Genomic DNA, 52,430 nt, shown 5'->3' on the forward strand with positions numbered 1-52,430 from the left:
GCGATTTATAGGATTTACCTCTATTCCCCTTATTTGGCCCCGCCTCTCCTGCCCCTGGGGGTCAAAGTCAAAATTTATAAAGTTATGTTCCCCTTCCCCATGGATGTTAGTTACCAAATTTGGTTACAATCCATGCAGAACACTTGGACAAGTAGCGAATTATACCGTAACCTCAAATTCCCATATAGGGCCCCGCCCCTCCTACCCCAAGGGGTCAGAGCCAAAATTTATGCAAGTTCTGTTTCCCTTCTACCAAGGATAATTGTGGCCAAATTTGGTTACAATCCATGTAGAACTCTAGGATTAGTAGCGATTTATAGGATGTACATCTATTTCCCCTATCGGCTGCGCCCCTCATGCCCACGGGGGGTCAGAGCCACAATCTATACAAGTTCTGTTCTCCTTTCACAAAAGATGTTTGTGGCCAAATTTGGTTACAATCCATGCAGAACTCTATGACAAGTAACGAATTCAAGAAAATGTTGACGAACGGACGGACGACGGACGCCGCACCATGACATATAAGCTCACTGGCCCACCTGGCCCTACGGGCCAGTGAGCTAAAAATGGAAGGTCCGCAATAGCAAAAAATCCAACTTGGGCATTTGTCTGATGTATTCAGACAGTTTCATGGAACTACGTGGCACGGTTTTGGAGTTATAGTCCGGAAACAAAAGGAAACGGTTATTTGGTATTTTTATTAAATGCCCATAGTAATGGGAAAAATTCCAAAATAGAGGGTCCGCAATAGCAAATGACACAACTAGGGCACTTGTGTGAAGTACACAAACAGTTTCAAGGAGCTGCGTTGAATGATTTTGGAGTTATAGCCTGGAAACAAAAAGGAAGAGTAATTTCGTATTTTTTACTTAGTTTCTATGGTAACGGAAAAAATCCAAAAATAAAATCGTAGGTCAATAAAAGCAAAAGACTCAAGTGGGGCACTTGTCTGATATATTCAGAAAGTATCATTGAGCTGCGTTAACGGTTTTGGAGTTATAGTCCGGAAAAAGAAGGAAACGGTTATTTGGTATTTTGACCAAATTTCCATGGTAGTGGGAAAAAAATCCCAAAAAAAGGGGTCCGCAATAGCAAAAGGCACAACTAGGGCATTTGTCTGATGTATACAAGTTTCAAAGAGCTGCGTTGAATGGTTTTGGAGTTATAGCCCGAAAAAAAATATCGGACGGACGCACTGAAACCAAAATAAAAACACTCGCAAACGCGTTTCGCGTGGGATAATTAGATATTTCCCAGGAATTGGGAGACAAGGAAAATAATCTCAGGGGAATAACCCCTTGGAAGCTCCGCACGTGGCCAGAAGTGGACGTCGTCGGCAATATCAACCAACAATGGAACGCTGTTACTTATATTTTGCAGTCCGATAAATTAAGCAATGTTGTTGGGAAATATCGTTATGAGTTGAATATATATTTCAATTTTGTTCGGTATAGTAAAAGGATTATGTCCCTATTTGTAGGGATACATCTAGAATTGGCCTCCAGGAAAGAATTATTCGCCCGAGAGAAAATAATTCTTTCCTGGGAGACAATTCTAAATGCATCCCTCTACAGAGGGCCATAATTGTATATTACTCCTTTGTGTTAATTATATATAAAATTAAACGAGTACAATGTTAACACCAGTTATTTTTCAATTGATCAGTATCGTTTATGTTCCGTCGGCGGTGGAGCATCTTTAAAGCATAAAAAGTTAGAATTTGATATTTTATGCTCACCTTAGAATCCAATGAAATTAATAGAAGTGTTTATATAATCATACTTTTCAATAACTCAATGACATTTGATGATTGAACTGGAGAACCTCGGATACAACATTTTCGACACTTGTTTCCAGAGATATTTACGGGTTATTTTTTTAATTTCACTCAGGTCGCCTGCTACTTCGATCCGCCATATTTGGTTCGATTAAGTGTTTGAACGTCATAGCATTTCAAATCTTCTGAATAACAGTGTATCCTCCGCGAAAATAAATCAAGGCCATTTTCTCATGCAAACATTTATTAATTCATAACGCTAAAATTTACTTACCAAATTAGCCATTTGTATCATAAAAAAGTAGGGCACAACTGTATGATGTAACAGGAGATCACCAGAGTTGACGATTTAAAGGATCCGATAGGATCGGGTAAAATTAGATAAGTCATTTTAATGATGAATATGGATTTTAGATACAGCCTGATAAATCGTTTTTTTATAAAAAAAAATAAAAGTAATAACCAAAATGGATTTATTCCAGGTAGATACATTGGCCAAAATACACGACTGATATATGATTTAATGCTATATACTGATGAATATAATATACCTACCTTCTTTTGTTAATTAACTTTGAAAAAGCTTTTGACTCTGTTTCTTAAATATTCATTTCAAAAACTTCTTTTTTTCAATTTTGGACAACAAATAATTAATTGGATTCAACTTTTTCAAAAAAAAACAACAAAAAACATTCACTCTGCTATCAATATTGGCGGTTACTTGACAAATTTGTTCGATATTGAGTGCGGTTGCCGACAGGGGGATCCGGTCTCTTCATTTAGTTTTATATTATGTGCGGAGATTTTATCAATATTATTAAGAAATAATTCAGACATAAGTAGTTGATAACCATGAATTACCGCTCTCTCAATTTGCAGACGATACTTGATGACTCAGAAAAATCTTTAAATATTACTTTACTGCAGCTTAATTATTATGCCAGAGTTTCTGGACTCAAAATGAACTTCACCAAGACCAAGGTAATTTGGATAGGTAGCAAAAAGTACAGTAATGATAAATATATAACAGCACACAATCTCTGATGGGGAAGCACAAAGTTAAATCTTTTAGGTATATAATACGATGTCGATTTGCATAAAATAGTAAAATTGAATTTCGACAAGAAACGTAATATTTAATGCTAATAACATTTTTTGTTGATATTATCAAACAGGAATTTATATTTGGAAAATTCAGTTTTCGTGATGCAGACTTGATAGTAGATAATCTTATTTTACTATTGATTAATAATATTTGTTTAAAATAAAATGTTTAGAAAAAGATATCAATTTAATAAGTTAAGAAAATCATATGCAATTTGAACTTAAAGCTCATAAGTAGATGAGAGTTAAGCATAAGGCTTACCATAACAACATTGAGCTACAAAATAATCTTGAAAACTGGCTTAACTTATGATCTTAATATCTCTATGATGTAGTTTTGTTTTACTAATTTGAATTGGCAAACTAAACTCTGTTATAATTAGTCAGTGTTGAAGTTTTTGCTTAACTCCATATTGACGTGAATTTCTTTTGAACTATCAAAATTCAGTTATCACGATGCTGGTTTGATAGTAGATAACCTTATTTTACTATTAATTAAACACTACTTGTTTAAACCCACAACCATTATAACATTAATAAAGAGTGAAAATTGGGATAAACTTGTATCAAAAAAACCTTGGGATATATATACTTGCATCTTTATTTGAGACACACACATATATATATACATAATTACACGGAATACTTATAGAGAATGAAACCTTTTTGTGCTGCTAAATAAACTCGATGTTCAAACTGTTAACTATTGAACCATGTGAACGGTGAACCACCTAATTTCAGTCTGCAAATTAATATAGCTCCCCCTCCCCCATTGTGTATGTGTTGTCTTTATATATGTGTGTGTGAAAGTAAGTAAAGGCATATAAAATAGCCAACCCTATATTGATGTTTAGTTGTCAAATTCTATACAAATGAATATGGTTGCATGCTTATCAGTTTGAATGTACATGTATTTTATTTGTAATGTGTTGTTGATAAAATTGAAATTGAATAAAAAAATGTTTTCAAAAAAAAAGAAAAAAAAATCAATATCAGACAAAAACAGCTGTTCTTAAGGAAATGAATCTTTGACACGTGAGCAACAAAAGCCCGATCCTGTATATCGTGAATTGGTCATTTCCAAACATATTCCATATGGTACCGTGTTGAAAGTCAATGACCATCAATAAATTTCATAGTATAATTCTAACCCAAATTTAGCTGCAATGATGTGGTTCGAAAGCCTTTTAGACAGATAATAGTGTCGTCTTTAGAGCTACAATTGATGCCTATTTATGCAAACCATTATTAAAACGTGTGTATGCATTTTTTTCGAACTACTTTTATATCACTTACCTTCTGGGTAATACACTCAACTGTATAAAATATCACAAAGAAAAATAGTTTTTTCACATATTAATTTGAAGGTTCTTTCGTAGGAAAATTATACGGCAGGTCTACAAATTGTGAACTTGACGTTTTGTGAGCGGTATGGTAGATATTAAGGATGTTCGTTATATTTGGTTTAGACAAAAGTAATATATATGTGCATGTATTCAGATAAAAAATTGAAAACCTACAAATAGTAAAAATTGGGCGCGAGTGATTTTCTGAGGCACTGCTCCACTACATGTCGGACACATAGGCACTACTTCGTACCCGGCCGAAAGGCATAATAGGCCGGGAAGTATATTCGTCCTAACCCAAACCCAACGAACTACAAACAGTGTTACATGTTAACCCTAATGTTCTACGCAAGTGAACATAAAAAAAACTTACTGAAAATGTTTCAGTTATTTCAATTTGAATCAGAGTATTTTGTTGAAAATACAATTGAAATACTAATTTTACAAAATTAAGCAGTAACAACTTTTATTGCGATTTGATCGTAAAAATGGACTCAGTTTAAAGTACTGCTACATTAGTGTTGTTTTCGTACAAAATACATGGACAAGGTGGGATATACAGAGTGCAGTCACATATTGTATTTGAGTATGGCGGGTCTTTATTTTCATTCTAATTTTTCACGGGCGATAATATTGATACAGAGCCGAATAGCTGAAATAAACACGTGCTTATTTGTTATTTGTATTACATATGAAAATTGTATTTTTAACTAAATCTGACCTTCTGATTAGTCGATTCGTCTCTATGAAAATACTACGAGAATGGCATGAAAACTCGACACTACAGTCAGGTCGCAATAAATACATCAACGTTACGTATTGATTTGGACGATCGATCACTTAAGAAGTCAACGTAAATTGAAACCTATTTTATCTTAACAAGATGTCTAAAAAGGAAGTATAATCATTTATATCAATTCTTTGTAATGTTTTTAAGATGCATCGTTTACGAAAACGCTAGCGTATTCATTCACAGTTTGGTAAAACAAAATTCATGCTAAAAAGTGACCGTCCTTCTCTTTAGGTTGCAAGATGTGTGTCGTCATAACAACACATACATCGTTTTTCAAAGTGGTGCGATATATCACTATATATTCCTGTGTCATGTCTACTCACCTGTAACGTTCGATGAGCACCATGTTATCATTAGTACAGCAGAATATAGAACTTGTTTTGATACCATATTTCGTCCTTCGATTCTGATATCGGATGCACCACAATGAAAGAATGTCGATCATACGCAGCTTTTTAAAATGTTCACAATGCAATTCAGTTTGTTTTGTCATGTTGGCATGGGTAAATTAAGTTGTCTCTTCATTTCGACGGTTCGTTAAATACCTTATGTTCTATTGAATTCTAGTATTGAAACACATTGCCAAATGACATTTCATACCATTCAAATATCAGTGTAGAACGATTAATTAATGATGATGAATATTTAATTTTGACAATTTTTTTACGTTACTGTTTCCAACATCATGTTATTTAATTTTTCATGATGTTCCTTTACAAAGTAAACATATAAACAACACGGTTGATAGTAACAAAAAAAGAAAATGCTCGAAGAAAGATTTGTTTAAAGCATAATTTTGATGTGTATGAAGGCAACGGTGTATTGTATTGCTGCCTTTTATCAATTAAAATGCCATTACCGAGCTTGTATTTTATGTTGAGCGCTAGGCAGGAGCAGGTACTATTTTATACATGTATCACTTTCGTAAAAGATGGTGTGTCTCGACCAGGGGACAAAACCCAAAGCCTTCTGAAAGTAAGGCTGTGTCCATAGAGACGTTATTCGACATCCCCAGTTCTGAGCGTAGACGTACTCGTACACGTAGACGGACGCGTATTCGGGGGTAGTGTCAAAAGTTAAAACACATGTTCATAACGAAATGCAGTCGTTTCGCTAGTAATAATATAAGCTAATATTATTAATTGGAAATGCAACATGATTTTTGCATTTGACCAAGCTGTAACGTATCACAGTATCTGTCAGAGTAAACATAAAACGCCTTTATATATCATCATTTATAATAGATTTGCATATTGGCATTACAAGTGTTAAAGTGTCCGCGATATCTTGGAGTAATTTGCGTCCATCTTCGGAAATATAACATATTTCTGAAGATAACCAGAAATTTCTCTTAGAGAATCTATTTGGTGTTAACAAAGGATTTGAGCGGGCAAATTTACAAAGCATTGCGCGGATCTCCTCAACAAGTCAATAGAAATCTACTTTCACGATGCTGTGACATGAACTTTATGAACTAGCATGTAAAGTAATATATTTACATATGCCCCTATATAGTCAACGGAAGGGGAGTTGCGTTCAAATTAGCGTAAACGCAACGACGTATGAATACAAATCCAGAGTAGGATCGGACTACTTCTAGTTCACGCTTCGGTAAGATTTTGCGTCATATGATAATCTAAAGTAACTTTAATTACTTGATTTACATTTTACTTTTTCACAGATGACATATTTGCTTTGAATTAATTATAAACTAAAAAACGATTTCGGTCTTCTATTTGTCTCAAGACTGATCCTTAGGCGGCACCGACAATATCATGCTCGTCATTAGCCTACTCGGTTGGCCTATAGTATGAAGTGTAAACAAAGTTTCCTCGTTGTCGGATTCAAAATAATAATTAAGAGTTGTTATTAGATCCAATTAAAATGTATTTGACATTAAAACAGAATATGTGTTCAAGTATTGTAACGGTAAAAAACAACAAAAAGAATCGCTGGTCGAGGCTACAACCGGCGGCTTTCCTCAGGAATGTTCGAGGAATATTCCATAGTTACGTCAGTCACACACCAAGCAAACACTTGTCTATCATCCGTACAATATATCCAAGGAAATAATAGTAATTAGGGGCTGGTGGAATGTTAATGTTAATAGATTTTTTGAATACCGATAACGAAACGCTTTGTCGAATTTCTAAATCTAGTTGATTCCAAATTGAATAGTAGATGGGGAAAAATGATAAGTTTGTTAGTTGAAGTCGGAAGTTCGGTAGAGAATAATTATTTGCGTCACGGATGTTATAATGTGTATTTTCAGAGACTAGAGGAGGTACTCAATTAGATAGATAAAAGGGTGTTAATTTTTTAGTTATTTTGTAAAAAAAAGTTGTAATTTCCTCCGAGAGCGGCGATTAGCAAGAGGCTCCACTGCGCTTTCAGAGTATAGCGAGTGTCTACTAGCATAGGACGGTAAACCGGTTATTATTCTAGCAGTTTCTAGTTGAAGTTTTTCCAATGTATCTGCGTCACCGAGAGTACACCCATCCCATACTTCACAACAATATTCAAATAATGGCAGCATGTATGCTTTATAAATTTTTATTAAAGTTTGTTTATTTAAAATATATTTTAGCTTGCGAAGTACACTTACTTGTTAAGATACGTTTTTACAAATGTGATCTATATGGATACTCCATTTACAGTTAGCATCCAGAGTAACTCCTAGGTGCTTATCTACAAACTCTACATTAACATTATTAAATCTTAAATCCATAACATGCTCATGTTCAGGGGATTAAATTTGACCATCCATTTGTCTACCCAATTTTGAATTTTAACAAGATCATTATTTTTATTTTAGTTTGATTGCTATAAGTGAAGGTCCAGAACATAATAAAAAAAGTATCATCAGCAAACAATTTGGAAAGGCTCTCAAGGTTATCAGTGATGTCATTTATATAGAGAATAAAAAGTAGGGGTCCTAATACTGACCCTTGCGGAACACCAGCATTTGTAGTTTTAACGGAAGATCTACTATTTCCTACAAAAACTTGTTGTCTACGATTACTAACATATTTTTTAACCAATTTCGAAGTTTCCCGCCTATTCCTTAATTTGCCAGTTTCACACCCAATCCCTTGTGCCACACACGATCAAACGCTTTAGAAATGTCACAAAATATTAGGCACGTTGGCTCCATTTTTTCAAGATATTCACATAACGTATAACATAACTTTTGAGGAATAAAGTGTTATAGTATTGTATTGGAATGAGTGATGGAACAATCTAGTTGTGGGCAAAGAGGAAATAACTCTAAATCACATTTGGAACTTTGGAACTCTTTTGTTGTTAAATATAGAGAATTGGGTACTCCTAACAGTATGTATACTTCAGGCTGTGACCCAATTTCGCACCTCGACACACCAATTCGATGGAGTGACCATGCTGACGGGATCACGGAGAACAACGTTAAACGCTATCACGCCATGGCGGGAAACGGAATGAACTGTGCTGTGACAAATACTGAAATACCATGCCCTGATGACCATCCAAATATGAATATACTCCCGACGGGAACCCGGGGTACCGTTTACCACAGACAGATTTCCTTCAACCAGATGGTAATTATAATGTTCACGTTCCCGCCTATAATTCATCACGTGGCCATGGAGTCGGACCGACATTTATCATTCGAGACGTCGTCCCAGATAAACATTTATGATTTTCGGGATTCATGAATGAAGACGGAGAGAAGTTTTTGCGTGAGTTTCACAGTTATTTCACACTCTCTGGACTAGTTGATAACCATGAACAAATTATAGCGTGTTTTCATTTGAGGCTTCAAGGCCCTGTTTTGGTCTGGTTTGACACGCTTACTAGTAATCAGAGACTGTCATGGCCCCAGATTGAGGCCAGCTTTCGCCAAGAGTAATGTGGAGACAATCCAGCCCTCATTGCTGAGGAGGCCAACTGGCATCATTTGAAACTTAATCCTTCAGAAGCAATTGAAGAGTATCGTGCAGTTGTTGTGAGGAAAGGCTTGCGTTTACAAAAAAGTGAACGTGATATGACTTTCAAATTCATTGAAGACTTACCGTCTCAACTTCGTTTTTTTGTACCAGCTGGCCTAGGACGGGTATCAACTCTTCGCGACGCCCTTCTTTGTTGTTGATCCAAACTCGGAATGTGTAGTTAGGGGGAAACTTTCAAGTGATATCCAGATTGGTATGCAAGGGATTTGTGAAAGTCATCCTCAACTACGGTTTATGGGTTTATGAGTATGTAAATCTGTAGCAACATGTTCTCCTGATCATTTAGTACAGATTAAGATTTTGAACCCAACCAATGCCAGTATCCATGTAAATAAGAAATCTGTACTGTCATATTTTCGATAACACTGTAGATATTGTTTCTTTTTCATGTAAACAAATTCAGGAATTTTTGACTCCAAACATTTATTCACATAGTGAATTTTGTGATCATGACATGTACACTAGTAGCACTACATGTAGAAGTGATGAGAGAGTTACCTCCCTTGACCACAGTCCAGATTTCCAGAAATTTAGTGAATACTTTGAACTAAATTCAGAGTTATCATCTGATGAGAAGTCTAGGTTACTTCGATAGCTTTTACACACACAAAGATGTTTTTATGACGGATGAAAATCCAGGTTTAGGTCTTACCAATCTTGTTAAACTTAAGATTATGTTAAAACCTGATGCCGTCTCTAAACATCAGCGTCCTTAGAGGTTACCTCCTGACAAAAAGGAAGTGTTAAGACACCAATTAGGTGAGTTGTTAGAACAAGGTATTATTGCTGCAGTCAGTGAGGAAGAGGAAGTACCTATAACAAGTCCAATTGTTTTATTGTCTAAAAGTTCTAAGCCTAAATCTGTAGGTGACTCGCCCATAACTAGAGAGCTTAGTCTCTCCTCATACAGGTTCTGTTGTGATTTCAGATATCTTAACACACAAACACAAGATTTCAGATACACGATACCTTAATTACAACAGCTGACTGGATCCTTCTCGGAGCGCACCCCTATCTTTATAACACTTTTGGATTTGCGCTTGGGATTTTTCCAAATGCCTATTTCTGATGATTCTTGTAAATATACTGCTTTTAATACTTGTTATGGCACTTTCAAATTTCTCAGACTTCTAATGGGTCTCCGTACAGCCCCAAATACTTTCCATTTTTAATGGATAAAGTACTCAAAGGTTTGACATTTCGGTGTTATTTCGGACTGAAGAAGGCCCTATAGTGGCTGAATATATATTCCATAGAAATGATTTTGATTTTACTTTGAATTTATTTTGGCCTTTTATTTCGGATTATCAATATACTAGCTTTATACCGTTTTTCCTCATTATGGTTTGACATTTGTTTCAGTATTATGTTATTTTGATGATATATGTATAATATCTCAGACATTTGAACAACATTTACCTGATGTCACTGAAGTACTGGATCGTTTGAAACAGGCAGGCTTAAAACTTGGACCCTATAAGTGCGCGTTCGGACAGAGTTCCTGTGTTTTCCTCGGACATTCGATATCCAAGGACGGTATAAAACCACCGGCTGGAAAGATTGAGATCATCAAACAATTCCCATTACCTACTACACGTAAGCAATTACAGCGTGCTTTAGGATTATTCAACTGGTTTAGAAAATTTATCAAAAAATTTAGTGCTATAGCTGGACCTTTATACAAACTTCTCAAGAAAGGCACACCATTTGTATGGACACAGGAACATAGTGAGTGTTTCCAGATATTGAAAGATAGTTTGGTAAACTCTAGCATTTAGCTTTTCCGCGATACAATGTGGAATTCCGTATCTCAGTACCAGCAGCAAGGGTATTGGCTACATGTTATATCAACGTTATGAGGATGGATCTGACCATATTGTTCGTTTTGGGTCTAAATTTAAAGGACTAAGATGTTATCAAAAATCTTTTGGTCCAACCAAACTTGTACTACTCGGAGTTGTTACAAGTGTATTAGACTGTGCATCATACGTACGAGGTCGCCATTTCGTAATTGAATGTGATCATGAAGCACTACGCGCATTGTATCAAAAACAACTCAAGGGTGCAATTTACGAGCTCTGGTTAACAATGTTAGGTATCAACCAACTAAATAAAAAAGACCTTCGAAATGGCCCCTGTGTGTACAAGATTGAGCCCAGGGTAGAATTTTAACCCGGCCGCTGATTGGCTGGCTAATTATGAATTTCAAAAGTAAAAATGTTTTCTGACAGGTAAGTATTCCTAGATAACCATGATATGAATTTGGAAAGAAATTCATATTGAGATTTAGGTTCAAAATATCAACTTTGATAATGAATAGGTAAAAACATTATAATTTCAGGATTTTTTAGTGCAAAATGCGCCTGATTTCAATAAAGCTACCCTGGTTGGAGCAGAAGGACCCAAACTTTTTTTCTATTTAGTGTTTATATGAGAACCTAATTTTTAATTATAGAACACCATAGCTAACTAATATTCCTTTGTTTTAATAATACAGTACAAAACTTTAACAAAGTTTAACACTGTGGTCTATGTAAAATTATTTAGTTGGTTGCTCTCTGTTACGACCATTTGACTTTGATATCATCTATAAACCTGCATCAGAAATGGTAGTCCCTGATGCTCTCACTCGTAATACAGAGTTTCCGGAAATGCTTGGATCCAGCCCTGATGAAGACGACCCCTACTTTGACAATGTTGTGGAAAAACCTAACACGGTGCGAGTTATTTCACCGAACTCTATGGTTATCAACACATTTAGTAATATCAATCATGTACGTGTCGAGCATAAACAGGACATTTTATCAGTATATGATGCGGACACAGAAGACAATATTGAAGATTATGTTAGTCATAGAGTCAAACAGTCGAACAAGCGCCGTCTACATGTACAAACACGCAACCCAATCAGTGTTACATACCGCAAGTCTACATATAAATCTGACATGTTGTTGGAAGATGAGAAAGGCGATAATTGTGTTGTTATCGCTAATGACACACGCAAGTCTTGTGATAATAGTGCTCACCTTACTCCAGAACATTTTGATGCCAAAAACGACGATAGTCCAAGCTACATATGCAGGAAATCCATCGGTAGACGTTAAAACTTGTGAACTTACTCGTAAAACGGAAGTTAAATCGGATATTCCAATATTCAACACGGACAGCTTGATACCGAAATTTAGCAACAAGAATGACTATTTTAGTCAGACAAGGCACAAGGGAAACAATCCTAGACGGACAATAAGCGATATCAATGTGTGTGATACTAATTGCTCTCAAAGCAGTTTTTGTTAATGTTAGGACAACACATGTACATCAAATGGTACTGATTACTCAACAATGCGAGACAATATCATTACTTCAGAGGACCGTGATCAGTTAGACTTTCACAATGTACCTACACATGTACAGAGTACTGATGAGAGCAATGATGGACAATCACGAAGCTCAAGCGACACTACAACAGATGAGGAATTTGTTGAAACATATCTTAATCAACTAGATATACCTGACATGTCTGTAGATAGCATCATAGCTAAACAGAAGCATGACCATGAACTTTTTCCTATAATCAACTATCTGTCCAAAGGGAAGTTACCCAAATCTCCACGCAAATCGAGACTTGTCCTCCGACAGCAAGCTGACTATGCTCTCATTCATGGGATTCTTTTCCATTCGCGTGTGGCTAGAGCAACTCTATCTCATTATCAACTTGTTGTACCCAAGTCATTGGGTCAAGCCAGGAAAATAACCAATGTACATAGATAAAATAAAATCGTGGCTTATCCGACACCTTCGGAACCTGTTTCTGTATGGGAAATAGACTTGTGGATTTATTCTCAAAATATATTGTGACCATACCTATCCCTGCCAAGGATGCTGTAACAGTGTCAGAAGCGCTCTTTACACTCTTCACAACCTATGGTGTCTGCGATACATTGATCAGCGACCAAGGTACAGAGTTAAAGTACACTGCTAAAGTTACATCAGCACTCTGTGATCTACTTGTTATACCCCAACAGTTTACCCCCAGCTTCAGACACCATTGTCTAGGAGCTTGTGAGAGGACTCGTAACACCCTTGGAGTTCGCCTTACTCCCTACATGAATGACGAGTGTAATAATTGGGACACAGTTTTACCTGCTGTTATATTTTCTATGAACAAATCTGTACACAACAGCACAGGATTTTCACCATTTGAGGTTATTTTTGCCCAGCGACCAAAGTTTCCTCTTGTTAATCATACGAAGGATCTGAAATCTCTTCCAGTAGACATGAGTGATTACGTCGCTCAAAAGCAACAACTCTTAAATGACATTCGTACTGATCTACATGCAAATGTACAAAAACCCAACATCATATGTTGACAGCTACCAATCAGGGTAAAGACCTTATAGATCTCAAGCCAGGAGATTATGTTTACATGACTAATGAATACACAGGTCACCTGCAAAGACACTTCATCATCATTATGATGGTCCTTATGTCATTGATGAACACGTCAGTGGCCATATGGTCACACTAACTGACCCTACAGGAAAGAAATTTTTTTCTCAACCTATTCATGTTGACCGTTTGAAGATTGCTCATTAACGACAACCATCACCGTCAAGTTTCTTCACAGTTACCTCCAAACGGACCTTTCAGACTACAGGTACCCAAACTCTGACTGTAATGCTTGACAAGGGAGATTATCGACAGAGTAATTCCCCTTTGATGTCTTCATCTTATTAGGAAGATGTGCTAGGAAAGGAATCCTCAGCTCTGCGACGACGACAATTACCTAAACCTCCTGTTCAATCCCATCGTCCACAGTGACAGATATGGAAACATCTGCGGTACAGAGATTCTGATCACATTGACTCTGACATTGTTTTCGCCACCCAAGATCCTACCACTTCTAAGGTCAAGGTGAAGAAAGTGCTTGCTCAACGACAAACTGCAGCTGGTATTCAGTATCTTGTACATGCGGTTGGAGAGCCAGCTCAGTTAGCAACTTGGTGTCCTGCCTCAAGTTTGAACACAAAAGCTCTACAGTTAATCGCTAAATGCCCACCTAAATGTGTTTAGTTATTTGTATTAACTACTTTATAAACCAAGCCTGATTCATTGTAAGTGAAATGAACATTCTTTAGTATAATCCTAGGCTTGTTTCATCTCCAATTTTATAGTTGAATTTGAAATTTACCAATTTTTCAACAAGTTTCTTTGTATTGTTTTGAACATAATGACTTATGTTTATATTTCATAATCTTTTTATGCCAACACCATTGTATAATTTTCAACTATTGTTTTTTTTAATAAGTATTACTCCATGTTACTACGGACACAGTAGATTACATGTATATGGTTACACCATTGTTGATCATATCCATTCATTATCAATAAATTTGTGTACCATAGGAGTATTTTGTATACTTGTAATAATTTGCACATTTCTTTACCTTGTGTGACTTTGTATGCAAAGACATGTGCGCTTTATCTTGAACTCTTATGATAATTGCCAATATTCTTATTAAGATTCATATTCCCTTGATTTTTCAATAATGTTGTACCTATGGCTACAATGAGTTATAACATACCACCATTTTATATCAACATGTACACATTTTTAGTGAGAAATCTTATGGTCTATCAACTCTAAGTGAATACTGAATATTGAATTATAATGTATGTTGTATGTACCTCATATAATTAGCCTGGTGAACTTTGACCAAACTGAATGATACCATATCAATTGATGTTCACTGTATTTTCATATACACTACTGTTTGAATTATGTTTTCTTTCTTTGATACTTTTGGGTCAATTTAATGCTTCAGTAGCATTACCTTGACAAATGTTTAAAACTTAATCATTACTCCAATTTCAAGTATGTTTTTTTACAAAACCAAATTTACCAATTGACATAATTCCCCTTATACTATTTAGTAATATACAGTTCAATGTATTTTTAATGCAACTGTTTGCATTTCTTTTATTAACTGAATTTCATGTAATTTTTCTCTTTAGTGTCCATGCACTGAATCTTTTCATCACTCATGGTAATTTTTTTTGACACATTGGGCAAAATTTTTATTTAAGGGCATGTGTTATAAGTATTGTAATTGGAATGAGTGATTAACGATCTAGTTGTAAGGGCAAGAGGGGAAATAACTCTAAAATCACATTTGGAACTTTGGAACTAGTTTGTTGTAAAAGATAGAGAATTGAAAAGAATGAAAAGGAATCCAGAATGAATGGACGTGTTGCTGTCACTCACTCTAACGATTCTACATTCCCCAAACACATGAAGCAACACATAACAATTCCTACTCGTATGTAAAAGGAGCGAGACGGGGCCCAGTTTGTTTTAATACCTACAAACTACATACCCGGCTCCCTACCCGTGTGCTTCAACCCAGGATCGTAGGTTTTTTGTTTGATTTTGCCGGTGAGGAAAATGAGAACAAATGCTTTTCTTCTTCGTTCTTCTATTTATATGACGCCGTCAAAATATGACGATTATGTCACGGTGATCTGTAGGCGAGGGGTGCAAGGGTGTGAAGGGACTAAATTTGTGATTTTTTTTTTATTTTTTTTTTTTGATTTTTTTTTAGTATATAGATAAAATGTGTGTGCAGAACTAATGCGTGAGGGGTTTCAAGGGCTACATTGGAAATATGTTCCTTGAAGTCCTCGAGTGTACGTAGTCCATTGCACTGCTTCTACAGGAAGGAGATTCCATTGTGTTATTGTTTGTAGGAAAAATGAATATTAGTATGTGTCCTGTAGCAGATATTTGTCTGAAGGTGTGTGGATTGGAGTGTCTGGTTATGTGGTCTACTGGTATGAGTATGGTCTGGTAATCGACGGCAACTATATTGTGTATTATTTTGTGAAAAGTATTAATCTTGTGTGTAGCCGTCGTGTCTGTAATGTTGGCCAGTTGAGCTGATGTATCATGTTTGTAACTGAACTGGTGTCGTGATATTTGTTGTGAACATATCTTGCTGCTCTGCGTTGTGTTTTTTTCTATATCTGTTGAATTTGGTGTGTGTTTGTGGGGATCCCATATGGAAGAGCAGTATTCCAGTTTGGGTCGACTAGTGCTAACACGCAAAATATTTATTTATAACGACACATTACATATTAAACGATGTTACACAAGACGTACGGCTCAACGACGAGACTAACACATATATTTACAAAATATCCCCCGACAATCCCTCCATACCCCACCTACAACCCTACCATCCTATACCTATTACCCACCTCTATTTAAAATCTTTTAGGTCCAGGAACTCAATCCTTCAGTACACCACAATGAAATGGACAGAACACTGGCCCCCAATATACCCGACTATAACAATACATGCACGATCAACCAATACAAAGACGGAACACAACACAGGCGCTCGATACAATATCATTCATTTGCATATTATTCACGACAGCTACATGTGTACAAGATAACACTCTGATGGGTCCACATTGATACAAACTTTTCTATTTCTCAAATTCCAGTGATCTACTGTAAAGTACCGACTATTCGTCATCCCTATTTAATACAGGGACTTGAGGTATTTAATTACTATAAAAATTATGTAAAAAAGGTGGAAATTTAGCGGCAAGAACGAGGATGTAGTTTATGTACAAGTAATATTACAAAATCATAAACCGATTGAGCTACCATAGATGGTAAACCAGTCCAGTCACCATACAATCTAGTAGACTTTTTTTTATCTATTTTAAGCTTAGTCCCTGACGTAAGACGCTTAGTCAAACATCACAACATCGTAAACAGCTGCCTTTATTGTCAATCTCCCTTTTGCGGCCAATTATTGGTAAGGATAATGAGCTGCTGCACTTTTGTAAGTTAAAATTATAAAAAAGTGACAATGATAATGGATGAAAATTGCATAGTGATGTCTGTGTAAGGGGTTAGTGAGTCAAGTAACCTACAGACACACCTCCGGATACATACAGGGAGAAACCTTTTTTTTTTTTACAAATGTGATGTAATGTGGTAAGGGCTTTCATTCGACATCATCTACAACACATCCTTCGAAGACACATACTGGAGAAAACCTTACAAATGTGAAAGTATGTGGTTAAGGGGCTTTCAATTACGACATCTAACCTACAGAAACACCTCAGGATACAAACACGAGAGTGACTTTACAATTGTGATGTATGTGGTAAGGGGATTTAGTGTGCAAACATCAAAATGCAGACACACATCAGGACACAAACGCAGGAGAGAAAACATTACAAATGTGAATGTCTGTGGTAAGGGCTTCAATTACGTCATCCTAACATTCAGAGAACACCTCAGGATTACATACTCGAAGAGAGACGCTTTACAAGTGTTATGTATGTGGTAAGGGGTTTTTTGTGTGGGCACAAACCAACTACAGACACACACCTTAGATGAACACATACGGATGAGAGAAACATTACAATATGTGAAGTATGTGGGTAAAGGGCCTTCAAACGACCATCTAACCTAAAGATTCACCTCAGCATACCATAACAGGCGACAACCGACAATACAAATTTGCTGTCAGTGTTAAGGGGTTTAGTGAGCACAGGTCTACAACAGAAACACCTCAGGATACAATACGGGAGACAACACATGCAAAATGTGCATGTCCCCTGTTGATAAGGGGTTTAGTGAGGCAGGTCAACTGCATAAACCATCTTCGGGGACACCATACGGGGAGGGAGACATTACAAATGTGATTTTTGTGGTAAGAGGGGTTAGTAGTAAGACGGGTCGTACTACCGGCACACCTAGGAATAAATACAAGGAGTGGAAACCCTTAACAAAATGCCCTTATTTTGTTAGGGGTATAAGGGGTTTAGTCAGACTGGTAATCTACAGGCACACCTCAGGATACATACAGGAGAGATAACCTTTACAAAAATGTGATATTTGTGGTAAGGGGTTTAGTCCAAACAGGTGACCTACAGAGGAAACATCTGGACAAATACAGCCGAGAGAAAACCTTACATAATGTGGATGTATGTGATAGGGGGTTCAATCAACATCAAGGTCACTCTCAAATGTCAACCAAAGGACACATAAAAAGGAGAGAAGCCTTATCGAAAGGATGACACGTTGTGGAAAGAGGTTTTAGTCAGACGTATAGCCTAAAAGAACACTCCATCCGGACCAGTATAAATACCAGCAGGACCATATGGAAAAACTTCACACTAAATGACTCAACAAAAGTGACATATGGATAATTCGTTAGTAAGAAATGTTATTGTTGATGATTGAGACATGACCTTCAGGACCGACCAGTTGTTGACAATTCTGGCCGATCAGCAGACTTGACAGGGACCATATTACCTAATGGGAAATTGGATAGTACAACTACAACATAGTATAGATTTGTTAGAGAATGTTGACGTTTTGTACCCAGGAATGAAGGTCTTCGTGTATTGAGGGATGGGTTGTCTGTGTCGATGTTTATTCATGAGTATTTCATCCAACATTAACCTATGAGAAATCAAAGAGGACCGTCCTTAAGAATACAGCCTATAATAAATCTTTTGAACCCATATGTTACTAAACATGAGAATGGTCAATATGAAAACAAAGATCTTTGTTTTGCATTCATATTTTCTTGATTTACTTATTTATCTTATATATAATTAATTTTACTATTATTTTAGTATGGAGTTATACAACACTTTTCAATGTGTTCAAAAAAACTTAAAAACGTATATTAAAAATGATACCTTGTTTTAATTATCATGATTTGTGCATCTTTTCATTTTACATTTATTGTTATATTCTGTCGGGAGAAGTATAATACTGATTGTACTTAGACTTCAATTACTTTTTATAATCTAAAATATACTTGTTTTGCTTAACCATCCCAGGATGTAATAATAATCAGTAATCATTTCCTGACCTTGGTTGTTGTTGGTTTTCCACCTAGGGATGTACATTTTTGATCTAATAAGTGATAGATATAGTTCTAATTATTATTTTATCATAATTTGATTCTTTCGTTCTAATTTATCAAAATTGTTGGTTTCTGCACCATTAAATTATAACTCCTTAATTATGTTTAAAGTGTTACCACTAATGTAAAAAAGATTTAAGATTTTATTTTTCCCCCATGTGCGGCCCTCTATCTATATATCAATAAGTACATCTAGCCTCACACTGTTGCCCCATTCGCTTAATACAAATTCGTTTATACTGGTTTATTTAGTCTTCGTACACAATAAATGCTCCGCTAGGCTGCCTCTTCATTAGATACTAAAGACAGGCCAGGGCTCAACTAATTTTAGTCAAGATTCCGGACCAAATGAGCCCTGATGGGTCTATACGAATGAACAAATCTATGGGTTCAGTTAAATCCCGTAGTATTTTCAATCTGTTCTCCGTAACGTTACAACGAGGGTGGAAAGGATGCTCGAATAATGTTTAGGTATGCATTTAGCATTGGAAAAAGTTTGAAATATGTTTTAAGAATCAGTCAAATTTAAATTCATCAACTAAATAAATTCCTTCGTTTGAATATCCCAAACTTCCTTAACTAAACGCTGACGACATGAATGAGTGTTTCCGGGAACAAATATACAATGCAATCTTCATGGAAAGTTCGCTTTTCCCATCAATACATAATTCAATAAATCGTTTACATTTTTTTATAAACTATTGGCATAGCCAGAGTAGAAGTCAAGCGTATCATAATGAAAATAGATTTTTGGTATTTTTGTCCATACGAAAATATGTAGTCGCCATATTGAAAAAGGTATCCCTTGTTCGTTACTAATTATTAACAAATCAAATTGCGCATGTACGATATCAATCCTGACGTGCAATGCATAACCAGTCTACTAACCGCAATCTCGTGCGTCACTGAAATTGTTTTTGTCTTTTGTAATGTCCTTGCATCATCATTATGTAATTGTTTCTGTACATAAGTGTCAATACTGGCGCTGTATTTTGAACTAGGTTTCACATTTAATTCAATACTAATGCATTCGGACATAAAATTAGTCATCCACTATTTTTCCTGTTAATGCATGGTCCCGAGATTGGCAATATTGACATAATGGGATTTGTCTAGGGTATAAAAAATGGTGTCTCTCAAACCAGGCCATGCTTGTATTTTATTACATATCTCGGCTCGAATGTGAATTAAACCCTTTAATTTCATACGTAATACCTGTAGAATTCTACGGGGATGTCTAGCGACGATTTGTCATTTCTTTGCCATGTTGGTTGTTTTATGAAGTACAATATATGTTTGTCACAGAAATCTGTTTCCTCTAAAAGGTGATTCAGTTACAATCAAGATTGGAAGTACAACTATATTTGAACCTGTGAAATGTTTTCTGTAGATAAGCCAACGTTTGGTTTTTATCCGTGTACACTACACAGATTCTGTCAGACGAATCCCTGTTCAACTGGTTTAAAAGCCCGCAACGTTTATAGTTGACGTCATGCATAAGTAAATATGGATTCTCGACTGCCAATACTTAGCGCCGACTTTCAGATTTTTTCTGTTTCCCGGTTGTTACTTGCAAATTAGTCCCTAAAGTGTAGTAAGCCAATCAAAAATTTGCATTTGATTGACATAGTAAAGTTACCTATGACTCGTTAGATTGTTTCGATACTTAGGTGAAAGTAAATGTAATTGTTTATACACAAATTGATATGTGTAAAATGCTCAATTAAAATATGGGTACTGGTGTCAAAGCCTATATCTATAGCAGTATAAAATGCATTTAAACTTTATGTTAGTTATTAAAAAAAATATGGTATCGACTATAGATGAGGAACAACCGACCTGAATTTATAAGTTTGAATAAATTACACGGCCTACTTTCTTAGTAATTTACTAGGAAACAGGTATAACATTAAATTAAAACTGAAATAAAATGACTTAATATGATTCAACATAAGAAGGTTCAGCTACAAATATTGTTTAATTGTGTAAATGATTGGAAATACTGCGATACAATATTTGTAGATATTTTTAAATGCTTGGTGCTCACCATTTTTTTATTGAAATAGACAGCTTAGTTTATATTACAATAGATAAACACAACAAAGAACATATATAAAATTAATGGAAGTAACGCGCTATTATGATACCATCCATTATCAATGAGACCTGGTTTATATGTTGCTGGCAATGTTCTATTTAAAGAAATCAAAAATTTATCATGGACAAATTTTACCAAAATAACAAGCAAACATATAAATAGTTATTTATAATAATTTTTTTCCTGAGAACAATGTAATCCGAAAAAAAAAAACATAATTGCTTATACCAATATTGATATAAGGTTTTATTTTTATTTGTATGAGATAGTTAACGCGTGGTATCACCTTAAACTCCTTTACCACCAAAAGTAAACTTAATATGGGTAATTTAACTTTGTTGAATGTATTTTTTTTTCATGTAAAAAATAATAATGTTTTTAAAAACAATAATATCAGATCGAGATACAATCCATTTAAAATACAAGAATTTGTTCGAGATATGTGGAGTACCCACCATCTTGATATACTACTTATTTTTTAAACACAGAAAATGAATTCAATTTTATGATCAGATGGTTAGCCTGAAAAACAGCAACATTTTCGCACCACTGCACACAATAGATGTAAACAAACATGTAGACGAACGACGTTGTGTAGTTAGTGTTTTATTTCGGACTGAAGAAGGCCCTATAGTGGGGCTGAATATATATTCCATAGAAATGATTTTGATTTTAGTAGTTAGAATTGTATTTTGGCCTTTTATTTCGGATTATTAATATACTAGCTTATATACCGGTTTTTTCCTCATCATTAGGCAAAAAACCCTGATTATAATAGTAAATAATTGATATTGCTATCCGAAAAATAATGTTAATTTTTTTTATTGAAAATCAGAAAAGTCGCCCTAAGCTTACGTTTTTTAAGAAGAAATATATATACTAATAATTGTTTATTTGAAAATTGCTTTTCGAAACTTAAAAGAATAGCAATAATTTATTACATTCAGATAATACAATCAATAGCCACAAAAATAACACTCGACGTGAGGTGGTGGCCTTGAGGTGTCTTTATGAGTATTAAGCCTCATGTAAATGTTAATCACATAATAACCGTCAAATGATTGCATATAATACCTTGTCCTACATCCGTAATTTATTCAAAAGAACTTTGGGTGACAGACAAACATATTACCTCCGGCTAGTCTGTACTGTAATACAGAACTGTATTGATATCTCGTGTCATAGTCACGTTTACACACGAAATGATATACTTAAGGTCAGGAAACAGAGGATACCGAACTACGTTTTTATCTAGACAACACAGTGAGAACATGGACACAGTATGTATCTAGACAGAAGTGAGTACGGAACTACGTTTTATCTAGAAAAGTAGTGAGCAAATAACCGATGTTTTTATCCAGGAAAAAATGAGTGTAATAAGGGGTTTTATTTATCCAAACAATTAACTCAATTATTTGTGAAGTTCTTGATTTTACTATCCAACGATCATGAACTTATGTAACTTGTTTTATATACTATGTTACATATTAATATTTCTTGTGTCCTTAAGTTCTATTAAGATATGGCTTAATGACCAAACAATGGTATGGCTGCTTAACAAAAGTAGTGTCCTCTTTCCAGTATTCAAATTATTCTATTATTCAATCTTCATTGTCACTTTGTATCACATTAAGTGCATGTCCAAACAATGATATGCCTGTTTAGTTAAGTCCAACATACTCCAACAGTTTTCTATACATCATTATTCTCTGTGTGTCTGTTATTAATTAATAATGTTGTCATCTTCCGCCAAAGTTTAAAAGATATAAAAACGTATCGTAGGTATTCCAATTGTTCATGATTTAAACATTTCCCTGTATTTTATAAAACCAACATTCATCTGAAGTAATTCGTCAAATCAACAAAATGTTAAACAAAATATTTTATGATATATGTAATGTTTAATAGATAGGATATATACATCAATGCATTTTCAATACAAAATGTGTCGTAATTTTTGTAATTGATTACGGTGATACAATTTGTTGGTTATGTATAAGGATTAGCTTCACTGAATTTGTCCTTTTTTAACCAGGTGTACTATATACGTAGTACGAGATCCAGAGCAATGTACTACGAAATCATGACATAACGAACAGGAAATAGATATAATATGACTAAACAGTCTTTAGTTTAAAGCCATAATAAGGCTTATTAATGGGATAAAGTCCTTTAAATTCGTGTTGTATTTTGGCTTTACATGCGTGTTTCATTTGAAGATTAATTTGAGGAGAAAAAAGTCAAAAGCAAAGATGACTTTTATGAAATATATTAGGTACGTATTTCTTTCAAATAACAAAGTGATTTGGTCATAACTTAAGTACACAGCTTTTTTGGAATTGTCCATGTGGAAATCATTAACTTTAAATGCTCATATAATAATCATGATTTTATGCCAAACAAATGTATTGCATAGTGGTTTTTAGACTTTAGCGTGCCTACAGTACGCCAGAGCCTTATGCCATGGAAATTTACAACTGTCTTAGCAGTCTGATTGGTTAATTATTCCAACAATTTACTAACACCACCTGGGGACAAAATCTTTCAACAAAATTTCGCCGCCATTATTCGATATCATTTTCATTGCAACAGCACAAACAATTCAAATACAGAAAAAACACAGATATTGAAAATATTACCTTTTTCAATTATTAGACTGTAACATATTGCATGTCACAGATGATATGAAATCCTTTCAGTATACTAAAACATATTCTTGAGACGTGGAGAAAATTTCTTAAGAGTTACTTCCCTTCGTTTCACTACTGCGGTCGGTGCACACTTGAACGCTTCAACGTTTGGAACTTCATTTCATGAGTTATATTGAAACTTATCGCAGCAGCTGAATAATTATGTATACTAGCAGTGGTCACGTGGTCTGAGAAACCGATATATTGGATGGACTCACCACTGATTAGTGTCTTCAAAATCGATCCCTTGAGCAGGATCTTGATAATATAACACATGTCTTGAATGAGATGTATACATTAAGAGTGTAAGCAGTATTTGTGCTCATTTTGTGGCAGTTGGACCGATAATAATCCATGTTTATGACGTGAAAATGTTGGTTATCGGGATATGATGCTCTGTAGCTTTTATGGTGATGCTGTTCTAAGGGAGGTAACTCCCACAACAATAAAATAGTTAATATTGATGTTCAGCAGCGAAAATGAATAGAAACAGAGACATATATATTTTAATCTCTGATTGAAATGATAAAAATATCTGTTCTCAATGACAATACAAAGCTATGGTGAATATAGTCAATAAAATTAAATAAGTTTTAGATCAGGTTTAAAACATTTGCTAATATTTCTTCCTAATTGGTTTTATTAAAACTAAAATTACATATTTTAAGCCACAATCACCATCATATTGAAACGCTGATCCTAATTAATATTTAAATGTAGTTTTAATGACTTGTTTTTTTAATATTTATAAATTATAGGCCTAAATTAAATTATGATTTTAATATTAGGAATCTGTTTTAGTTTGAATTGATTGTAGGATACTCATTTCATTTATGTGATTAATGATAGTATAGCTATTTATATTTTAATTGGTTTAAATGGCATATACAGTAATCTACACTGATGCTATCTGTATGTATTAAGCATTGACAATTATATGAAAACTTTGTGCATTTTTGATATTGTGACATATTTTTGTGTAATACCTTTAATGTTTAAGATAAACTAAATGAACCATTTTATATTGATATTTTGCAGAAATCATCAGTGAGTATTTTGACTAAGTGAAACAATAAAAGAAAACACAATATGGAGTATTATATCGAACATAGCATCGGGATAGATGATTTAAACATTCCAAGTGAACATACAAAAACATATACCGGCGATAGACATCACGATTCGTATGTTAAAGCATCCAGTGATGGACGACACTTAACCAAACACACAGAGATACATTCAGAAAACCAGGCTTACAGGTGGTATCTATATGGTGGAGAGTTTTGTGAACAACAAGACACAGAGGGAATCTTTGGAACACAACAAGGAGGAAAATCGCACTTATGTAATGTCTGTGGTAAGGGATTTAGTCGGACAGAACACCTAAAGACACACCTCAGGACACATAACGGCGAAGAGCCTTACAAATTTGATGTCTGTGGTAAGAGGTTTAGTGAGGCAGGTGCCCTACAGAAACACCAAAGGATAAAAATGGGAGAGAAACCTTACAAATGTGATGTATGTGGTAAGGGGTTCAAAAAGGCATGTAAACTACAGACACACCTCAGGACACATACAGGAGAGAAACCTTACAGATGTGAGGTATGTGGTAAGGAGTTTCGTGTGGCACAACACCTACAGATCCACATCAGGACACATACAGGAGAGAAACCTTACAAATGTGGTGTATGTGGTAAGAGGTTTATTAGTTCAGCTGGCTTACAGTATCATCTAAAGACACATACAGGAGAGAAACCTTACAAATGTGATATATGTTGTAAGAGTTTCAACGTTCGACAAACCTTAAAAATGCATTATATGACACATACAGGAGAGACAACTTGTATATGTTACGTATGTGGTAAGGGGTTTAGTCAGACAAAAAAATTACAGATACACCTTAGGATACATACAGGAGAGAGACCTTACAAGTGTGAGGTATGTGGTAAGGGTTTTAGTGTGGAACAAAATCTACAGAGACACATTAGAACACATACAGGAGAGAAACCTTACAAATGTGATGTATGTGGTAAGAGGTTGATTAGTTCAGATGGCTTACAGTATCATCTAAAGACACATACAGGAGAGAAACCTTACAAATGTGACGTATGTGGCAAGGGCTTTATTAGGACAGAACAACTACAGATACACCTCAGGACACATACAGGAGAGAAACCTTACAACTGTGATGTATGTGGTAAGAGGTTTATTAGTTCAGATGGCTTACAGAAACACATCAGGAAACATACAGGAGAGAAACCTTACAAATGTGATGTATGTGGTAAGAGGTTTAATGTGAAAGGGACCCTACAGACACACCTTAGGACACATACAGGAGATAAACCTTACAACTGTGATGTATGTGGTAAGAGGTTTAATGTGAAAGGGACCCTACAGACACACCTAAGGACACATACGGGAGAGAAACCTTACAAATGTGATGCATGTGGTAAAGGGTTTAGTGAGTCATGTAACCTACAGACACACCTCAGGATACATACAGGAGAGAAACCTTACAAATGTGATGTATGTGGTAAGGGCTTCAATCAGACAAGTCATCTACAGACACACCTTAGAACACATACGGGAGAGAAACCTTACAAATGTGATGTATGTGGTAAGGGCTTCAATACGACATCTAACCTACAGAAACACCTCAGGATACATACACGAGAGAGACCTTACAATTGTGATGTATGTGGTAAGGGGTTTAGTGTGGCACAACAACTACAGACACACATCAGGACACATACAGGAGAGAAACATTACAAATGTGATGTCTGTAGTAAGGAGTTCAATAGAAAATTTAACCTACAGAGACATCTCAAGACACATACATGAGATAAATTTTAGAAATGTGATGTATGTGGTTAGGCGTTCATTGATATATTTTACCTACAGACACATCTTAGGACACATACAGGGGAGAAACCTTACAAATGTGATGTATGTGGTAAGGGGTTTAATCAGACACAACACCTACAGACACACCTCAGGACACATACAGGAGAGAAACCTTACAAATGTGATGTATGTGGTAAGGGGTTTAATCAGACACAACACCTACAGACACACCTCAGGACACATACAGGAGAGAAACCTTACAAATGTGATGTATGTGATAAGAGGTTAAGTCAGACATCTAACCTACAGACACATCTTAGGACACATACAGGGGAGAAACCTTACATATATGATAAGAGGTTTAGCCATACATCTAACCTACAGACACACATCAGGACACATAGAGGAGGGTAACCTTACCCGACATATGTTGAAAGTGATTTAGTCAACAAGCTAGCTTAAAGACACACTTCATGACCCATATACAGGGAAAAACACGTAAACTAGATATTCATGATAATAGATCAGGTGTTGCACAAAATGCCGATCTACATCTGAAGAAACATGAAAAAAACGCCATTGTTTACAATTGACAAGGAAATGGCAGACTAGAGGTCAGCAAATTCTAAAAGTTAATTTTAGTATTTTCTACAAAAATATGCATACACTATTTTAAAAAAAAGAATAACACCTGAATGTTATAAATTACGCACTACCCTGTATTCTAGCCAATCAAATTGATATATGAGATCGATAGCTCTGACCGGTTGTCATATTTACGGAGCAAAGAGTACGGAGAGTAGGAAAAAACTATGGCAGGCAACCCAGTCTACAACTTCGTACGCCACTGAGATAGTTATCATTTTATTGTTTCCATTTTTACATCGTGATAATGAAATGTACATGTAGACAGAGATTTAGATAATAAAGATAAAAAAAGCTTGGTCTGTTCTCGTTATATCACGTACCCAAATGTAGTTATCGTAAACGGATGAACGGTAATATTTACCACGAGATAAAGCCGTGCACTACATCTCATAGCTTGAGGCTAGTACGTTGCACATAACTTCAATCTTGCATACACAGTATTTTGGCCGATTTTACTGAAAACCAATCACCATCGTAAAGTATCTCATAGCTTTTTTTCCTGTTGGATTAAATATGGTCATCTTATGCACAAACTAAAAATAAAACTATCATATCAGCAAATCATGTCAGAAATACACAGTATTTATCAACTCACGCATTTGATAAAAGACACCAGAAGTACTTTTACTCTGTGTATTTTCATGATTCCATCCCAGTCAGATAGATTACCAGGTTAGACGTGTTGTGACTACCAACACATCCGGCCGATGTTGAAATAATGAATATGATTTGCTTGATTGAAAAACAACAAATCTATATTTAGAAAATATTCTGTAAATTTCCTAGTTTCATGAAGAAATCGCTAAAGGTCGTTTAAGATTCAATGAATTATCAGATGTAAAACAATCAAGAATTCTCAAAGGTCTTAAAATTTCATTAATGGTACCTACAAATAAAAACATTTTTGAACAATATATTAAGTTTTCTTTTTAATATATTAATACTTAAAGTAAGTGTCCTCACTGATTATAATAAGAATGATGCATATTTATATATTGATCTATTTATTTTGCTTCTGATATCTAAAGTAAAATGTTTATAAATCCTCCTTTAAATTGATTAAAATGGGAAGGAAAAGCTGACAAAAATATTTCCATTAAAACATCAGAATTAGGCCTAGCCTAGCGATATGAAAGGTCAAGTCGTAATTAAATTGATGTTCTTTTGTACATTTTGTGGATTTTGTTAGCTGAAGTGTTTTTCAAATTATTATACAGTAAAACTATGGCTTGGTTAATCCAGATAAATATCTGGTAAATCGGAATATACATGTAGATGTAAGACACATTTCAATAAAAAAAGATTTATTTCAGTACGGTTCTTTGCCTTCATAAAACTAATTGAAAATAAATAAACTCGCAAAAGAAAATATCAGCTTTCAAGTTTACTTTCTTACTGTGTAGCCTGCGAGGGTTGTTCAATGCTAAGTGAATTGACTCCCGTTGAGTTAAATGAGGCAATGACCTGGGGTGATGGCAAGGTGTTCTGACCGACGGTACCCCTGATGACAGTATGACACATGTGATTATAGCAGTTGAAAATGAGTTACTGTTAATTAGACTCAATTTAGCACTATCAAACTGTGCTAGCTATCACGGCTCGATCCGGGACAGTTTCTTCGCCATGGTATATTGGGTATATCTTCGATAATTTGTTAAAACATTTACCAAAGCAAATTTTAAGGTTCCAATTTGTACATATTCAAATAACGTAATATTGTTGGATGTAAAATTACCAAGCTACACATTTTCGAAAACTAAATGGAAATCAGTCAATTATTGATATTAGAGTACGTTATTTTATCTATGCTATATTCGACGATCCTTTCGTGATATTTTAGTCGCCGTTACATATTTAGGGTTGCTTCGAGGATTTGTTTACACTTTTACCATCGTAAAATCAAAAAATGTTAAATATGTACAGAATCAATAAACCTTTTTTGTTTAATGTATCAATAGATATGAATGAGCAAACGACTGATTATATTATTGCCTACATTCTAAGAAATGTAGATATAATTTTTAGAATGTAAAAATGACTAAATTGATTGGATATGTGAAGGATCGGAACAAAATTGATAATTGTGTAAAAACATTGGTATGATGCGATGAAATATTATGGATTGTTTATGTTGTGCTCACCCAATATTTTGATTTAAAAAACAACATCTAGGTTATATTATAACAGGAAAACAAGCAGTGAATTATAAAACTAAGGGGAGTAACTCTTTTATCATAACATCCTTATCAATGACCGCTATAATGTTCTATTTGTAAAATGTAATATGTTTTAATTATAATGAAAATTGACGAAGGAAACACAAACAATTAGTCCTTATATTTTTCTGGAACATTTGAACTTCACAATTTTGATCTATTCTTTTTAATGGGATACTTATGTGTATCACTAGCAACTCCTAACCACCAACAATATCACCTAAAGTTTATATGGGGAATTTTGCTGAATGTTGGTTTTTAATGTATGAAAAATGTTTAAAAGTTAATTCCAATCTAGAAAATGCATGAAAATACACGAAAATGATTGGAATATGTTAGACTACCATTTTAACATACTTCTAATAACATATATTGAATTCATTTTATGTTAAATTCACTTGATCAGATTATTAGCCTGAAAACAGCAACCTGTTTATAACAATGAATAATGATATGCATATCTGAAAATAGTGTCATTTGTTTTTATTGAAAATCAGAAAAGTCGCCATAAGCTAATGTTTCAAGAAAAAAACAAAGATCTCTAAATGCAATTTAAAAATTGATTACGAAGACTACATATAACATGACCTTAGGTGATTTTTATGAGTATTAAGCTTCAGGTAATGTCAATCACATAATAGCTGTCTGATTACAGGGATTACCTTCCCTACATCCGGACTTTATTCTCCAGACTTTGATTGGCAGACAAATAATAACCCCCGGCTAGTCTGTACTGCAATAAAGGATATGATATATCGTGCCATAACCACGTTTACACACGATACTTAAGGTCTTGAGTAGTGAGAACGGAACTCCATTTTATCCAGACAATGGTGAGAATAGAGCGATCTTTTATCCAGGAAAAAGGGAGCTTCGTGTTATTTTAAAGGTAATGCGCCTGTAAGCTTTTATCTTAATTAATCCAACATTGTAATTAAATTAATTTGTTTACTTATGTATCCAACTCAATGATTTATGAAGTTCGTAGAGTCTTTTTTCAACATCTGATTTTGATAAAGCAAAAATTTAAGATACAGTGTGTTTAAGTAATTAGACATATCAAAAATATGTTAAAATGTTACATTACATTTTATTCTTGTAACAATATAGTTACATATTAATCTTCACTGTCGATTTAAGTGCTATAAAGATCAGGTTTAATGATCAAACAATGATGTGTCTGTTTATCTAAAGTGGTATTCCAACATATCCCAGCAAATATTCTATTATTCTTTATACCTTACTATACAGTTAATTGAGGTTACACAACGAGTGGCTGTTGGATATGGAATTTATTCCACACGAATGAGTTATTTTTTAAAAGTTACAAAAGACACGAGCTATATTATTAGAGTTCGTATAACAAGAAGTGGATGTGTCGCCTGCACAGCATCATAAAAAATAGTTATTACCAGTTGAAAATATTGTAAATAATTAGGTGAAGTTATCGAATCATGTAATTCTTGGAAATATTAGTGGATTTTTACCAGTATCGAACCCCTTTTAGATCTCATTGATATAAAGCAATATACTAAATTTGGTTGAGATCGGATAATAAATACTGAAGTTATATAGCGGAAACCGTGTTTTGACGATTTTAAAGTCCCGTCACTCTTGCAAATATTGACGTATTTTGACCAGTATCGAACACATCTAAGATCTCATTGATATAAAGCAATATACCAAATTTGTTGAAATCGGACAATAAACACTAAAGTTATTGAGACGAAACCATGGATTTATCTGTTGTGACGATTTTAAAGTCCCGTAACTCTTGCAATTATTGATGGATTTCGACCATTATTGAACTCATATGAGATTTCATTGATATAAAGCAACACACCATTTTTTGTTGAAATTGAACAATAGATATTTAAGTTATCTAGCGGAAATCATGGATTTATCTGTTTTGACGATTTTAAAGTTCCATAACTCTTGTAAATATTGACGGATTTTGACCATTATCGAACTCATCCGAGAACTCATTGATATAAAGCAGTAAACTAAATTTGATTGAAATCGGACAAAAAAAATAAGTTATCGCACGGAAACCGTTTCCCGGACGCCTACACCGACGACGACACCGACGACGCCGACGCCGACATATAGTGATACCTAAGTGTCGCCCTTGCGTTGCAGGCGAGACAAAAATCTAGATTCAAACAGACGTTCATTAAATGAAACAAGTCTTATTAATTAACAGCAAATCATTTTTTAGTCTTGATTTTTATGTTATCTTCGGCTCTGTAACGAGATTTTCAGCCGTGTAAAAATGAATAAAACATGCGATTTTTTTTATCTCCGATCGTGTTTTAAAAAACTTCATCCCTGCCTATGCTGATATTATTGCAAACATGAGGCCATTTCGGCACAGATTACGTTTGATATTATGAAATTTAAAAAAAATTACTGAAGAATTATATCATTTGTTGTTTTGTTCACAAGCGACATATTCAGATTCATATTTGAAATGAATAAATTGTCAGACTTATTGTGAAAAGCCGATTCTGCAAATTAATACCATTTCTGTCCTATCGAAAAATATGTTGTTTTAAAATGATTTTATGTAAAAATTTTCGAGAGGTTTGAAAGCACCTTTTATAACTTCCATTGAATCTGTACACGAAAAATTAAACAAAACTCATTTTAAAAAAGTGTATTTTTCTGAATAGGATAATGTTTTACGAAATTGGCCATAAATTTATATAATTTCAAATCAAAACAGACCCCTGGGACCTTTTGGATTTTAAAAAATATTGCACACATTTTGTCACAATATCACAAAATGCACACGAGGTTTGTTTAATTGATTGGTAACCAAAATTCAATGGTGTAGCTGAAACAGTCCTTTGCCAACGTTTCATTTGAATACAATGCATATTTGTCATTTAAAGTTATATGTGCCGTAACTGGGCGAAAATTTTGACATGCTATTTTTTCATCGTTAATCTATTAAGAACCATAAGGTTTGATGAAAAAAGCTGTCAAAATCATTCAAATGGCTTCAGATGAATTTTGTACTGTAAAATTGTTGTTTTTATGCTTTACATGGAAACATCCGTTCAGAAATCACTTTACAATTACAAAGAAAAATGTAAAAATGTAACATGAAATTGTAGACCACAAGATGGCTTCATGGTCCCGTATGTACTCATCTCACTTCACTATCAATGTAAATAAATGATTTTTGGCAAAAAATCATTTTCAGCCCTTATTTGTACATGTAAAATTATAACCTATGCATTGGAAGTACTGTAATTTTCAAAAAGTTGGTAATTTTTGGTGATTAATAACATATTAAAAGCTCATCTTGATTCGTGAGTATGAAAAATACGGCACATATAACTTTAAATGACCATTTCCTACTCCGATCCTGTCATATTCTATCTAATCCTGTCCAATTTGTCCCTTTTATTCTCAACCTTGTAAATTGTCAGCTCCGGTTATTCATTATCATTCCGAAGCTTTCAAATAATACGACTTTCAAACGCTAACTGGATCGATATGACGGATCTAAGTTCCCTAAGTTTAGACCACGATGACTTTCACTTTCTATTATATTTAAGAAAACTGAAAATAATATATTAATAAAATCTTGCAAAAAATGATTCAGTTAAAATTAATCTTATCTATTGATGCTTAAGTCATAGTCGAGTCGAGTTGAAAAGTTTTCCAAAACCTGCTTGTTTGTCACAAACCTAAAATATAATTGGAAATTTCAGAATATGATAAAATATCATTACACAAGCTCAATAAAACAATATAGTCTTCCCCACAATAAACCTCGAAAATTGGTTGAAAAACTGAACCCTGTAGTACATATAATTATATTAAAATTATGTACATTATTTTACATTAACAACTCAAAAATAGGTTCGATTTGTTACTTACAACTTATACTTATAAGCCAATAATTATCTTATAGATAATTAATATATGTAAATACATATCTGGAATATTCTTCATCAGAATCATCGTTGCTTTTCATTTTTCTCAATTTAATTTTCAAATAAAACACACATATTTCATTATTATACATGTTTATAAAAAAGATAAATCATATGAACCATTTCATTTCGATATTAAAACTCACATCTTTAATAACAATTTATATAAATATATAATATAAAACTATACGAACCCTTTTATTTTGATATTATACAGGACTGGTCGGTGAATAATTTTACTACGAGCAACATTGAGAGAATACAACGTGGAAAATCATACTGACAGTGTCATCGGCATAGTTGTCTTAAACAGTCCAAGTGAGTATACAAAAAAGTATACCGGATATAGAGATCAGCGATTTGATTTATGTGTTAAAGGATATAGTCATGGACGCCAGTTCACCTAACCCACAAAGACAAGACGCAGAGAAAATCTTAAGGACACAAAAAGAAGGAAAAACGCACCGATGTGATGTCTGTAATAAGGGGTTTAATCGGCTAGAACACCTACAAAAACACATGGAGACACATACAGGAGAGAAACCTTACAAATGTGGTGTATGTGGAAAGGGGTTTGGTGTGTCACACAGCCTAAAGACTCACATTAGGACACATACAGGAGAGAAACCTTACAAATGTGATATATGTGGTAGGGGGTTTAGTCAAGCATGTAACCTACAGAAACACCTCAGGAAACATACAGGAGAGAAACCTTACAAATGTGATGTATGTGGCAAGGGGTTTAGTGACGGGGGTTACCTACAGAAACACATCACGATGCATACAGGAGAGAAACCTTATAAATGTGATGTTTGCAATAAGGGATTCAGAATGGTACAATACCTACAGACACACCTCAGGACACATACAGAAGAGAAACCATACATATGCGGTGTATGTGGTAAGGGGTTCAATCAGACATGGAACCTACAGACACACCTCAGGATACATACAGGAGAGAAACCTTACAAATGTGATGTTTGTGGTAAGGGGTTTCGTCAGGCAGGTGACCTACAAAAACACTTTAGGAAGCATACTGGAGAGAAACCTTTCAAATGTGATGTCTGTGGTAAGGGGTTTAGTCAGGCAGGTCCCCTAAAGTATCACCTCAGGACACATACAAGTGAGAAACCTTACAATTGTGACGTATGTGGAAAGACGTTTAGTCACAAAGCTAGCCTTAAGACACACCACAAGACCCATATACAGCGGAAAACACATAAACTAGATATTCATGATAATGAGTCACGTGTTGCACAAAATGTCGATTTACATCTCAAAAAAGATAACAGAAAGACGCCTTACAAATGTGATATTTCGACAAAGCATCAATCTACACTAAATGGACAGAAAAAGGTACATTACAAAATGAGTCATCGTTCTAAAAATAATATCAATATAAACTACTTATCGGAAATGCCCCACCTAAATGATACCACAAAAGAGACAACTGGTAATACATTAGTAAGCGAGGTTATTGTTGATGATAAGACAAATCATCAGACCACTGTTGCTAATAATTCTGACATTCAGCAGACTGATAGGTCTATATTATCAATGGATAATGAAAATGAATGCAGATATGATGGAGATACTGATACAAAGTACCCAGGAATGAAAGTCTTTGTGTCTGAGAGTGGTGTATCAGTGACAAAGTACAGTTTAAAGTATCTCGTCCAAAATCACAGTTTTACGCCAAATAAGTAGTAAGTATCTTGACCGTATTGGAAATGAAAGCGATTTCCGCCTCAGGTAATAATCTATAAAATGACGCTTTAAATGGGCTTCTTAAATAACAAAAATTTAAAATGTATTTTTAGAAAATGTATTTTAAATGTTATTCTATATATATACTGTAATTATTTTAGAGCAGAATCGTGGCTCCCCGAATAAAGAATGAACATTGCAGTTTTGCTAATAAAATGATGTGACATAAAATTGATTTGTATTAGATATTGTTTGGTCTAATTAAATTACAAAAGAGGGTATTCAGACGGGACCGTCAAAGCACTTCGTATTAAGCCGGGTTGTCGAATTATCCGAGTTCGTATCAACCAAGTTCCACTGTAGTTATCCAAATGAACATATTTTATGTATACAAATGTACCAAGGTAAAAAGCTATTTGTTCAGTGAGTGTACAGTACATATAAAGCTGGTAAGTATATCTAAACCCCATTTCTATTTTGCCTCGTTCAGGTGTGAAATAATTTGTTATCACTTTTATTATAGAGACACTTTAGTTCTGCACGCTAGAATTGAAATATCATGTAAATATTATCGGTTTTATATAAGCAAATATTGTAATAAAGATATGATGGATTTATAATATATATATATTAGATTATAATTTCGTAAATTGTATTTGTTAACATTAATTTAAAAACAAAAAAACATCTATACTAAGCAAGAGTGTGTCATAAATGATAATTTAAACAATCGGGCTATTGATATTGAATTTAGGTTAGCGAGAAGGTAAATATTACCAAACTTTAAAATAACTTGTCATGTCTTTTTCAAAATCATTCCATGGTAATCAAATAAATCGAAGTGGTGATACTGATTACGTTTTCATCGGTAGTGCAATTGTAAATATGCTGAAAACAATGCCAAAAACAGTTTCTTCTTTATAACAAAAAAACCATGATTAAATGAAAAACCCGAACAAACACATATAATTTTACTTTTTAAATAAAACTGAAATAAATGTGTCTATTCTTTATTATATGTCTATTATGTGTGTATTTATCTGTCGCTTCAATCTATTGAAAATCTAGGCATTGGAAATTGTGTTCAGTCAGCTCTCTATCAAAAACAACGTCCAGTCGGGTTCAGTCAGCTCTCTATCAAAACAAAATGTCCAGTCTGGTTACAGTCAGCCCTCTATCGAAAACAACGTCTAGTCGGGTTCAGTCAGCTCTCTATCAAAACACAACGTTCAGTCGGGTTCAGTCAGCTCTCTATCAAAAACAACGTCCAGTCGGGTTCAGTCAGCTCTCTATCAAAACAACGTCAAGTCGGGTTCAGTCAGCCTCTATCAAAAACAGCGTCCTGTCGGGTTCAGCTCTCTATCAAAAACAACGTCCAGTCGGGTTCAGTCAGCTCTCTATCAAAAACAACGTCCAGTCGGGTCAGCTCTCTATCAACGTCCAGTCGGTTCAGTCAGCTCTCTATAAAAAACAACGTCCAGTAGGGTTCAGTCAGCTCTCTATCAAAAACAACGAATGTCTTTATACAAATGATTAATAAAGTCACGAGACTTGCATGTTAAACCTGATGATTAATAGAATCTTACATGGGTCTGTGAAGTGGACAGGGATATCTCACGCCGTTACTATGGAAATGATAACTTTGTCGTTTCCCGGGGTAGGAAAAAGACAGCTCACAAGCGCTAGACAATGACGTCATAAATACATGCGGTGACTATTTTTACGCACATCGACGGTCATATCAACTGAACTTTCACCATTTCTTGTTAAAAAAGAGAGAAAAATGTTATCTTTTCCCTAGCAACCGTGGGAAATCCCTGTGAAGTATGGGAGAATAATTATCCCGTACTTGACAGGTTATCCCGCCTCCAGTTGACCAGTCAAAATTTCTTTCACTCGGGTTGAGATATCCCTGTCCACCTGATAGGGCCGTGTAAGATTATATTAATCCAGTGGCTTTCACATCTAATTTTAACCGAGTGATTGGCACATACAGTTTAATTGAAAGATGAAATTGTTATTACACTAAGGTCGATGTTATAATTATATACTTCATAAGTTAAATTAGAAATTTGATTTCCGTTTACATTTTTTACAATTTAGTTTCTACAAACATATAGCTACCATTTTGAATCAATACGTACTTGCAATGGGAAATAATGAATTATCTATACATAATGTTACCTTTTCAATTTTCGAAAAATAATATAAATTGTAAACATGTTTATTCGAGGTTGTAGTCACATGTTTTCATTTTTTTTCAATTGTTTATACATATAGCTTAAACTAACATTTATACGTTGATTAATGATGACCTTAGCGGAATGATCGTCAGGGACAGTTTTGAAACAATTTATATCTATCTTCCTGGGTAGTTACTATTTAGCATTAAAATATGCTTATTAGGCTACCGATTATACCGATTTTTTTTATCTATATCATTAAAACGTACGTCTAAAATTTTCTAAAACACTCTGATGGGTCAACATTGATACAAACTTTTTCTAATTCTCAAATTCCGGTGATCTACTGTAACGTACCGACTATTTGTCCTCCCTATTTATCACAGGGACTTGAGGTATTTAAGTATTATAAAGATGATCTAACAAAAGGTGGAAATTTAGCGGCAGGAACGAGGATCCCCGGATGTAGTTTATGTCCAAGTAATATTACAAATCATAAACCGATTGAGCTACCATAGATGGTAAACCAGTCCAGTCACCATACAATATATTAGACTTTTTTTTTTATTAACATTGTTTTTTCATCTATTTTTTTTATTTACTCAATTATTATTTTTTTGATAAACATGCGATTTGTTAAATTCAGTCCGTAAATAAATTATTTATGCTCACTGTTCAATTTTCATTTAGCTATATGTATAAACTAATATATTACAGTAAATTAAGTATTTATAAACTTATACTATTATGCAAATGGCAGACACCCTCGCGCGCACTTTTTTATTATGTTATTTGGATTTGAAATATTTTTTCAAAAGAAATAAAAGACAAATTCATATCAATAAGTATGCAAGCATTTATATAATATTTTGAAACGTATAGTTTTTGCTGTTTTTAGATATCATGAAACCTTGGTTCCTATAGTCGCGGCCGGAGTTTTTATCCCGGTTTCCGGTTTAACTACTAACATTGCCTAAAATGGCGTACATTCGACTCGTCTGTTAGAAGAACGATGTTTGCTTATTGGTGGTGTTTTCATGAGAGTAAATCATGTTTAATCATCAAAACAGTGTTCGTTTTGAAGTGATACATCTTTAATATGAGTTTAAGCATGATTAATTGACAATCTTGTGTAATCACGATGATAGTTTAGACTTAGTCTTTTACTTAGGCCTGCTTCTAGCCAGGCCTAGGATTTCAGTCTAACTTTAGGTCAGACCTAACTTACATCCTTTAGTGAAACGGAGTTGAGTCGGAGAGTTAGTCTAGTCTCGAAGTTAGTCCTGACTAAGCTTAGTCCCTGACTTAGGCCGCTTAGTGAAACATCACAACATCGGACATAGCTGCCTTTATTGTCAATCTCCTTTTTGCGGCCAACTGTTGGTAAGGATGATGAGCTGCTGCACTATTTTAAGTTAAAATTATAAAAACAACATTGTGATAATGATAATGAATGAATATTACATAATGGTCTAGCTGGAAGCGTGAAATTAACCATAACCATGGAAACCAACGTGTACATGTACGAACAGGTGCACGTGGCTAAATACAAGTACTTGTCCGATTACGGAATTGGCCACACCCACTTCAATTGTACTAGGTAATGTTTTGGTAATTTAAATTCATCAGACTCTGAAATGCCATCCGCTTGATATGACGTCATTATCAATGTGACGTCGCAATTATCGTGCAAGCGATCACGGAAGATGGCTGTTAAAATGGCTCTTCCGTCTTTGACGATAATGCTTTTTTATTCATTAGATATGCACCATACCTTGGGATTTTATCGTAAAATTATATACCGAATGTAAATATAAGCACTTAACGGCTTTCAATTGGCATTCACAGCCAATATGAATTCTAAATTGAAAGAGGCAAATTCAATATGAAGCGCGCTAGCTCTGTCCAGTTGGCGTTCATTTTGGATATGAATCCTAACGGAAAGACGTTCAATGCTTATATGAGAGCTAGGGAAAGAATACAAACTATGACTACGTGCTATTATTCCAGAATTATACAAAAATTGTAGAATGCTCGACGTTAGAAGAAAACCAAAAAACAAAACTAATGGAATACATCTATACATAAGTAATGATAACAGAACCACATACCCCCGAGGATTGTGTACATCCGAAGTCAAATGTAACATTTCCGGTCCTGCTTACGGTACGTCTGGTCAAACAGAACTGGAATATATATATATCAGTTACAAATGTTCAGTAGGCTCGTCATCTTCATCATCGAGACTATGACCCATTCACATCATGATAATCATGATGATGATGATGATGATGGTGGTGGTGGTGGTGATGATGATTGATGATGACAATAATGGCGGACATCATGATGCAAGGTGGTGACGATGTGAGGACGATGATGATGTGATGACAATAATGATGTGCTAGTATATGATCATGATGATGCAAAGATGAAAATGACTATGAAAATGACGATGACAAAAATAATGAGGATGATGACATTCACGATAATGACGATGACGAGAAGATTACGACGACGACGACGAGATGAGGACACTCTGCCTGCAGGGCGGCCACCTTCGCATCAATGGGTTTTTTGGTCCACTTGGCTCGACACGGTCTTGGTCGGCGCGGTTGTCGGCCCAAATAATCAGGAAAAAAGGAGAGGCAGAGAAAGTGATGCTTTTGAGAAACAATTTCAGCTCTAGCATCGTGAGGAAAATTCAGACGCTTAGATTAAGATGATTTTGTAGATTACGTTACAACTCGAACAGACACAGAGAGATTGAGAAAGAGATTATTTTCTGGAGAGCATTTTCAAGAGAAACATACAGAATGACAAAGCAAAGATTTCGGAGAGATACTGAACGAAAGATGATTTTGTTGTATCCGTTAAACTCGCATCGAATGAAGAAAGGGAGGTGATATATTTCCTGCAATATCTGAAACCACAGTTTTCTGAATCACCGTTAAAACCGCATTGCAATGGAGATGCTGAGAGCAAGATAATATCGTTGAACTGATGTTGCCCACATCGCCTGCATAAACACAAGTGGTGAGAGTGAAACTTATTTGGCAACTCTTTAGGTTATATTTCTGAGAGTCCATAAATAAACCCGCATCTACCAACAGAAACAGATATACTAAAAGTGAGATCATTTCGTTGAACTCATTAGGCCTCAATCGATATAAGAATTAGGGAAGCTAAAGTTGCGATGATGTCATCAAAACAATTAAATCTGCATCGGCAAAGAAAACAGCGATGTTGTGAATGAGATATTTCCTGGAACTCCTTAAAACCGAATCGCCAGCAGATGAACTGAGAGTGAGATGATTTCGTTGAATTATGTTATTCTCGTATCACCAGCAGGATTATATATGATGAGAGTAGACAGTTCTGGAAACTCCATAATCTCATATATTCTGAAACTCCTGAATGTCATATCCCCAAAAAAACAGAAATGCTGAAAATAATATGCTTTCATTGAACTTGTTTTTACGGCATTTAGAGGAGAAATAACTATGTAATGAATAGGACATTTCGTTGGACCTCAATACAATAAGCCAATTTTTAAAGTGATTTCGTTGAACTTCGTATGCCCGCATCGCCAGAGGAAGCACAGTTTCTTAGAATGAGACTGTTTTTTAACCTTTTGAATGAGAAAAATAAAGGAATTCATTAAGCCAGGAGAGCTTAAGAATAAGAAAATATAGGATGAGATGAGGGCTCTGTTCGGTTGGCTCGGCTCTGCCGGGCGGCCAGCTTCGCATTCATGGGGTTTTTTGGTCCACTCGGCGCGACACGGACTTGGCTCGGCGCGGTTGAACTCGGCCCACATCATCAGGAAAAAGGAGAGGCAGGGAAAGTGATGCTTTTGAGAAACAAGTTCAGCTCTAGCATCAAGAGGAAAATTCAGACGCTTAGTTTAAGATGATTTCGTAAATTCCGTTAAAACTCGAGCAGACACAGAGAGATTGAGAAAGAGATTATTTTCTGGAAAGCATTTTCAAGAGAAACATACAGAATGAGAAAGCAAAGATTTCGTTCAGATGCTGAAAGTGAGATGAACTCATTAGGCCTCAATCGATATAAGAATTAGGGAGGCTAAAGTTGAGATGATTACATCAAAACAGTTAAATCTGTATCGGCAAAGGAAACAGCGATGTTGTGAATGAGATATTTCCTGGAACTCCTTAAAACCGCATCGCCCAGACACAGAGAACTGAGAGTGAGATGATTTCGTTGAATTATGTTATTCTCGTATCACCAGCAGGATTATATATGATGAGAGTAGACAGTTCTGGAAACTCCATAATCTCATATATTCTGAAACTCCTCCTGAAGGTCATATCGCCAAAAAAACAGAGATGCTGAAAACAATATGATTTCATTGAACTTGTTTTTGCGGCATTTAGAGGAGAAATAACTATGTTATGAATGAGACATTTCGTTGGACCTCAATACAATAAGCCAATATTTGAAGTGATTTCGTTGGACTTCGTATGCCCGCATCGCCAGAAGAAAAACAGTTTCTTAGAATGAGACAGGTTTTTTTTAACCTTTTGAATGAGAAAAATAAAGGAATTCATTAAGTCAGGAGAGCTTAAGAATGAGAAAATATAGGATGAGATGAGGGCTCTGTTCGGTTGGCTCGGCTCTGCCGGGCGGCCAGCTTCGCATTCATGGGGTTTTTTGGTCCACTCGGCGCGACACGGACTTGGCTCGGCGCGGTTGAACTCGGCCCACATCATCAGGAAAAAGGAGAGGCAGGGAAAGTGACGCTTTTGAGAAACAAGTTCAGCTCTAGCATCAAGAGGAAAATTCAGACGCTTAGTTTAAGATGATTTTCGTAAACTCGAGCAGACACAGAGAGATTGAGAAAGAGATTATTTTCTGGAAAGCATTTTCAAGAGAAACATACAGAATGAGAAAGCAAAGATTTCGTTCAGATGCTGAAAGTGAGATGAACTCATTAGGCCTTAATCGATATAAGAATTAGGGAGGCTAAAGTTGAGATGATTACATCAAAACAGTTAAATCTGTATCGGCAAAGGAAACAGCGATGTTGTGAATGAGATATTTCCTGGAACTCCTTAAAACCGCATCGCCAGCAGATGAACTGAGAGTGAGATGATTTCGTTGAATTATGTTATTCTCGTATCACCAGCAGGATTATATATGATGAGAGTAGACAGTTCTGGAAACTCCATAATCTCATATATTCTGAAACTCCTGAAAGTCATATCGCCAAAAAACAGAAATGCTGAAAATAATATGATTTCATTGAACTTGTTTTTGCGGCATTTAGAGGAGAAACAACTATGTTATGAATGAGACATTTCGTTGAACCTCAATACAATAAGCCAATATTTGAAGTGATTTCGTTGGACTTCGAATGCCCGCATCGCCAGAAGAAAAACAGTTTCTTAGAATGAGACATTTTTTTTAACCTTTTGAATGAGAAAAATAAAGGAATTCATTAAGTAAGGAGAGCTTAAGAATGAGAAAACATAGGATGAGATGAGGGCTCTGTTCGGTTGGCTCGGCTCTGCCGGGCGGCCAGCTTCGCATTCATGGGGTTTTTTGGTCCACTCGGATCGACACGGACTTGGCTCGGCGCGGTTGAACTCGGCCCACATCATCAGGAAAAAGAAGAGGCAGGGAAAGTGATGCTTTTGAGAAACAAGTTCAGCTCTAGCATCAAGAGGAATATTCAGACGCTTAGTTTAAGATGATTTTCGTAAAGTTGAGCAGACACAGAGAGATTGAGAAAGAGATTGTTTTCTGGAAAGCATTTTCAAGAGAAACATACAGAATGAGAAAGCAAAGATTTCGGAGAGATACTGAAAGAAAGATGATTTTGTTGTATCCTTTAAACTCGCATCGAATGAAGAAAGGGAGATGATATATTTCCTGTAATATCTGAAAACACAGTTTTCTGAATCACCGTTAAAACCGCATTGCAACGGAGATGCTGAGAGGAAGATAATATCGTTGAACTGATGTTGCCCACATCGCCTGCATAAACACAGGTGGTGAGAGTGAAACTTATTTGGGAACTCCTTAGGTTATTTTTCTGAGAGTCCATAAATAAACCCGCATCTACCAACAGAAACAGATATCAGTGTAGGCCTCAGTCGATATAAGAATTAGGAAAGCTAAAGCTGCGATGATTTCATCAAAACAATTAAATCTGCATCAGCAAAGGAAACAGCGATGTTGTGAATGAGATATTTCCTGAAACTCCTTAAAACCACATCGCCAGCAGATGAACTGAGAGTGAGATGATTTCGTTGAATTATGTTATTCTCGTATCACCAGCAGGACTATATATGATGAGAGTAGACAGTTCTGGAAACTCCATAATCTCATATATTCTGAAACTCCTGAATGTCATATCGCCAAAAAAACAGAAATGCTGAAAATAATAGGATTTCATTGAACTTGTTTTTGCGGCATTTAGAGGAGAAATAACTATGTTATGAATAAGACATTTCGTTGGACCTCAATACAATAAGCCAATAGTTGAAGTGATTTCGTTGAACTTCGTATACCCGCATAGCCAGAAGAAAAAATAGTTTCTTAAAATGAGACTGTTTTTGAACCTTTTGAATGAGAAAAATAAAGGAATATATTAAGCCAGGAGAGCTTAAGAATGAGAAAACATAGGATGAGATGAGGGCTCTGTTCGGTTGGCTCGGCTCGGCCGGGCGGCCAGCTCCGCATCCATGGGGTTTTTTGGTCCACTCGGCGCGACACAGACTTGGCTCGGCGCGGTTGAACTCGACCCACATCATCAGGAAATAGGAGAGGCAGGGAAAGTGATGCTTTTGAGAAACAAGTTAAGCTCTAGCATCAAGAGGAAAATTCAGACGCTTAGTTTAAGATGATTTCGTAAATTCCGTTAAAACTCGAGCAGAAACAGAGAGATTGAGAAAGAGATTATTTTCTGGAAAGCATTTTCAAGAGACACATACAGAATGAGAAAGCAAAGATTTCGTTCAGATGCTGAAAGTGAAATGAACGCATTGCTGAAAATAATATGATTTCATTGAACTTGTTTTTGCGGCATTTAGAGGAGAAATTTCTATGTTATGAATAAGACATTTAAAGATTTCTTTACATATTTTACATATTCATGTATTTCCCAACCCACAGATTAAACATTTGAAACTGATTCACCTCTCTATGAAATCTTGTACCCATAAGGGGATTTCCAGGAATCTATTTTTGGTTTGATTCTGCAGTCCCTTTAGCATTTTACATATTTTTTCAAATTTACCATTTTTGAAAAGCCACATGTCTATAAGGTTTGATTCAAAAATGAGAGTTTCCACGCTGTATGGGTTGGTCTTGTACTGTAAGCTGTGTGCAACGATTTGGATTCCTGTAAGAAATAAAATACGAGAATTGAAACAATTTTGAACTGAGACTTTAAATATCGCAATAGAACTTGAGAACCTTGACTTTTGGCTTTTACTTATAATTATAGTATAGTTAGTGTACTACATGGAAATGTAAACAACTGATATAAACAGGGGGAGATTACTCTTTACCCCCAAATGGAAACTATTGAAGATCAGAACTGAGCATTTAAGCAAAGCAAAATTCCAGAACTGGCTCAATAATATATAAGTCTAACTTAGTAAACAAAACAATATCATAAAGAAATGAATATAACATACATATGTATTATGTCATAATATATCTGATGAAACACAGAGAAATTATGGTACTACAAATAATTAATGGCAAAAAAACAGCCTCAAAAATCTCAAATTTGCCCTGATTTTTTTAATGAGCTGATTCCAAAATTACAGATGTATACCAATTGATGTAAAAAAAGAAAATTATTAACCTCTGGAGGATTCCCAGGGACAGAAAAGATCAAATCTAGAACAAAATTTGAACCCAAAAAGCTGCCCAGAACTGCAAAAACGTGCCTATTATTAAGAAAATGATTTTTAAAAATAGAATAAAACTAATCTTACACTCATATGATCTGGCAGTGTAAGCATTACACAAGTCACATCTAGAAATATTTACACCAACCGACTGCTAAGTGACCCGGTTTACCAGGGACCTATGTACATGGAAGGGAGATAACTCGAATTTCACTCGACTATTCATATAGAGAGAAAAAAAATATACTCACGAATTCATACTCAGGTCATTTATGGAAAAGCAACTATGTCTAGAATTTTCATGAAATGTGTAAACTCTCCTTGGCGCTGTCTTCAAGTCAGGCATAAGCTGCTAAACTTGTCGGCCCAAAAGGTACAATATATTCAAAGCACGACTGAAACAGAAGAAACTAATAAAGGAATGTGGTTAAATGATCAGATGACTAAAATTAATGAGTGAAAGTAGGTGATTAATGAACACAAAAACAGATAGTGTTTTATATAGAGTGATTAGGTTTCATGGTCATTGAGGGATGTGTCAATTACTTGTGGGAACCCAGAGTATCCCAATGAAAACCACCGACCTACAGTCTGAACCGATTACCTATTCCTTGTCGGTCTTTAACATTAAAGATTGAAAAAGGACTATACTGGATATGGTACAGAACCAAACAACAGTATATTCATTTGATGAATAAATACATAAAATATGTTAGATACAGATAAATAGAATAATAATTATGAGAAATAGATAAATACTACAGGGAAAGACATAATGCCTAACGCCTAATATTAGGTTTGAATACCTCCTAATAACAGTGTAGTATGCAGATTCAGAGAATCTGTTCACTAAATATCATTGAAATACACATCCATTCTAAGTCAGCAGCAGACATGTTAAAAACACACCCCTCTGCTTGGAACCCCTAGCCAGTGTGTCATATTGTCCCAATCCCCTGTCGTTATAATCCTGACAAAAACAATCTTTCTTTATAATCACTGTTCTAATGATTATTGCTTCATGAGTTCTAAGCTTTTTCACAACATATATGTGTAATGTGAACTTTTTGACCAAACTTCCCCAATTTACAGTGTTGTTATCAAGTCAGGAAGCGTATTAAATATAACTACCAAATATGTATAAAGCACATGCAAAATACCTTCAACGTTCGATTCCTAGTCAAAATATGAAGATTGGGCTCAGACAAATGGTGTCTAGGGACGCTGAATCATGAAAATGTCATATTCGGTTATCAGTCCAGGTTAAAAGGAGTTTTCAAGTCTAGTCACTAATTTTGAAGGTCATCTGTGAATAAAAAAAGTTAAGATCTACCATCTTGCTTAACTCTTATGTGGGAGTGCCATTTTATGTTAATTCTGCACCAAAAAAAAAAGACCAACTTTTTTATGAAATTCCAAAAATTCCCAAAGAGGAATAAGTGTATAGTTTTCATTCTAGAAAATGATAATGAAAGAGAAATAACTTATATAAACTAAATCTATCAGCATAAAACGAAATCATCATTTAATGTAATACTATTTTACATGTTTCCAGATGCATAAATTAAGCTATGTGTTTAGCAGCCTTCTAAGTTTCTTTTGTTTTCTTGTTGATGAACCTTCTGTTTGCCTGTCTATATGCCAAAGACAAAATGTTTGCGCGTGCGTACACGAGTATTTTTTTTTTTAGATATATCAGGTTTGGTGTGACTAAATTAACGAAAAGTTGCCTACATTAAATATATAAGAAAGATCTCCGAACTTGTTCTGTTACATTAAAACGAAGTAATAGGCAATCCCCAGCGACGCAGTAACATGAAAGAGAACAGTATAGATCTAAGAACACCAATAATTGTATTATTGAATATATACCTTATCCTGAGACAGATCAAATAGGAGAAGACTGACCACATCAACATGTCATTGGAAGTCAATGTAAACCTTCAGAACAGGAAAGACCAGATCGTCAAAAATACCTGAAACAAATTCAATACAGCTTCAGTATGTTATTACTTAAATTAATACGATATCGGCATCGAGTATGAACGCGCATAGAATTATAAATACTACAATACAGACAAAATAAAGCTTAATTAGTTCTAATCATCATACCGTCATCATACTTATCAAAATACCGTAAGCATTTACATTTGCAGATTATTATTTTCGTGAGATTGCAGTCTTGCAATATAATATTGATCAGAATTTTAGAATTAGGAATTTAGAGTTTACAAATGTGTATCTATTTACTATACCGTACACTGTATATATACACCTAAATCTAAAATTATATACAGTGTATTAATGAAAGTAAGGTCAAGAGATTATATAAGTTTCCAAGCAATTGAAAAGTTAATGTTAATAAAATATTTAATTTATATAAAGTGATAAATATTGGTTGGAACTACATGAATATAAGTCAGGGAAGTAATAATAAGTTTTGTAAAGACGTGTTAGGGACTTGGCACAGACTGGAAAGCAAATCTTACTTCACTCAAAGGGAGATCACCCATAGAAAACACCTGTCTGGTACAACAGTAATATAAAGATAGGCGGGAAAACAGTATTTTATTTACAGTGGTACTGCGATTTATCTGACTGGATATTTTATTAAATAATTTAATTCAAAAACATTATTCTCATATGTTGATTTGTCCATAGATTGAATATTGAAATGATTTGTTTAAATATAATGGTATTTAACCAGCAGATAAAATTATTTGCAAAATAATCAAATTGAGATTGAAGAAAATTTATTAAAAAACAGGAATAAATCTTAATTATAAGTATCGCCCATACCACATTGTTGATTTATTACATAACTATAATGGAATATTTAAAAAAACATCTGGGGAAAATAAGAGCTAAGTATAGTTTAGCATCAGTAATTTTCACAGCCTCTGAATCCCACGCCCTGAAATGAATCTTGCAACAATTAGGTGTGTTTGGGTAATAATGATGTCATTTTGCTTATTCAAAGTTTGTTAGGATTAGAGTTATAGTTTTTAAGAAACAGAGCTAAACAAAACTTTAAAGTTGAAGATGCTCCACCGCTGAAGAATGGTATTTTTTCTCAATCACAAACACGAGCAGAAGATTTAATATTCTTCTTCAGTTACAAAAGTTACTTACTTTACACCATTACCATCACTGAAAAGTTTGAGCTTCCCATTTTACTTCAAGATAACAATATTGAAAATAATTAATTGCATCCCGAAAAAATTCCGTGATACTATATCCTATATGGAATGAAGTTCTAATTGCACATTCACCAAAAGCAAAATAAATCATATTATTTTTTGTGTGTGTGTTAATTAGACATATATCTACACGATTAAATCCAAATTATTGTTATTGTGTATCATTTAAGCTCTGTCGGCAGTGGAGCATCTTTACGTCTAAGTATAGTTTAGCATCATTAAGTTTCACAGCCTCTGCATCCCACGACCTGAAATGAATCCTGCAATAATTAGGTGTGTTGAGGAGATAATGATGTCCTTCAGCTATGTTTTAAGTTTGGTTAGGATTGTGTATAAACTTTTTGAGAAACAGAGCTAAACGCAAAACTTTAAAGTGAAATGTTGACGACAACACCACCGCCGCCGCCACCGCCGGAAAAGCAACACCATAATATACGTCGCGGGCGATGCAAAAACAAGTGTTTGTAAAAGCAGAAAAGCTAAAGAGAAGTTCGATCGTGACAAGGAGATGTTGGGTAAACGTATTCAGATTTTACAATAAATATCAATTTTCCTGTCCTTACTCATGCGTTTCAATTTAAAAGGGATTCTTTTTATTTATTTCAATTTTACTATTTACCAAACTACATATATTTATCGTCTACAGCTAACAAACTCCTCCTTTTTTCCTTCTACAATTCAACTATGGAATCAATTGGACCTTGAAATTAGACAAAGTGTATCATTTTTGGCTTTTCAAAATTCCCTTCTCAGTTTTAGAGATACACAAATACCCTCTTACTATCTTATAGGTGATAGAAAATACAAGCGAGTGACAAGGAGAGAGACACCATGGGCACGGCATGTGATAGACATTAGATCTAGTTTGTATGTCCGCATTGACATGATGTAAATATTATGTTACAGATATGATTGTCACCTGAGCAGGAAAAGACCCGATGCAGTAAATACATATATGTTTACCAAGTCTAGGCTGCTATTTATTGGCTCATAATCTCAGATCACGAATTATCTGAAAGAGAAGTTCTGATCTAAAGAGAAGTTATGATCGTGACAGGAAGATGTTGGGTAAAACGTATTAAGATTTTACAATAAAATATCATTGTTCCTGGTCTTTACTTGTGCCCAATCCTTTTTTGTATTGTAAAAAATGCAAATAAAATAAGTTTAAATCAAATTTTAAATGCGTTTCTAGTTTTGATGAGTATGTATGGTGAATATGAACCATCTTTTGTCTCTAGCCTCCGATAATACCCTTCCTTAAAGCAGTTCATTATATATGTGTAGTTCCTCTTACTAAAAGCTCAACATGTATCCATCTTCTAGCTTTAATATTATGATATTTATTATGTGTATTTTCAAATGATGATAAACTACTAAAAGTATACCTGCACATTGTATATGTGAATTAGTGTTTTGTTGTTGTTTTGTATTGTATTCTTGTATAAAAATTTGGAAAATAAAAGATCTTTATACCATGTATTTACAAAATATAGACAAGATCGTGTTGCTGGAAATACTTCGAAATCGAAAGGCGACGGTATTCTACTAGCTATATAAATAAATCCAAAATTTGCATGTACCCAAAGACCTACAGAGGGTGTATGCAGAATACTGGTTGGATCTGCTTATCAACCATATGACAGTCCATTGTGAAAAATTGAAGAATTCCAAAGGTAAATATCATAAACATTTTATGCTGTAAACAAAATTTCGACGATCTGATATTCAGCGATTTTAATTTACCAGATATTGCATCGAGCTCAGATAACGGCGATCCCCATTTGGTACCCCAATGCTACAACGACAGTGTCTTGTGAACACTGTTTGTACCCGTCGGTATCGGAACGGCCAGGCGAGACAAAACTCTCAAAATAATACCCGTAACGGTGTCTTCGCTGCCTTCGGCCTGGTGACCATGAGCGGTCACGTAACAGTTCTCGAACAGTTTCCGTAATCTTGGCTCTGTTAAACGGACAATATTCAATTTCAAACGAGTAGATTTTACATCTATGAGAAATTTATTGTAAAATATAAATTGGTCCGTTATTCATTCAGCTTAAATAGTTTATTATGCTTTTTAATCTGTTTTATGATAAATTGTTGTATTGTATGAAATTGTGTGCATATGAGGTTAAACTAAGAAACCTTATACATATATTTATCCAACAGTTGGGACAATGCAGAGAAAATTAGCTTCTGTGATTTAAATCCACATTAGATACGTAACAAGAACATGTCATGTGCACTTGTAAATGTGTCACCATTCAACTTGCCCAGCCCTAGAATGCATACAAAAAGGATTTTTTTAGATCGCATGGATTTTTAGATCAATCTACTTAAGATATCTTTTATTTAATACTTATACCGGAAATAATAACTTTTTAGTAGCTATATATATCATATAAAATCTAAGGATCGCAATCAAGATGAATCTTCTATATTCATGTCTGGCTTGCCATAATAAATACATGTATAAAAAACAGGTGATTTAAAATCGTAGCAACACGAAAACATATGTCTATTATATTAAAGCGCGTTGTGTATATATCTGAACAATATTAGATAGAGACGTACAATTTAATTGTACAGGTATGGTCCATTTTGATGCAATCAATATAATTCAATCTAATTTCTAATTTCAATCCACCGTATAAATAATCATAAACGCACATCCATCGTACAAATCAAAACATATATAGTTTTAAGCTCTTTTGTAATAAAACCATTGAAGAAGCAGACTTACGTGAAGTCGATCTCTGTAACGGGTTCGTCCGTGGTACAATGAGTCTATTTATAGCTACTGCGTACGTCGAGTCAAACCGGCCGCTTATGTACCGGTAAATACATTATAAATGACCAATGAAACAACAGATCTACTATGACGTGACATTGACCTCTAGGACATTTCGGACAAACGTTTCTAGTATAATGATAACGCATTAATAATACATGTAGTTAAATACAATTATCCATACAGACGAAAAAGTAGTAAAATAACATACGTATGGCCACAGATAGCAAATCTACATTTATTATAATTATAATATGTTTCCTGTTATTTCGCAATATACAAAATGTATGCGTTGGCAGGAAAAGGGAAAATGAACAAATGAAAAAGTATTAGATTGATTTGCATTATGTATATAAAGTATAATTGAAAGAAATCCTAAGCAGGCCGAGATTCGGAGGTTCAGATAAATACAATTTGTCACATTGTAGAACTTACAAAAACATGATACAAGTACATTTTGTAGAAGGCAATGAACTGCAGTTAAAGAACAATAAAAAAAATTAACGTTAAACGTGATATGATTTCTAGATCACCATGTAAACGGAAACAAATAAGCACATTAAAACCACAATAACATACAAATGAAAAATAAAAACGTAGGGGTGGCAGGTCGCGGATTGGCTGGGGGTGGTGGTTGTAAACGTTCTAATGTTAGCGGTAGCTACATGTACTTGGACATTGTATGTTTTAGCGCTTTCACGTAATAAACCTCATGGTGCTGGTTTTATATGTATCTTTTGCATGTCTTGGAATAGTATGAATGCGCGAGAATTAATCATTGGTCTCAGCACTTATCAAAGATCAAGTTTGCACTAAACTTCGAAAAAAAAAGAAAAAAAAGAAAGAAATATGAAACATACAGAAAGAAAAAAGGACAGAAAATAGGAAAGACAGAGAGATAAAAGAAAGAAAGATGAATGAGAAAGAAAGAAGTATACGGAACAGTAAGGTAAAGGTCAAAGTATAGGGGACATTAAGGTAAAGGTCAAAGTATGTGGGGCAGTAAGTTAAAGGTCAAAGTATAGGGGGTTGTAAGGTAAATGTCAAAAGTCGTAAGGTAAAAAGTGGGAAAGGTCCGTAAGTAAGGTAAAGGTCGTAAGGTAAGTGTCAAAGTGTAGGGGACAGAGTAAAGGTAAAGGTCAGGGGACAGTAAGGTAAAAGGGAAGAAGGTAAGTGTAAGGTAAAGTGAAAGGTGTAGGGACAGTAGGTAAAGGTCAAAGTGTAGGAGCGTAAGGTAAGTCAAAGTGTAGGG

At 34.7% G+C, this 52,430-nt stretch overlaps 2 protein-coding genes across 2 annotated transcripts; both read left to right on the forward strand.

Moving 5' to 3' along the window:
• The first annotated feature begins 24,799 nt into the window (after positions 1–24,799).
• LOC138306253 (zinc finger protein 234-like) lies at positions 24,800–28,129 on the forward strand. The gene has a single exon (XM_069246649.1). The coding sequence runs from the start codon at positions 24,846–24,848 to the stop codon at positions 26,595–26,597; it is 1,752 nt and encodes a 583-aa protein (XP_069102750.1). The 5' UTR covers positions 24,800–24,845; the 3' UTR covers positions 26,598–28,129.
• Positions 28,130–33,674: 5,545 nt separating this feature from the next.
• Positions 33,675–35,118, forward strand: LOC138305617 (zinc finger protein 235-like). Its single transcript, XM_069245917.1, has one exon. The coding sequence runs from the start codon at positions 33,799–33,801 to the stop codon at positions 35,116–35,118; it is 1,320 nt and encodes a 439-aa protein (XP_069102018.1). The 5' UTR covers positions 33,675–33,798.
• The last annotated feature ends 17,312 nt before the right edge of the window (positions 35,119–52,430 follow it).

Source organism: Argopecten irradians, chromosome 13 (genome assembly GCF_041381155.1).
Source record: "Argopecten irradians isolate NY chromosome 13, Ai_NY, whole genome shotgun sequence".
Lineage (NCBI taxonomy): Eukaryota > Metazoa > Mollusca > Bivalvia > Pectinida > Pectinidae > Argopecten > Argopecten irradians.

What these genes read in the sequence shown, in the direction of transcription:
- LOC138306253 (XM_069246649.1), top strand. Translation starts at nt 24,846, where the DNA reads ATGGAGTATTATATCGAACATAGCATCGGGATAGATGATTTAAACATT.
- LOC138305617 (XM_069245917.1), top strand. Translation starts at nt 33,799, where the DNA reads ATGGACGCCAGTTCACCTAACCCACAAAGACAAGACGCAGAGAAAATC.